The sequence below is a fragment of the Chelonus insularis genome, unplaced genomic scaffold (assembly GCF_013357705.1).
Source record: "Chelonus insularis isolate UGA/USDA-ARS -01 unplaced genomic scaffold, ASM1335770v1 contig_603_pilon, whole genome shotgun sequence".
NCBI lineage: Eukaryota > Metazoa > Arthropoda > Insecta > Hymenoptera > Braconidae > Chelonus > Chelonus insularis.
The window spans coordinates 1-51367 of record NW_023276663.1 but is presented as its reverse complement, the minus strand read 5'-3'; the positions used below and the strand labels follow the sequence as shown (position 1 = coordinate 51367).

Here is a 51367-nt window from a genome sequence, read left to right as displayed (position 1 = left end):
ACTTCCCAGTGGGAAATTATTGTCATGGGATGTAGTGAAGTTGTAAACGTTTTTTTTAAACGACCGAAAAAATTCGTATATCGATTCGAAAATCGATATATAATTTAGAAATGACTTCCCCAATACTCCTGCGGAGTTTCATAAGTATACTCTGACCGGATCAACCCTTTTACTCGTAGTCACAAAATTTAATTAATAATAAAAAAATATAAAAATTCGTATATCGATTCGAAAATCGATATCTAATTGAGAAATGACTATTCCAATATTCCTGCGGAGTTTCATAAGTATACTCTGACCGGATCAACCCTTTTACTTGTAGTCATAAAATTTAATTAATAATAAAAAAATATAAAAATTCGTATATCGATTCGAAAATCGATATATAATTTAGAAATGACTTTCCCAATACTCCTGCGGAGTTTCATTAATATACTCTGACCGGATCAACCCTATTACTCGTAGTCATAAAATTTAATTAATAATAAAAAAATATAAAAAATCCGTATATCGATTCGAAAATCGATATGTAATTAAGAAATGACTTTCCCAATACTCCTGCGGAGTTTCATTGATATACTCTGACCGGATCAACCCCTTTACTCTTGATCATAAATTTTGTTTATTTAAAAAAAATATAAAAATTCGTATATCGATTCGAAAATCGATATCTAATTGAGAAATGACTATTCCAATATTCCTGCGGAGTTTCATAAGTATACTCTGACCGGATCAACCCTTTTACTCGTAGTCATAAAATTTAATTAATAATAAAAAAATATAAAAAATTCGTATATCGATTCGAAAATCGATATATAATTTAGAAATGACTTTCCCAATACTCCTGCGGAGTTTCATTAATATACTCTGACCGGATCAACCCTTTTACTCGTAGTCATAAAATGTTAATAAAACTCCGCAGGAGTATTGGGAAAGTCATTTCTTAATTACATATCGATTTTCGAATCGATATACGGATTTTTTATATTTTTTTTAAATAAACAATATTTATGATCACGAGTAAAGGGGTTGATCCGGTCAGAGTATATCAATGAAACTCCGCAGGAGTATTGGGAAAGTCATTTCTTAATTACATATCGATTTTCGAATCGATATACGGATTTTTTATATTTTTTTTAAATAAACAAATTTTATGATCAAGAGTAAAGGGGTTGATCCGGTCAGAGTATATTAATGAAACTCCGCAGGAGTATTGGGAAAGTCATTTCTTAATTACATATCGATTTTCGAATCGATATACGGATTTTTTATATTCTTTTAAATAAACAAATTTTATGATCAAGAGTAAAGGGGTTGATCCGGTCAGAGTATATCAATGAAACTCCGCAGGAGTATTGGGAAAGTCATTTCTTAATTACATATCGATTTTCGAATCGATATACGGATTTTTTATATTTTTTTTAAATAAACAAATTTTATGATTAAGAGTAAAGGGGTTGATCCGGTCAGAGTATATTAATGAAACTCCGCAGGAGTATTGGGAAAGTCATTTCTTAATTACATATCGATTTTCGAATCGATATACGGATTTTTTATATTTTTTTTAAATAAACAATATTTATGATCAAGAGTAAAGGGGTTGATCCGGTCAGAGTATATTAATGAAACTCCGCAGGAGTATTGGGAAAGTCATTTCTAAATTATATATCGATTTTCGAATCGATATACGAACTTTTTATATTTTTTTATTATTAATTAAATTTTATGACTACGAGTAAAAGGGTTGATCCGGTCAGAGTATACTTATGAAACTCCGCAGGAATATTGGGAAAGTCATTTCTAATTAGATATCGATTTTCGAATCGATATACGAATTTTTTCATATTTTTTTAAATAAACAAAATTTATGATCAAGAGTAAAGGGGTTGATCCGGTCAGAGTATATTAATGAAACTCCGCAGGAGTATTGGGAAAGTCATTTCTTAATTACATATCGATTTTCGAATCGATATACGGATTTTTTATATTCTTTTAAATAAACAAATTTATGATTAAGAGTAAAGGGGTTGATCCGGTCAGAGTATATTAATGAAACTCCGCAGGAGTATTGGGAAAGTCATTTCTAATTACATATCGATTTTCGAATCGATATACGGATTTTTTATATTTTTTTTAAATAAACAATATTTATGATCAAGAGTAAAGGGGTTGATCCGGTCAGAGTATATTAATGAAACTCCGCAGGAGTATTGGGAAAGTCATTTCTAATTACATATCGATTTTCGAATCGATATACGAACTTTTTATATTTTTTTATTATTAATTAAATTTTATGACTACGAGTAAAAGGGTTGATCCGGTCAGAGTATACTTATGAAACTCCGCAGGAATATTGGGAATAGTCATTTCTAATTAGATATCGATTTTCGAATCGATATACGAATTTTTCATATTTTTTTTAAATAAACAAAATTTATGATCAAGAGTAAAGGGGTTGATCCGGTCAGAGTATATTAATGAAACTCCGCAGGAGTATTGGGAAAGTCATTTCTTAATTACATATCGATTTTCGAATCGATATACGGATTTTTTATATTTCTTTTAAATAAACAAATTTTATGATTAAGAGTAAAGGGGTTGATCCGGTCAGAGTATATTAATGAAACTCCGCAGGAGTATTGGGAAAGTCATTTCTTAATTACATATCGATTTTCGAATCGATATACGGATTTTTTATATTTTTTTTAAATAAACAATATTTATGATCACGAGTAAAGGGGTTGATCCGGTCAGAGTATATTAATGAAACTCCGCAGGAGTATTGGGAAAGTCATTTCTAAATTATATATCGATTTTCGAATCGATATACGAACTTTTTATATTTTTTTTATTATTAATAAATTTTATGACTACGAGTAAAAGGGGTCGATCCGGTCAGAGTATACTTATGAAACTTCGCAGGAGTATTGGGGAAGTCATTTCTAAATTATATATCGATTTTCGAATCGATATACGAATTTTTTCGGTTTTTTTTTTTTCGTTTAAAAAAACGTTTACAACTTCAACTACATGTCATGGGTCCAATTTTTCTGTTCGTATGTTCGTATGCACTGCAAATCGTAATGTTTTAATTTAAAACACTTAAAACGTTTTAAAATTGACGTCATTCATTTGATTAACATTGTAGTAACTTTTCAAACACTTCCAAATGCATTAAAAGTTAATACACAATGTTAATCAAATGAATGACGTCATTTTTAAAACACTTTAAGTGTTTTAAATTAAAACACTACGATTTGAAGTGTATGTTCGTATACGCGTTCGGAATTATTTTTGCCTCGATTATCTCAAGAACAAAAAATGATATCGACGTGGGACGAATTGCATTCGACGCATAATTACGCAACTTTAAACTGATTATATTTTTAGCAAAATCGGTCAAGCCATTTTTTAATGCAGAATTAAAATACTGAAAGAAATGGTCAACTATCCACTGAAGAGCACTGATATTTAATATTATTATTATTTATAAATTATTTTTTTCAACTAGTTAACCAGTTAAACATGATAAATTATGCATTAATAAGCTATCATGTCATTAATATTCATTATATATAAGAAACAACAATTGAATTTTTAATCACAATATTATCACTATAATTATTAATCTTCATTAAACAACTTGCAATTATTAATTAATAATAATATTTCGCGTTAATTAATAATTAATAATATTTATTACATATTGTCAAAGCATGAGATACAACTTAAATTAATTAAAAAACATTAAATAGTGAATTATTATTATTATGACTACGATGTTAAGCACAAGCTTACTCAAATGTTCTCATGATTTATTAAGATTTTAAAATGAATGAAAAAATTAGCTATGACGGTATATCATTGATGTATGTTTTGATTTAAGAATAAATCTTTAGATTACTTGTAACATAAATTTGGTTCAGATTATTTTTGAAATATCATCTCGGTCATCTGGAGAAAGTTATAACCCATGACGACAATGCTTCTCTCAATATATCAACAAGAAAGAAGACGCATAGTGACCACATAGTCATCATCAGAGACTTTATGACCTCACCCAGAACATATTCACAGCAGGAAGAGAGGTAAAGAGTGAAACACACACATTATCTTATCTTTAAAAAGCAATAAACGATCGACAGTCTGTTCATGTTCAATAATAACTGATATGACTATCGTTCACAGAGACGTCGCGCCCAAGTGCAATATGATGTTCTATACACGCCAATCGTCATCATTCGTTTCATGATACATACGTACATTTCATCTTATATTAGTATTTCAACTTAGCTTCCGGACATCATGCTTACAGCAACCGAGATTCTCATCAATTTAACTAACAAACTTAACGCATGTAGTTTTATTTATACACTTGTATATGGATGCCTACTTTAAAAGAAGACATGTTTCAATTTTTTATCACTTTTATATAAGTGATACGAGCAGTGAATAAAATGAGATACATAACATCACTAAATGTGATATAAAGGTTTATCAAAGTGAATACTATTTTCTCACGATGTCATTTTATTTTTATTTTATCATATTCACATATGATGATAGCAGGAAATTTTTTATTTCCTCCTAAAAACAAAGCAATATTAAATTTATTTTTATTTATAATCAAGTAAATAAGTAATTAAAAATATACTGGATATTTTTTTTTATTGATTATACCAAGTGATTAAGCATTTATTGTATAATTATCTTATTCAAGTTGAATTTCGTTACACATGTTCCAATTAAGTGTTTAATCAAGAATACATTTCTATTGAGATAAACAAGAAACGAGTTGTATTGATTCAACACGTCAGTTGGAGACGACTAATTAATAATCAATAACATTCCTTTTGTAATTTAATTGTCATTGATAATATTTTTATGATAAATATTTTTACCAACCAAAAAAAACCCATCATTTGCTATTACTTGAATTGATTTTAAAAAATCAAATTTTTACATTACACCTAGAAAGAGAGACATTAAATAATTTACAATCAAATCTATCATGAATATCAATTGAAATTATTTATTTGAAATAATCAACTAAATTGTTTAAATAAATTAATTAAATTTGTCATAAAATCAATAAATCATTTATTAAATGTTGTCAATTATTTTAATGATTTGAAAAAAAAAATTATCCCAACATTAGATTATTTTTTGTTTCATTTTTTTATTAAAAAATAAACAATTATTATTGTGTTATTATTTGTTTGAGAATTCCTATAACTCTTATATGCTCCTTAATATTAAAACGTGAATGTCTACAAGGATGACTAAGTAGAAAGGTCATTGAACCCTTGATAATAATTCTCTTGGAGAAAATTTTTAATTTTATGCCAGTAAAAGAATCACAAATTGTATAATAAGGAATAACATCTAATAATAATGATAAAACATTCTTTTTTGGCATGTAGTCATTTTTACATGAGGAAGTAATTGGAATATTCTATACGAGAGATGTAATGACAGTCTTGACAGATGTTTTCAAGTAAAAGCTATTTCAGTATAGACTTAAGTTCGTTATGATAAATACTCGATAATTTATTCCGCTCAACTGCTTGACTTATAATAATAATAATAATAACTATTCACTTTTTCGCAGTGACAGTATAAATAACCAATCAAGACGTGTTTAAACGTCAAGTTATAAAATTCCGCAATGCAGTCTTGATTTTAGTCTCATATCAACTAAATGTCTGGTCTGACAATCTCAGAGGGATATAAGGTAGGTCTAGGTTACGTATATACTCGTGTGTCTGATCAAATGTATGATATTGCTCTAGTACCAATGTCAACAGAGAAACCATGATAATGATATGCAAACACAAACCACTTAGATTGGATTTATCGATGAAGAAACACTTCTTTAAGAATAAGTGACGTTTGTTCAAGTCTTGGGAAGTAAAAACTGAAAAGGAACTACTTGTAATTACAGTCTGACTATTTATTCTTATGTAGAGAAACAGAATATGTGCTTGTCATGCTATGTTGAGGGTTAACAAGACTCAAGAGACTTTTCGAAATCATCGACTCTTTCAAATAATACCAACTTGATGACTTTTTGAAAGTATTTATCATTGATGATAAATAAATCTTTCTATGTTGCTGTTGTTGATAAATATAGGACTTGTAAAGATACTAATAGATATTGACAAAAATAATTTGCAAAACATTATTTTTTTTCAAAAGAACTCGATAATGTTTTTCTTTTGAAATTTAAATTTTATCTTTTATGACATTGTTATTAATATCTAGTTAATTTGACCTTTTAAACAATAAAAAAAATTCATGGTAATATGACAAATGAAATATTAATATTCTTGATTATTTATCAAATGCTAATTGACTTTACTATTGCAGACAAAAATTAGCAAGAATATTTAATTAATTGTCTGAGACAAAAAAATGCTTTTTGAAAGTAAATATTGATTAATACAAATAAATGTAAAAGATTAGAATTAATTAATCGCTAAAAAGAAATGTATATTTTCATACTTTAGTCAAGATGATCAATTCTAAAATTTCATTATTTAAAAATGAAGACTCATATTTCACTTTGTAGATTTTTTTTTGCACGCGAATCAATTTTTGTTGCATTTTAATTAACAGCGATTTTAATAGATAATTTTTTTTGTTAATTGGATCAAAAGCTTTTTAATAACTTCTTTAAGCTCACTCGTTATCTCGACAGAAATCAGTAGAAGTGATGATTGGTAAAGCTACTTCTGATTTTCTTTCTATTGTTTTTTATATTCCACTCAGTTACTCAGATAATAACTCAAATCAATTACATTTGTAAATAAAACTATTCACCGGAAATATTTTTATCTATGAGATATTTTCTCATATTTTTACTCAATCTAATTTTCATTGTATTGCATACCATGTATATTTTATCGGAAAAAAGGCCATGCTGATATAATTTTTTTTTATTTTTCATGTATCTAAATTAAATCAGCGTTGTTGCATTTGTTTGTATGAAATCAAATAAATTTAATTGAAAATTTTATCCTGACACAAAAAATTGAAACTGTTCAACTGAAATAACTTAGATAAATATATTAAATAAATTATTAACTTCTTTTACGATAATAGTCCAGTCAAATGAGGGAAATGGGATAATTTTGGTTTGCTGCGGCCAAATTAATGATTTATAGATGACTGGATCGGAAATTTCGCGAGAAATTCAATGGTGTAGGTTAAAATTGTTTGGCACGCATAGGGGGGGAGTAAATCGCGAAAAACCGCCCCCCCTCGCGAATTTCTCGATTTCTATGATAGATATGAAAAAATGTTTTAAATAAAAGTTGTTCAGAATTCAATTTTAATAAAAAAAGTACTGAACACTTTTTTTCATATCTTTGATAAATAAAAAGTTATTCGCGACTGAAGCTTCACTATTGACAAAAGCTTCAGTCGCGTCTAAGAAAATTAATAAAAAATATTTAATATTTGAAATATTACTTTTTGGCGATTGATTTTGAAAAATGAGATATTAATTTACATTTTTAGAGAAAAATTTTTTTTTTTTTAATAATTTCTTCATTATTTTTATTAACAATTAATTATTTAAATCATTCCCATTTTTGTTCAAATGCACCGATCAGCCCGATTTTGGGCTCAAAATGTGCAGAATTAAAAATGGAATATTTCATCTATGCAAAGTTTTTCATTATTTTGCACCTGTTCAATGTTATACAGGTATAAACATTTGGGCCCCCGAGAGCATTTTTCCTCTTCTGCCGCCGTTGGGTGCGACAGAGAGCAATACATATCTCTCTGCTTCACTCGCACTCACACAAAACTTCTGCGCATGCGCCGAGTATGGTAAAACATGAGTGCGAGTGAAATACTCAATCCAACCGTAAGTGTGACAAAGACACTATACGGTGAGTGAAGAGGGGATGTTTTGGGCACATGCTGGTTGCTTTGAAAATCTTTCCGAGCTCGAAATTTTTCAGCGCGAGAATTTTTTCTAAGTTTTACGCGCTTTAAATGTTAGGAAATTTTTTTAAATTTTAGGTCCAATAATCATATATATTAATCGATAGAGAATTAAATTTCCTATCGATCTAGCTATACTTTTTTGGACATTTTTTCCCGTTTTTTTTTGTCAAAAAAAAATTAAAAAATTATTAAAACATGAAAAATTATAATTATAATCGAATAAATTAAGATTATAAAAATAATACAGTCTTTCCTTATTTTTCTCAATTTGTAAAAACATGCAGTAAAATATAAATAAATTATTTTTCATCATTTCATTCATTTCTTTCAATATTTAAAAACATGCAGTAAAATATAAATAAAATATTTTAAACCATTTAATTCTTTATTATAATTCCATTTATTAAAAAATTCTTACAATACTATCATTTAATATATATTTCATACTTTTTATTCATTCACACTAAACTTCTGCGCATGCGCCGAGTATGGTAAAGCGTAAGTGCGAGTGAAATACTCACTCCAACCGTAAGTGTGACAAAGACACTATACGGTGAGCGAAGAGGGGATGTTTTGGGCTGATGCTGGTTGCTTCAAAAATCTTTCCGAGCTCGAAATTTTTCAGCGCGAGAATTTTTCTAAGTTTTACGCGCTTTAAATTTTAGAGAAAATTTGTCAATTTTAGGTCTAATAATCATATATATAGATCGATAGAGAATTAAATTTCCTATCGATCTAGCTATACTTTTTGGGCATTTTTTTCGATTTTTTTTGCCAAAAAAAAATTATTCGAAAGAGAAAAAATTTACATCTCCCACATAATTACCTCAATCGATCTAAAAATGTGCATACATGTTCTTGACATATCTGAGAACATGTTTGCCAATTTTCGCACGTTTGTGATGACCGGAAGTCATCCATTTGAATTTCTAAAAAAATAATAATGGAAGAAAAATTAATTTCTTCTCTCCCGAATAATTATTTTTTGCCCTTTAATTTTTTTTAAAAAATTTATATGGATGACTTCTGGTCATAAAAAAATTATAAATATGAATTAAAAATATAAATTAAAAATATAAATAATAAAATAATTAAAAAGAAAAATGTAAAATTTATATGGATGACTTCTGGTCATAAAAAAATTATAAATATGAATTGAAAATATAAATTTTTTAATATATAATATCTTATTATATAAAATATTATATATTAAATTATATATTATAATTATTATATAAAATATTATATATTAAATTATATCCATATAAATTTTACATTTTTCTTTTTAATTATTTTATTATTTATATTTTTAATTTATATTTTTAATTCATATTTATAATTTTTTTATGACCAGAAGTCATCCATATAAATTTTTTAAAAAAAATTAAAGGGCAAAAAATAATTATTCGGGAGAGAAGAAATTAATTTTTCTTCCATTATTATTTTTTTAGAAATTCAAATGGATGACTTCCGGTCATCACAAACGTGCGAAAATTGGCAAACATGTTCTCAGATATGTCAAGAACATGTATGCACATTTTTAGATCGATTGAGGTAATTATGTGGGAGATGTAAATTTTTTCTCTTTCGAATAATTTTTTTTTGGCAAAAAAAATCGAAAAAAAATGCCCAAAAAAGTATAGCTAGATCGATAGGAAATTTAATTCTCTATCGATCTATATATATGATTATTAGACCTAAAATTGACAAATTTTCTCTAAAATTTAAAGCGCGTAAAACTTAGAAAAATTCTCGCGCTGAAAAATTTCGAGCTCGGAAAGATTTTTGAAGCAACCAGCATCAGCCCAAAACATCCCCTCTTCGCTCACCGTATAGTGTCTTTGTCACACTTACGGTTGGAGTGAGTATTTCACTCGCACTTACGCTTTACCATACTCGGCGCATGCGCAGAAGTTTAGTGTGAATGAATAAAAAGTATGAAATATATATTAAATGATAGTATTGTAAGAATTTTTTAATAAATGGAATTATAATAAAGAATTAAATGGTTTAAAATATTTTATTTATATTTTACTGCATGTTTTTAAATATTGAAAGAAATGAATGAAATGATGAAAAATAATTTATTTATATTTTACTGCATGTTTTTACAAATTGAGAAAAATAAGGAAAGACTGTATTATTTTTATAATCTTAATTTATTCGATTATAATTATAATTTTTCATGTTTTAATAATTTTTTAATTTTTTTTTGACAAAAAAAAACGGGAAAAAATGTCCAAAAAAGTATAGCTAGATCGATAGGAAATTTAATTCTCTATCGATTATATATATGATTATTGGACCTAAAATTTAAAAAAATTTCCTAACATTTAAAGCGCGTAAAACTTAGAAAAAATTCTCGCGCTGAAAAATTTCGAGCTCGGAAAGATTTTCAAAGCAACCAGCATGTGCCCAAAACATCCCCTCTTCACTCACCGTATAGTGTCTTTGTCACACTTACGGTTGGATTGAGTATTTCACTCGCACTCATGTTTTACCATACTCGGCGCATGCGCAGAAGTTTTGTGTGAGTGCGAGTGAAGCAGAGAGATATGTATTGCTCTCTGTCGCACCCAACGGCGGCAGAAGAGGAAAAATGCTCTCGGGGGCCCAAATGTTTATACCTGTATAACATTGAACAGGTGCAAAATAATGAAAAACTTTGCATAGATGAAATATTCCATTTTTAATTCTGCACATTTTGAGCCCAAAATCGGGCTGATCGGTGCATTTGAACAAAAATGGGAATGATTTAAATAATTAATTGTTAATAAAAATAATGAAGAAATTATTAAAAAAAAAAAAATTTTTCTCTAAAAATGTAAATTAATATCTCATTTTTCAAAATCAATCGCCAAAAAGTAATATTTCAAATATTAAATATTTTTTATTAATTTTCTTAGACGCGACTGAAGCTTTTGTCAATAGTGAAGCTTCAGTCGCGAATAACTTTTTATTTATCAAAGATATGAAAAAAAGTGTTCAGTACTTTTTTTATTAAAATTGAATTCTGAACAACTTTTATTTAAAACATTTTTTCATATCTATCATAGAAATCGAGAAATTCGCGAGGGGGGGCGGTTTTTCGCGATTTACTCCCCCCCTATGCGTGCCAAACAATTTTAACCTACACCATTGAATTTCTCGCGAAATTTCCGATCCAGTCATCTATAAATCATTAATTTGGCCGCAGCAAACCAAAATTATCCCATTTCCCTCATTTGACTGGACTATAAATTTAAATGAAAAATTGAGAAAAATAAACTCAAAGTATTAACATAACAATGTCACAAAGATTATAATGTTCATTATAAAATAGTTGAGGAAAAGAATTTTAATAAAATTTTTTTATTAAATCTGTCACATTAATTTCTTCTAGAAAATTAAATTAAAATTTTAAACAAGACAAAAAACTACGACACTGTTTTATAAATTCATTTGAAAGATAATCAACTGACATTGAATATGCACTCCATAATAATATTATTCTGGTGTCTGGTCTACTCTTCAATGTCGGAAATCTCAGAGGATTAGAGGCAAAATTTCAGAGTCTCCATGACGTTAATAAAATCACATGCTGCGTCACGATAATTTTCTACCAGTCGACACTAAATATACATCCATACACGTGCATTATGACACTATACCTATATATTGACAGAGCGGATATCACTTGAAACAATGAACTAAACATATGGTTAAATAAAATAGTTTATAAAATATATATATATATAGTTGTAAGAAGTAAATCATTTTAAAAAGAAGAGAAATTGTACATCAACTTTTTTTTACAATGCATAGAAAGTACTATCAGTATTCTATTTATTTAGCAATTAAGGCTTGGTCGTTTTCTTTAAACACTAAACTAAAACTTACCGGATGCTAGCAGGTTTTAAAGATGAAGGAAAAAAAGGGTATAAAAGTTTAATAAAATTTACACAACTTGTAAGACATGTCAAGATCTCACTCTCGTTTTATGCGTCTCATCCATATTTGTCGACTAAATCTTCACTCGCATCCAACATCGATGAGAGAATATTCGATTAATTTACAAAAAATTGGTTTAAAAATAAATAAATTTTGTAATAATAATCATTATTGGATAATTAATAACAGTTATTTAACTCTTTCTTTATTTCATTATTAATAAATAAAATAATTTAAAAAGAAAATCCAACTCAATACATAAAAATTTTAAAACAATTCAATTTTATCAAATACATTTTATTAAAGTTTTCAATTAAATTAATTGTTTTTAATCTATTTTATCAATTAAATTACTAAGATTCCTTAATGCATTTTTTTTTATCATACCAGTTATTGATAAAAAAAAAGTATTTAACGCTTAAAAAAAAATTTCTCTTCATCCACTCAACCTTTTAACACCTACATTTTTATGCATCATATTGAAAGGCATTTTATTTTGTGTTATTACAACCATAAACAACAAATGTTTATAGATAATATAATTTAACAAACGAATACTTGTTTTAACTAATAATTTTCAGGAATGGAGTATAAATATTTAAACATCTGAATTCACAGAAATTTCGTTATTAATAATTTAGTAATATTTCATTGCATAATCAACAAACATAATCACACACAAAATGACCATGAAAAAATCAGAAATATGTACTGATAAAAAATTCAGACTCACTTCCATGAATGAATTAAAATCATATTGAATGCACACACGCTCGTGTACCCATCGCATGATTGTATATCATATTTCCATATTTTATCCTCCTTCTCAATAATAAAAGAATCTATATGAAATCCATCGATCATCCCAAAGCCATCAGAATAAAATCGGGATGTCATTGGGAATAAAAATGAACAGCATAACAAAAGCTATGTAATTTATTCTCAAGAAAAAAATAAGGTCTTTTGCTTAAGGCGAGAGTATATAATTACATATCAAAATTTCCGGAAATTAACTATCTTTTTTTTAGATAGTAAAAAAAAATAAAAACTAAAATAAATGATAAGAATAATAAAATACTAGATGATTGAATTTATCATCAAAAAGCCTTTTTATTAGCTTTCTTACTGTTTGATTTCGAGAACGAAGCAATTGAGCTTGTTTGTATACATTTTTTGCTGACTTCGTGAGAACGTTTGTCGAAAATAAAAATGAAGAGCAAAGATTTCTATTTGAAGTTCGAAGTGTAATAATGGTTAAAGATGTATGCATACATAATATAGAGAATACTGGCGCCAGCTCGTGACTTTATGTGATGCTCACGAAACGGCTGTATTATAGTAACGTCATTATTGTGGTCGACATGCACGGTTTGTATGTCTTCTCACCCGCGAGATCATCTTTATCCGTCCTTGAAAGAAAAACGGTTGAAAGAAGGTGAGAGGCTTAGTATTATACACGTATGGTGGATAATAAGCACTTGAGCCATAAGAGGAGAAGCTGAAGAATATGTGTATCGTACTAAACTTATTGCAAGTTGTTGCACATTTAACTCAAGTTTAGTATAAATTCTAGCGAAAGAGAATAATATAGAATGAAGAGGGATTGATCTGAACCAAGGTCGAGATACTCTCTGAAATGGCAAGTATAAGAGTACAATCGAGTCGAGGCAATTTTGCAACGTCGAAAGGAACGCTGTTCGTGAAGACTACAAAGGTAAAGGGTAGAGGCAGCATCGGACGTACTCACGTCCGCACCTCGAGAGAGATCGCTCTCCTTATGGACATTCGGATCGACTCACGCGAGTTGGATAAAAAAGTCTCGTGTACGCTGCTTAAAAGGGGTTCCAACTCGATCGTTTGCAGTTGGACGGAACAAAACGGAAGACGTGGGGAAAGAAGACGAGAAGAAAGAAAAAACCTCCAGAGAAAAGATGCACGAATCACGGTTCATCCTCTCTACCTTATATACAAAAGGGAGAAAAAAAATTCAGATAAAAAGTTTACCATTTTCACTGGGCTTTATATCGTCATTCTTTTAAGAAGCTGTCAAAACACTCTGTTACTCCAACTTAAACAAACGTCATAATTTAAACATTTCATCAAAGAACAAATAAAAAACGTCTAATTTGTTTAGGAAACTATTTTTCACATTTTCTGGTTCTATTTCTATATGAGCTCAGGATGCTTGAGATCCATTTCAGAGAACCGGCGAGTGAATACCTACTCGAGAAGTGGTAATAAAAATTTCCCAACGTTCTTCTCTATTCTTTTATTCTCTACGTTGGCGAATGAAAATAAAAATGATACACAACTTACCTTGTTAATACTCGATATCTCCAGTGTTGTTGCTTCTCAACTGCATTCAGGGACACATATCGCGATCACGATTGTCGTTCTGCACTCACGGGTACCGGAACGAACACGGCTACGGCACACGGGCGTCGCGTCAGGACGCATAATCGACAACTTGGCTTAACACAATACAATGTTTTCGTTAGAATTGTTTGCAAGTTAAACTGGCATTGAGTACAATTTTCACAAACACCAAAAAAACACTAAGAACGACACTAAACACGTCCGTACCGCTGCGATTATTAATCGTCACTACAGGCTTTATGTGGGGAACATACGAACGAGAGAACAACGACGATATCCTCTCTCTCTCCACTCACCTCAAGCCGACGACTACGAGGACGCACACGTTATACGCACATGCTTGCTTGCTGTAGGCTCTTTTTACCTCGCTTGCAGCGGCAACAAGCGGCTTTAGATTGCTCTATGGTAAAAATGGCCGCTTTATGTTGCTTTCCGGAGAGGTGTATTTACCTCCAGCTCTCGCATTCTATCGATGCGCCATCTACAGGCGCCCGAAAAATTACCGTTGATCGGTCATTTTCATACATTTCTACATTATCGACATCGTAAAAATATAAAAAATTTGCGCATTTTTGCACTTCTTCTAATAACAAATTAACCATTAAATGTGTAATCCAAACATCTGCAAGTGTTTTTTTATTTAAATTGCTTTTATTACTTATTTAAGATGAATTGTAGTTAACATTTTATATAAAGATGTACAAAGTTTAATAATTTTTTTCAAAAGTATCGCTTATATTTATACATTCATTTCGTTCGGCATCTTCTCCAGAGACAAAAATATCCCAGAAGATGGAAACAAATGAACATTATGGCCATAGCAAGAATATCTATCCAGAAATTGTCTTCATGGAAATCATAAAGCTCCATTACTTCAGATCCATCTCGAATACAAGGGAGTTCGATTCGTTCTAGTTCACATGCTGTTAAAAGTATGTTAATGAGAAAGCTAATTTTATAAATATTTACAGATGAACATTTGTAAACATACATATATTGTGTACGCCTTGCCATTGAACGATTGTCAAGGCCTCGGTTGAATGCAAAAGCCATGATATGTATCTAACCCACTTCACGTAAATCGGCAAGGAGCTAGAATAGTAAGTACAATTCTTAATAATAGCGAAACAATTATTCCTACAATAAACAAGTAACAATAGTACAGAAGACGGAAAAGAAAATAAATTGATCTAATTAAGATGTCTATAAACTTTCTTTTAGAGTTTACAATACGGATCGTATCAGTTTCCAACTTCTCAATGAACTTTTATGATATTGACAATTTAAATTAAGGAGAAGAAACCCCGAAACCTCAACCTGGTATTTATTTGCATGTCAATTTATTTTCCTTTTGATTTATTGACATAAATAAAGTAGGTTTGAATCCTTGACCAATAAAAGCTAATACCTGACCCTAGGAAGCTAACAAAGATAGCAAATCTTTGAACAGTTATTCAACCCAAATTTTTCTACCTGATCAATTATTAGTTCACGGTCAAGTCCGGGTACATTCACCCTACCTGAGTTTTGCAAAGGGGCCCATAGAAATCATCAAAATATAATCGAAAGGTACAAGATATGCCATTCCTAATGAAATTGACTCGAATGCTGCTGAAAAAAGCATCCTAAAAGCATAAAATAAATAATATCAATATCATTTGGATTTTTATTGTAAATGAATAAGAGAAAACTAACCACAGGCTGTAGAAACATTCATAGTAAAAATAGTGACAAGTAAAGTAAGTCCAAAGGCTTCTATTGTACTTCGTAATCCTGTCAGCCAGTAAATTACCATAGTGAAAAGGACAGGTTCTAAAATTAGTCCTGGTACCTGCAATGAATAATAAATACTCTGTCAGATATTTACAAATTTAGCAAATTAAACATTATAATTTTATGCAACTTTGCTTACCAACGAAATCATTCGAGAAAGGTAATAAATATGTGTAGGATACATAGCAGCTCGATGTTCTCTTGTAAAGAGTGCTAATTCTTGTGGAAACAATGATAATGTTGCATACATTGGAAAAAAGGTATTCTCTGCTACAAGGATGAAAAGAACTCCTTGAACTGCTTGAATGCCAAGTTGATCTAGATTTATTGCACCAATGAAACAAAGACCTGCCATCATAGCGACGCACTGGAGATTATAATAGCAATCTATAAATGTGTTAGCTAGCAATCAACTTTTTAATCTTCAATAATATTTTAGATCTTCTCATATGTACCAATTTTTGGAGTATCCTGAACATTTGTACAGAAGGATCTCTTAACACTTGCAAAAATCCTCTATGAGTCAGCCAAAATAATCTTGACCACCATCTAGGTTCTTGGCTAAACATCAATAATTAATCACTAATTATTCTAATTAAGTATCAAATATATATATTTATAAACTCATTTTTTGTACATTCTTGAGAGTTACATACTTACAAATCATTGCAAATATCTAATCTCCACTGAAAAAATCAAACAGAAGTGATAAAAAATATAAAACATGATTGACGAAGTGAATTGAAGTTTTAACTTACATCATATGATTTAGATATATGAATTTCATGTTGTAATGCAATATCTATTTCCTTGCAAGCTTCACTGGTGAGAAAAGCATCACAAATGCTTTGGGCTGTTCGTCTACTATTTTCTTCATTTCTTGGTGTAATAGCTAGAGTTGCAACTAAAAAGTCTGCTGGATTGTAATTTTCTGGACATTCAAAACCTTGTCTATAATTTAAACAAAAGACATAAATAATCTATTTCTGTTTTATTAAGAAATCATTAAATAAATTTCTTATTTTACTTGGCAAAAAATCTTTGTGCAGCTTCTTGTGTGCCAGCAAAAGCAATTCTTCCATCAGCAACCAAAATAATTTTATGGAACTCTTTGAAAATAGCAGAACTCGGTTGATGGATTGTACAAAGAACAGTTCGACCTCGACTAGCAAAAGAGGTCAATTGTGAGATAAGAGCTGTGGCAGAGGTCGAATCTTGACCCGTAGTTGGTTCATCCAAAAATAAAATTTTTGGATCAGTTAACAGCTATAAAAATATTTTTTAATTACAACATTGAATTAATGAGTATGTGAGTAAGTAGATTATTTCATTTAATTGATTCATACTTCTGTTGCGAATGCTAGTCTCTTCTTTTCTCCACCAGATAAAACCTTATCATCTCCACCCGTTCCAATCATCACATTTTTTCTGTTATATAAATTGACTTCTCGTAATAGAATGTCTATTCTTTCTTCTATTTCCCAATTTGGTATTCTTCTGTCCAATTTCATTCTAGCCTGTTGAAGTAGAACAGTTGAATATAAATAAAACTTCTTTGATAAACAGTTTTCACTCTTTACTATCAGCAATTCATTTTAGCATGTATTACGGTTTGATAATTATTATTAAATTATCCTTAAAGTCGTTGTAATAAAAAACATTATTATTAAGAAAAAACTTTGTGAGTTACAGCTTGTGATGAACAAAAATATTCACCATAAACCACAAATGTTCAAGTACTGTCATAGTTCCAATAAAAATATCTTCTTGATGCATAAAGCCAGTGCAATGTTTCATGTAGGTAGGATCAACCGGCTGTCCATTGACTCTGATTTCTCCATGAACAACAACACCAGCTGATAATTGAAACAATAAATCACCATCAATATCACCTATTTCAATTAATTAGTATGATCAATAATATTCTCGAAAAATACTCACGTCCTGTTCTGAATGCCAGAGCTGTCATCAATGAACTTTTACCAGCTCCACTACAAATAAATTATTTTCCATTAGACTAATAATTGCAAAAAGATATTCAGAAATGATATATTAGTTGTTATGAAGTCAATTACTACAGCAAGTTACCTTCCTCCTAAAATAGCTGTTAGATCTCCAGGTTTAACAATTCCACGAACTAGAAAATCAATTCATCTCATTGAAATCATTATAAACCATTAAATAAAATATGACAAATTTTATTTAACTAAGTAAAAGTAGTTTTTATTCAATTTACCATTATTTATGAGTTGTTTGCAAATGCTACTGTTACGATTCATTGCATAAACAGATAAATCACGCCAAGAAAGTGTAACACCCTGTATTCTTACTGGTGATGTTTCAATAACAACTTTAGATATTTTTTTTCGTTTATTCTTTCCCGAAAATGAAAACATTTTAAGTTGATTTGTAAATTCTCAACTTTCTTTTAACACTTTGAATCAGAATATAAGACTATCAATTATAATTTTACAGAGTTACTCCACTTATTTAAATCACACATTACACTGATTAAATTAATTTAAAAAAATATGATAATATATGAGAAAATTGTAACATTTTTTTTGTGTGAATAATTATGCCTGTCATCCATTCCCTGTTGAAGGAAGCCTTTGCGCTGAAACACGACTGAAATCGCTTAGTTTCCGAACACGACTGTTGCAAGGGATTGTCATAGCTCAGTTGTATTATATGAAAAGAACCGATACTTGGTCTTACCAGCTACTATCGATTAAATTTATTTATATTTAATCTTCATACATCTTTTACTACATAAAATCCTACAATACAATTATCAACACCACATGTTCGAGAGTTATCATAAAATGTGCATAATAAAAGTCAATAATTATTAATTGATTTTAATAAACAAAATAATTTACTTTATTATCAAAGTTAATCATTTTTGTAACTCATAAAACTCTTGATAATCTTTTAACATAATTTGATAAAATATTACCAAAAGATGTTATATTTTTACATGATATTCAATGTAGCAATTAAGCGTTTATGAAAAACAGATAAAATATATCGTAATAGTATTTGAAGTTATCAATTTGTTTACGTTGCAGTTTATTTTATTTATTAATAAAAACAATATTGATAAATACTTATGGAATATTTGGAATTAATAATTTATTAAATGAAATAATTAAAATTATCAAGAAAAATAGATAAAATTTTGTTTTCAATGATTAAAAAATTTTCCACGTTTTTTTTTCATTGTTATCTTTTAGGTATCAAAAGTTTAATGAATTTTTTGTTTTATTTGTCACATTTTTTTTGCCTTTTTTATAGATTTAATAAATTATTTGAATATCTTATTTCATGTGATAAATATAGTACTTTATGATGGCGTGTGTTACATAAAAATTTGAACAAGTATCCTTGTGCATCTAGAACTTGGTAGGAAATTAATCGAAGAACGAAACTCTACACTACTTGGTTTACTTTCTGTAGTAAAAAGGGAAATTCTTGTTAGAGAAAAACAAGGATAAACCTTTTTATTGTGTCAAGAAATAAATAGGGATTAAATTTACAATGTCCTAGCCTTTTTTTTTAAATTAAAATATTCATAAGGATCTGATTTAATTAAAAATTTTACAATTTTAATTTCTAAATTCAAAGCCATTTAAAAAAATTTATTTCTTCATACTGCTGCCAGGTTTTCATTTAATTATCACTTTTAATATTAAATTATTCTAATCAAGAAAAATAATATATTCTATATAAATGAAATATTATCACTAATCATTATTTAAATTAATTAACATTATTTATTACATAAACATAAATCATTAAAAAATTATTACCCAATGCTTAGAGTCAACTGAAGGCATAGTAAATACATTTGCTGACTCCGCAAAAAAGGCCGATAAAATACGCTAAGAAATAAAACTGAAAATCATTGAAATGATAAATATCATAAATATGTACTTCATTACGCATTGACGTAACTTCTAAAATGATATCGAGTAACGGATATAACTTCTTTACGACCATACCACCAAGATATTGCTCTGTCTCATGATTAAATTTCGCATTACATTTGTTTGTATGAGTGAATTTGTTTGCCATCTTTTCAGGGCATAGATATATTTTTTTTAACCCTTGATGTGGTCACACGGTGTATTTATCAACCGGTTTTCTTACGATACTGATATCGATGTGGTCTTGTTGTCGTGGACAGGAAATGCCCCTGGAATAAGTACACTTAAAATCATTCACGACAGGTCGTGGGGTATTTGGCAGTATAAATAAATACCAAAATGTTGTGTCATATAAATTTCATAAGATAAATATAGAGCACAGGCCACTGGGTTGCTAAATGCATCAACACTTTCATGACAATCAATCATTTTTATTTAATTAATAAAGCATATTATCTAAATTCCATGAGTTCCTTATCAGCGAATAATGGAAAGAAACAAGGTTGATTAGAATACAATTTCTTCATACATTTGATATTTTTTATTAATATTTTTTCAATCATAAATTAATATATCAACAATGGTATAATTGTCTAGATATTTACAGTTTTTAAAAATACAAATTAAACCAACTAATAAAAGCTATAATTTAAACATTTATGATTAATTAGATGTAAGATTGTAATTTGATGCTCTCAGCTGCATACATTTTTCTTAATGTCGACGGAGAGTTTTGGAAAACAAGGCGAGAAATGCAAGCAGACGTAGACTGATGATGAGACAGAAAAGACAGACGATGTCTAATGTAAAGTCATTCTGAAAATGAAAATAAGATGATATAACATTAGAAAATTATCTATAGCAGCAGGAAGTTAATAAAACTACTCCAACAATAGTTCATGGATTATCAATCTTCTAGATGTATTTACCAATATGATTTCCTTATAGAACATCAGCAAAACCTTGTTGATCATCAATAACTTTCACTGATTTATAATAAGAAAGTATACTAAATGAAGTATTTATTAAATTAAATGATCCACGAACCTCGTTGAAGTTGTATGTTTGCAGGACCATATGTCCACTCTTGGGACAGGTTGCGTTGCTACGTGTGCAAGCAATCGTTTCGACCTCAGACCACTGATTTATTAGCAAAGCCTCATTGCCGTAACGAAACCAGGAGAGGTACGAAAACCATTTGAAGTACGACGGTACAGAGCTGTCAAAAAAAAAAAAAATAAATAAACAATAAATTTATTAAATTATTTATGAGACCGTTACAAAAATTTTTATAAATTATTGCAGTAATAAATTGAATGAAATGTCTTAATCATTTAAGTTTGGATGTTTTATGTATAGCTTCATTAAATAAACATGAAATTTAAATAACGATCGATGTTGGAAAATGAGGGGACAATTATTTCTTGAAATATCTAAAAATGAATAACTGGTGAAGAAAGGCTTAACTCTTATTTCAAATTATCATAAAGAAATGCTATCACTTGGTATCAAGTATGTTTTTGGAGGACAATAAATTTTCTTTATTAAATAATAGCTAGATAGATTAATAATGTTTAAAAATACTTACGCAGTATTTAGAAAGAATCCTCCAAACAATAGAAATGGAATGATAACAGGTGGACCAATAGATAAAGCCATTGAAATATTTGTACTTGTACAAGAGATCAGATATCCTGTTAAATAACATAATGATATTAAATATAATTACTCCAAGATTATTATGACAATTTTGAACAACATTAACAATTTAATTATTGCATAAACAAGCATTCTAAAGTTGTGGATAAACATCCCCCGCGGTGGTGTTTGTTCAAGTACGGTCATTGAAATATAATATTTATGATCTCTGTAATTCTATCAAGTGAGAATAAATACAAAAGAATCCTTGGCGATTCAAATGGCATACTCATATTGCAAATATTCAATAAAAATATAAGTCTCAATTCTCTCTTATTTATTTCCAATAAAACTACACTTTTAAGCTAATTATAATCAACGAGTTTTGCTAAATTTGCTTACCAAATGAAGTGGCCACGTTTGCTACAAGTATCATGACACCAGCAGCTATAAAAAAATGACCAGCACCTGGATAAAGTCCAATTAAGGGATAAACTATGGATATAAAAAGTAGAGGAATGGCTATGAATATTGGAGTTTCTGCTAGAGTTTTACAAATAAAATACACCTCTGTTCTGTACATTCCATTACGATGTTCACGTAAAAATATCGGAAGCTCGGCACAAAAAACCTGGAATCAATTACAATTCTGTTCAGAAATAATCTCTATATTACATACTTTTGATGTATATGAAATTAAGCTTTACATGTTTCCTACTGTGTTTTGGAGATAAGCAGAATAAATTTTAGTTTAAATGAACTTATGAGTATGTTCAACTTGCAAGAGGTGTTTTACTGAAACTCCAAACATAATTATGGAAAATGTATGTAAAGTAAAAGTCAAGTTACAAGCATGAGTTAATGTTTAAGTGTATTCTAACATCATTATAAGTTAAAAAAATATTTTGAAATTATTTTTTTTTTATATTTTTAAAAATTTTAAATTATTTAAAAATGTTTCTTATTATTGAATGAAATAAAACTTACCGTTATAACTGCAAATACATTCTGGAATGTCATATTAGTTAGGAATATAAAGAGTGCACCATTAATGTTCATTACTCCGTCTTGATCTAATACTTGACCATAGTAAATAACTCCAATTAGAAGAGAAACCATCTGAAGAAAAATTTTCATAGGTTGTGAAAATATTATCTTTGGAGGAGTAATTTTATAAAGTCGAGTTGAAGACTTACAAATGTTTGAAGTAAACGAACTTTGATGAGGATGGGTTCTTTGATAACTGACAGCCAGGAACGCCATAAAACAGCACGAAACTGTTCACACCAAGAAGCTTTATAGGGTGATTTTTTATCCTTAAATTTTCTATCTTTTAACAAGTCTGTAAATTCATTCTGAATAGCTTCAGCTTCCAGTGCTATTTTCATTCCATGATCACTACGTTGGAATGCATCACATACTGCATTTATTGTATGTCTACATTCAGCTTCTTTACCTGCTACTACTGCCAAAACTTGAACAAAGTAGTCTGCTGGATTGTAATTACTTGGACATACAGCACCCACCCTAGACCAATAAATGATTTTAGTGAATATAAATCTCCAATTCATTTATTGCATTCAAAAAAATATTTTGACAAATTTTATTACGATTTAAAAAAAGTATAAGCTTGTTCAGGTGTTCCCATAAATGCTACTCGACCTTCTGCCATGAGAAGTATTCGATCAAAAAGAGCAAAAAGTTCAGAAGAAGGCTGATGAAGAGTAGCAATGATTGTTTTGCCTTGAGCTAAAATATTTGATTTATTATGTTTTGAATTAAACAGCTGATGCTAATTTTCAACTTCAAAAATTTCAAGAAATAAATTACTGCTAATTTAAAAATAATTATTACCAGCTAAATCTTTCAACACTGAAACCACCTGATGTGCCATGAACGAATCAAGCCCTGAAGTGGGTTCATCACAAAACATCAAAGGAGGATTTGTCAATACTTCTGAAGCAAAAGCGAGTCTTTTTCTTTCACCTCCTGAAAGTCCCTTAACTCTACCTGGTATTCCAATAATGGTATTTCGGCATTTCGTTAAAGCAAGCTATAAAAAAGTAATCATTACATGGAATTTATTAAAAGATTTTTTTTTTAGATTAATAAAGAACATCATTTTCTTAATATTTAATTACTATCAGATGAAAAATTAACATTTATTACTTCTGATATAACATCATTAACTCTTTCAACTCTTTGATAATAAGGAATGTGCCGATCCATTCGCACCATGGCTTGAAAGAGTAAATGCTCCTTGACAGTTAAAGTACCAATGAATAAATCATCCTGCTGTACGTATGCCGTTCTCGACGTAAGTACACTTGGCGTCACTCTTTGGCCATTTGCAGCCATCATTCCAGAGACCGTTAGACCTCGACCAGATTGAAAGGTCAGAGCGTTTAATAAAGTTGTTTTTCCTGCTCCTGATGAGCCCATAATTATTAATAATTCTCCTGGATATGCCACGCCTGAGACTAAAAATATATTTCGTTATTTTACCATTTCTTTATTAAACTCAATAAATTCAAAACATTTTAAAATCTCGAAGTATTCCAAATTTCTTTTTAAATTGATAAAAAATTAGTTTTTCTTTCAAATACCATCTGATAATCCAATGCTAAGCTAAAAAAATATAGTCTTAATCTAATTGATTTTATTATTTTCAACAAAGACTAGCAAAGAATTGATGATCGTAAAAAGTTTTTGAATATCTTCTGGTTTTCAATGGATAAATTTAAATTGAAATGGTCAAGCTAAGAATTTTGGAAAATAAAATTACATGACTTTATACCAAACCATATAAAAGCAATAGTATTATCTTTTAATTTTTTTTACCATCTTTCAGGATGTGCCTCTGTTCAACTGGTTTTCTTCTGCGGTAAAGACGTTCCCATGCCCGTGTACTTCGAGTGGTAGTATAAACATTCACATCACTCCACGTATAAGTAATTTTATCAGGAACCTCTAGTATTTTTTCACCTTCCGATCCCGACGAAACAATCGGTTCCATTCGTAAAACATTTTCCAAAGATGCATCACGAGTATTTGACAATTGTTCTCCTTTCGCTTCCCACTGTTTTAATTAATGTTTTTTATTTCAAGATTTAATATTAATTACAATAAATTTAATCGATATAATTACTGATTATTTATTAGTTAATTTATTGTTTTTGAAAGAAAGGAAATTTTGTTATCTTTATTGAGTACCGATATAATTAACTGGGTTCATCTCATAACTTTGATTATTTTTGTAATAGGAATGGTAAGTTATGCAATAAGAATATTATCTTTATTTAACTCTTCTTCCTTCATTATATCATTGTAAATTAACAAATTGATAATTGTGCAAACTAAACAGATCAAAAAATAAATTTAAATATTTGTAAAAAAAGAAATTTTTTTAGTTATCAGTTGAACGTTGAAAACGTATAAGACTTAGCAGTCCCCTTTGACAAGAATATCTTCTCTCCATAATCCCTTTGGAGTTCTCGATTTCTCTCGAGAAGCCATTCCCTTCTTCATCATGATATGGCTTCAAATTTCCTTCTCTACTTGTTATCCTTCTCTCATTGATTGTTACAATCAATAACATTTTTGTCTAAAGTAATAAATATTAAATGTACTCACAATGCTTATTGAATTATAATTTCGTTGGGTTGAACTTGTTGAAGCAGTTGGAGCTGGTTGAATTAAAGGCTGGCTTTCTTCAGTGGCAGTCATTTTTTACGTGAATTATAAAAGATTATTTCTTGAAAAAGAAGAGGAAATTTCCAAGCTTCAAAGATGATAAAAATTACTATCGTTTGTGAGACGTTTTTGCAATTTCTTTCATTGTTTGTGATAAAGTATCATTTGCAACAGTTTCTCAGTCATTTTTATCTATTTCGCTTTTTCACTTTATAATTTCTTCGATAAATTAAATTCAAATTATTTTGATTATTTGTTATCTGAAATAAAAATATTTTTAAAATTTATATTTACCAATTAAATAGCAATAAAAGAAATTTTTAAAGTGTTTTGAATTTGTTTTTTATCCATAATAATATATGACGTTATTGAATAAAAAAAATACACCCGTGCAATAAATAAATTTGTATAAGTTATTGACTTTCTAATCAGTCAATTTCTTTCAAGTGTTCGAATGGAACTATAATCGCTTTAATACATCATATAGATTTTAATCTATGTTTTACAACAGTGAACTTTATTTCACATCTCAATAAAATAATCATGAAAAAACATAGTTAAATTATCTCTATTAATGTCTGAGAAAGTATAATTATTAATTAATGAGAGAAATTAATTGGAATTTTTTCTTAATTTCTATTACTCTATCATAAATATGCAACTCAATTGGACTTACATTACTGATACTTTTTATACAATTAATTGAATTATTTTAACTACTTCACCACTTGAATGATGATAGTTCACAAAGAAATGAATGATAGTTTTTTTACAATATTCACGTGATAAATTAACGTTTCGAAGTGGGATGATCGCAGAGTAGCTGAGTACTGAGCTGTATTGAAAGCGAGCTAAGACTAATATACAGAGGGTGATATTATTACAACGTGTACCTTTATATTTTTTTGAAATCAATATACATTAATATACTTGTATTTTTCAATTCGATTATTTATCAAATATATTTTAATTCAATCAATAAATTACTACATATAAACTGTATACCTGGAAAGGAGATTTTAAATCAATAAGACAATGAACTACGTACTATCGTTGTGAATTTCTATTTGTTTGCATTTCGTTACATAAGTAATAAATAACGTTTGAAATACATTGAATTTGGTTTTTAAAAGCTAAACGGTATATACAAGAATAATTAGACAAAGCATATTTATAATAATAGTGATGGCGTTCATCAGCAATTTCAGTATATACTTGCCTAAATAATTCTTTGCAATTAATCTCGTAAAAATTTATGATATAAATTAAAATAATTCATATCTGACCAACAGAAAATCGACAAAAAAAAACGAATAACAAATTCGTTTATAATAACAATTTGTTAATGATTTGAATTGCATTTTTGTCGATTATCGATCGACGGTCAATTTTTTTTTTTTTTTTTTACTAAAATTGATCGATTTAAATTTTTCATCCAGAATTAATGAAAATCGATCAATTTATTCAACAGATTCAACGTAACATTTTTTACAATTATGTACATATCTCTTAAATTCCAATGATAATCATAATAATAGCCGAATAATTTTCACAACATTTTCATTAATTTCTTAACAAGTCATATGACAAGTTGACTTGCTTATATACTGACTAATTCAATTGCTGTGTATTAACTAAAAAAACGGCTAGAAATTACAGATAAACTAAACTAAACTTATTTCACCCAATAAATGATAGTAACTTAAAATAATAATGACAATTTAATACAATACATAAAAGTTACGTAAAATTAAATCTCTTGCGAAATTTTTGTGTAATTTAACGCACAATTTGTCTCAATAAATCAACCTAATAGTTAATAAATTAACTAGTGAACATGTAATTTATATAAATCTAAATATTAACTTATGCTGTTCTTACTTTTTTTAAACAGAGCATGGTTTATCATATCCCAGAAACATAATTACCCTATAAATTATGATAAATTAATTATTATAAATGATATAATAATCATAATTATAATTAATATAAGAATAGTGAGGAGTACAATTAAAGAAATAACGACGATTGTGGCAAAACTAACAATTAAATGTAATAATAGTAATAATTATAATAAAATATTAAAATAATAATATTGATAATAAGAGTAATATTATTAAATATTTATCATAATTATAATTGCATTGTACTTGGTTGCATCGCGACCAAACCTAAAAATGTAGTCTGTGTCTAAAATTTTGTTCACTTTTTTTCCTTCCATTACAATATCTATATTTTATTCATGTTTGTGAAAAATTGAAATTCATGAAGCTTCTATTAAATGCTTAACGATTTAATATCATTTATAGTCCATTTTTAGCCGATATTGTTCAAAAAAATATTAGTTTTATTTAATATCATTTATTTAAGAATAAATAGTCATAAAAATAAACTGCTAGTTATTTTGAGTTAAAATAATTTAACTTAATTATTTTAATATATTTTAATACTTGATAAGATATTTTTACAGTGAACGATGGACAAGGTACCACAAATATTCATCATAAGAAGAAAATTGATAGTATCTAGTAAACAGTGAATTTTAAACAATATTGGCAAAAAATAACATTAATTTGAGTCTTCAAGCTATTTCATTTTGTATTAGAGTGATCTTGAATGTAAGTTTTTGTTAATCCAATTTTAGAAATGTTGGTCAATTATTTTATAATCATATAAGAATTTTAGAGTATATTGCAACAACGGAAAAATTAAATAACGATATATAATTGAATATAAATACAGAAATTGAACAAGAAAAAATCTTTAAAACTATAAGATAGGCAGTTATAATTTTGTATCTGAGAAAATGATTTGCATCAATAAAGTCTTGGATAAACAGCGAATTAATATTATCTAAAATGATTTATAAATTCGAAATAATTAATGAAAATTAAAATAACAATTTATTGGCACTTGCGTATGTGATTGATTATTAAAAGTGGTGCCTATTGTGTTTATTTATTGTACTATTTATAATTAATTTTACTGTTCATTTGGAAAATCTAACTGTTCTAGCAAATATACAAAGCAAATGTAGTTATTGGTAATTTTTTTTTTTTTTTCATTAAGAATTTTTCGAAAAAATATTATTATAAATATTGTGTGTGAAAATTTTTTTAAAAATCTACAGATTTATTTGGTAAGTGTTTCATTCGAAAAAGATTCAATTGTAACTATTTATACGAATAGTTGACCAATTGTGATTAAAAATTGAAAAAGTTGTATCCTAATTATTATTTATACAATACAAATGAGTGGAGCCAGTGATTACATTACATTATGAAAAATGTGTTGTTTTTATCTAAATTATTTAAATAGTTGATATTGCTTTGAATAATCACACTGTTGTAGGCATATGGATTAACATGTACATTTTGTAGTGAGCATTAGACTCATAAAAAAAATATTCAAAACATTTGGCAATGTATGTTATCATCTTCATTTTCATTATTATCAGAAAATCTATGAAATCTCATTAAATGAATCGCTGACAACTACCACTCTTAATAAAATAATCATAAACAAATTTATAAATTCTGAGCACTTGCAGTCTTACGTTATTTTTTACGTAGTTTTATTATTTTTAGCCATGTTATGAGAAGCCCAATTCAACGAAGTTTTCCACGAATTACAAAGAGCTTCATCAAATTTGCTTCTAAAATGTTTTTGTGCCTCAGCTTCCGACATTTCTAATACCTATAACATTACAATTATTTTATTTATTATTTCTCTGAATAAATTAATTACTATTAATAATCATAATTAAAAATGTGTTAAATAATTTACCAAGGTATCTCTTAAATAATTAAGATCCTTTTCTGACGAAAGTTCGGGCAATCCCGTGGAGATCATCATAGCAAAAAGAGACAGAATCAATCCACCATGACGCCTAAGAACTAAAAAAGCCGTCTCGCAGTAATTCTGAAATCGTTGAAACTCAACAGCTTGACCCTTCTTAGTTTGTCCTTTGTTAATAACATGAACGAAATCATTAGTGAGTACAAAGGGCACTCGCTCTCGCCGGAAGCCGAATTTTTCCTTGAAATGTCCAAGAATATGACCAAAGTCTACGTGAAATAATTGGCCAGTTTTCTTGACCATTATGTTATCTGAATGCCGGTCAGCGATTCCGAGAACATAAGTTGCTACACAATAGCCAGCACAACTTAACGTAAATTCTTCTATTGCTTTATCAAGTGCGGCCTTTGTGGTATTGTGGTCTTTTAACCAAGTAAGAAGAGAACCGCGTCTGTAAAAAAAAACGTATTGCCTTAATTTTTTTCTCTACGATTAACTATTATAATTCTTAGTTATATCTTTAAAAAAATTAATCATTAATTTATATATTTTTTAATAAAAAGAATAACCTGAAGGCAGCTGTAGCTGAAAACATTCCCTTCTCTTTTTGAATATTTGCAATCGTTTCAGCGTTTAAGACTACTTCAATCATTCCAACTCGATTATCAGTAGATATGCATCGATATGGATTCATACGTAAATCTAAACCTTCTCGCTTCCACAATTTATCCATTATTCTTAACATTTGTAAAGTTAACATATCTTGTCTTAAATCATCTCCATGTTTCATAATTAAATAAATATCGTCTCCAAAAGGATCCGAATTATCGAACACAAGCCAAAGGGGTCTCATTTTACTATCCATTACTCTACACTTCTCAATTTTAATTTGATGCCATCGAAAGCTTGGATCCAATGGATTAAGAATATTGGAGAGAGCTTCTTGGCAATGCGGTTCTTGTAAATAATCCTGAAATGCTGTAAGAGCTAATTTACGATCTTTCCGTTGCTTCACTTGCTCAGAGACATTTTTTAATTTATCTAAACATTCCATTTGTTTGAATAAAATTTTCATATGTTGCTGAGCACCACGGCAGTAAGCTTCAAGAATGAGTCCAAATCGTACTGATACAGATGCTACTTGCATTTCAGACCTACAAAGACAAATTATTTAGTATAAGAACATAATATAAAAAATTAAACATTTAAAAAATTAAAATGAACCTTAAATGCCAGAATAAATAGTGTCCTATTCTCTGATTATTGAGCGCTCGTCGTAATAAAAATTCGGTGAGATCACACGATAAATAATTTTCATGCTTCAATGCTTGAACCAATTGCAGCAAAAACAAACTTAAATCTTCATCACTAACATCCTTTAAACAGCGAACTGCAAAACTCCGAACCGTTTGATCAGCATATGCATAATCTAATAATTCTAAGGCTCTTTCTACAGGCAATTTTGGCCACTGCTGTACTAAAGCAGTTGCCTCAGCAACTTCTTCATGATCATTCCACTCTACACATTGCAACAATTTTGACAACAAACTTGGTATCTCACGAAGACAGTGTCTTCTCAAAGCCCATATTGTCTTTTTCTCCTGCTCATGAAGTTCATGTAAAGGATCACGATCAGCAAGCAGCTTTAATTGTTCTAGTTGTTGTTTACTCATTTCAGACTCTTGATTTATATCCTCAGTTCCATAATCTTCTTTAGTTTCACGTAACTTCATGGCGTATTCAACAACTTTATCTGGCGAAGGATATAATACAGACTTGTCTTTTCCGTAACTAAAATCAAATAACAATAAAGTAAATAAATACACAGGAAAATTTTTAATATTAAAAGAATTATTTAGATGTTGATAAATACTTAGGAAATGTAAGCATTAAAGCAGCAGCACGATCTATATGTGGATTAGATACAACAGTCCCAAGAGGATGTAACAAATCTTCATTTTGCATGTCTTCAACATATGTCCATGTATAAAGTGTCATTGCACCCGTTTTGAATTGTGATTTAAAATCATAAATTGTGGTATTTGCCCAGCACAATGGATTTATAAAATAATCTTGTTTTGAATCTTTAACCAGTCTTCGATTTTTGAGGCCTTTAGCAGTCTTACTTATTTCATAAAGAACGAAGCAAAGTCGTGCATTACGTGGTATGTCTTTGACCCTGATATCAAACTTGAGCATTTCTTCCCAATAACAACTACCATCGGGATTGACAGTTATTTCTTTGGTTTTTTGACTCTCACAGAGAGACTTTCCACCGTGAAACAAACCTGCTTGTAACCCCACCTGAGGAATAATATTATCACGATTATTATGCTAAGTAAAGTTATAATTAAATTAAGATGATTTTCATTGAATTTTTATTTAGTTTCAATAATTAAATTTACCTCAACAGTTCTATTCGCTGCATCACAATTCAATCGAGAGATCCCATTGACGTTGAATACAAACCAATCTTCGATTTTCCAAGCTGAAATATGTTTACCTTTTTTGCGCAATGTAAGAGTAGAAAAAGTCGGTCGAGCTCGTTTTAAAGTATCTAACTCAGGATTTTCGAATAAATTATCCTGATCTACCATGACGTTATTTATATTTATTGTGATGAGAGTTGGAGTGATATCCCGTGATATGCAGTTCTGAATGTAGCTATATTGAATCAGCGGATAGTCACCAATCAAATACTCTTCTTGACCGCATACTTTTAACGTAAAATCCGATGGTATTTCATCCTTCGACATCAATGTATTTGCACGTTTCTTTAAAATTAGATCTATCAGTTGATATGGCGTTGTATCGTGAGATATTTGAAAAGTGTAAGTCGTCTGGAAAATAAAAATAAATTTAAATATATTTAATTTATTCAATAGAAATATATATATATTGTTAATTTCAATTAAAGCAAATGAAAATTTTTTCATAATCTTTAGTCAAATTGAAAAATTGACAATTTGTAGGCTCCACTCTACTTTATCGACAGACATTGGAAAATTCAAACTGAAAGCAAACAGTTTCGATTTGAATGTCCGTTACGTTTGTTATTGTTTATTTTCATTTTTATATATTAAAAAAAGATATTAATGAGAAGATATACTTTTGTATAGTTAATATTAATTGTAATTTTTTTTGTGAATTAATAATTTAATAAATTAAATCGATAATTCATACAATATTTCTAGTATAATTTAAAGACGCTAAAACTCCAACCTCAAAATGAATTTTGATTCAACGTTCCATTGTGATACTAACAGTGAAACATTAGCTCAAGGAAATGATGAAGAATTTGGTGATGATCACAAAGCTTTTCAGGCTTTGATAGCCAAACAAAATGCTGAGAATGAAAGATTAAAACAAGAAAATCATCAACTGCAGCTTAAAATAATTAGTATGACAACCCTTCAACAGGATTTACAGGAGAATATAGAGTTTTTGGAAACATCAAAAAAACAACTGGAAGCTTCAATAAACACGAAATTACAGGAAGCAGAAGACAAGTAATTCATAGATTTTCATTAATATGACTAATAACTCATTCACTACCGTGACAACTGTTACAATTATTATTTGTAGGAACAAGATAAAAATAAATACTTTAACCACTCGATTACATGAATTAGAAGCTACATTGGTAGAAAAAGACGAAAAGAATGTAGTACTACAAAAAGAATTGGATGAAGTCAATAAAAAATTATCAACACTTGTTATAGCTCCTCCTGTGAATGAAATTTCTTTTAGAAATGATATTTTAGGTCTAGAAGATAAGATACAAGAATTAGAAACACTGTTGTCTACTAAGCAGGAAGCCTGTTTAAAGTTGGAAGAAGATCTTAAAGAAACTCTCAAAGATTTATCCGAGTTACGAAAAGTCTATGATGTAAGTATCAAATCGTACTAATTATTTGCTCATTAAATAATTTCTCTTTCGTTGATTTAGGACACTAAAGAACGTCTGGCAGAACAGAATAAAATTCTTGAAGCTACTCGTGATGAATTAACAGAATGTAGAATAGAGTTAGATAATTTAAAAATGTTGCCAGCTGATCAAGCATCAAAAGGTTTGTACGATAAGTATTGGAATCTATAGAATTCATTTATCAAATAAGAAATATTTTTACAGGGAATTCAGTGTTTGCAGAACTAGAAGATCGTCGTCAAAAAGTATATAAAACGATGATGACTTACAAGCAAACCTACCATGAAATCAAACGTACTTTACAGGTTAAAAATAATGAAATAAAAGCTTTGCAAGCAGAAAAAGCTGCTTTACTAACAACATTACAAAATGATCGAGATGAAACTATCCGAGAAAATGCTAATCTTATTGAAAAATATAAAGAAACAATTACGGAGTTCAAATTTAAACTTGAAGATCAGCGAAAGAAATTTCAACTTTTGGAAACTCAATTACAACCAATTGATGATAAATATCAGTAAGAAAATTTTTACAATAATTATAATGACAATATTAATCGTGGAAATAAATAATATATAAAATATTTTATTAGGTATTTTTTATCAGCATTAGATGCTAAAAAGAAGGAAAATGAAGAGCTCATAGGAAAAATTGAAAATGCATCTATTCAAGCTTTGATAGATGAGGAAAAAAAGTGTAAAATAAATGATAATCTTAGATACTGGCGTAAAAAAGCCATTACTAAAGAGGTAATTATATATTACTGTAAAAAAATAGTGTACTTTTATTAATATTGTTTTTCTGTTTATGTATAATAGGCTCAGTTAAAAGCTATAGAATGTCGTCTTGAAACAGAAGATTCGCCAATTCATAGAGAATTATTGGAAATAATACAACAAGAAAATAAGGTGAAAAACATATTAGATGAAAGTTCTTATTCAGACCAACTAGAAGCAGGGCAAATAAATAAGTACAATGATATTACCAGTCAAGATAAAAATGATTTCGGATCCCAAGGATTAAAAATAACAGAATATATTGCTGAGGATAACTTAATTAATAAGAATATATCAGAACCCAGATATACAGATTTAATTGATCTTTCATCACCTCCAATAAATAAGGAAAGCTGTTATTTTAATATTAATAGCCCAGGGACAAAAGACGAACTTCAAGCTAAAGAAAACAACCCAAATTATGAGAAAGCTAAAGTTGAACAAAGAGGAATTTTAAAAATACTGGCAAAGATTGTAATAACACGTCTACAAACATGAGTTTGACACAAGCTGTTTCTTCTCATTTGGACATAACTCAAGAAAAAGAAAAGAAAACTTTGAGATTTCCAACTGATATGGTTGAACCAAAATCTTCGAGGAAACCTCTCAAGCAAATTACTCCTAAATATCCAATAATACATGTTTCACAAGATTCGACATTGAATGATGATCAAAATAATTAATTCAGAGAATTATTGATAATAAATATTTTTTCAAAAATTGTAGCTATATTATAAATGAATAAATTGTTCAATTTTTTACTTACTTCAGTACTCTGAAATTTAGTAAGGACCTGCATGTTCCCATCCTTGAGTCGAGATTCAATATTTTTCGGAATTGCTGAAGTTGGTGCTAATCTAGGTGGATATTGATAGCGCATCTTTTCCTCCCAATCGAGTTTTTGTCGTTGCAGTGCGATATCATCTCCCAACAGTCGCATTTTCCATCTAAAGTCATTGACTTCGGAGTTTTTCAATGCAGCAAACTCATGAAGACCTTTTCCTATCAGTACACCAATCTGTGAGTCTAAATTCCTGTCACCTTTGACCCCTTCCCTTTCAATAACTTTCAAGACAGAACAAAAAGGTTTTATATCACATAATCTTCTGCTTTCATCTCTTAACTCTTCGGCCTCGGCATTTGAATTGATGCATGAGAACACGTAAGATGGTGCATCTTTTAATGTACCATGGAGCGGATACTTGCTTGCTTCTTCCCATAAGTCCTAAAAATAAATTCGTCAAAATTATTTTTAGCATCATTCAACGGCATAGAATTAACAATACATACAATTTTTATTATTTTGTTTAAAATTAAACATAAAGAAAGTTAAATAAATGATTTCGAGCACAAGGATGAATCTTCGAAATCAAGAAAATGAGCTAAGTATCTAATGAAGTAAATATTTTATTGAATAAATGTATAATGCATTGAAGATTGTTTACCTCTTTGATTTCAGCGAGGGTAATATTCCGATTAGCTTCCAATGGAATGATGACACCATTGGGCATGAGACATGTCAACTCGACTACTTCAGTCGGAGTTTTAGTCCAAAAGTCGTAAGTATATGCGCTCGGTATGTGAACCATAGTGAAATATTTAATGAAACTCTTGATAAGTTCAAGAGTATGAGTCAGACATTGACAACATCGACAACTATAATACTAAAATATTGGTCAACAATAAAAATTCGCTTCATTTTTATGTTTATTTACATTTTTCACTTTGTAGAAACTCGAATTCCATCGTTTGTTCCCATTGTACAAGTCATAACAATGGACACTTTGATAATATATTAAAGCATTTTTTGCTAAATTTTTCGTTATGATGCATATTTACGTATGCCAGGTTGTTCAGCGCGCTTCACGAGCTGATATCATAATCAATTGTGCTTTTTCACTTTCCACTTGGTTACTTGTGAGAAAACAAAAACTCCAAAACAAATTCTTGAATCTTCAAGGTAAAACTGTAACCCAGCCTTACAATGTAAATATTATTATCGTTGGATGCACGCAATAACGACACAGGTCAGCCATTATTTATTTCGTTTGGATTAGGGTGGACTGAAACAAGGTAAAGCAAAGACAGATAAACACGTCAAGATAGGAATGTTTAATTTTAAATTACCCACGTTTTCATATTCTCCGACTCGTGGCGCTCAAGTGTAATTTTGGCGGCAAATAAAAGACAAATATTTAAATTTCATCATCACAAGTTTTATTTCTCTAAAAACTATTTCAATCAGTTCATGCTTTGATAAATTACATTAATAATTATTTTTAATATTTTAAATTTTATTTAATATTTTTTAAATGGAATACATAAAAAGTTTAGTAATTTCATGTATATATAATTATTCTATGAAAAATTTGCTAATTAATATTAATGAGATCATCAGTTATTGACATCGTATTTTGCTCATATAATAATATAAAATATTTTTTGAGGGCTCAATACGATGAGATAAGCACTACTTGATAATAACAGCCTGAAAAAATATTTTTTTCTTTACTTATAATATATATCGTAATTCAATTAAACTGTACACGTATTATAATATATTGATTGCATTAATTGTCTCTTAATTCTTCTCACTCAATTCCAAATATTGGAATCCCAATTGTCTATAATTTGTTTAATTTATTAGTAACACAGTCAATCACGTATATAATCTTCTGTACCACTCCGTAAGTGATTTCAATAGACAAGAATGGCTTATAATCCAAATCATCGAGTTACGTGTTTCCGCTACCAGCAATTGAATTGTCAACTTTTATCTCAAGTCCATATCACAATATTTTTGCAGTATAAACTGTGAAAATAATTATTTAAATAAATATCAATTTATTATTATTAATTATATAGATCAGTATTATATATGAATATTTTTTTAATGAATAATTACCAGAGAAGTCAATCAAGTCCAACATATACGTTATTATTAAATAGACTTTGGTTCCTCGTTCCATACGCCTTTCTCTCCACTACAACTTGTTATTTTTTCGTGATTACGCCTTGTAACTTTGTTGTAAATAATAATCATATTGATTGTTGAAATTAAATGTTTTCTGCAGTGATAGACATCACTGTATTTTGCTGATAGTTTTCTGATGATAATTAACTGATTTTCTTTATCAAACATCGTTTGTTGCTTTAATGAAAATGATGACTTTCCTTGAATTTCTCTGTAAAAATAACATCAGCAATTGATTGTTTTGTTGTTATAATGAGAAAACGAGTGATTTAGCTATAAATAGATGCAATGATACAGAAATAATAAGAAGTGAAAAGTGTACATAATAAACAATAATGGCAGTAACGTATATCGAAAATATAAATGAAAAAATAGTATTGAATTGATAATACAAGTGGAAAATATGTGTATATTGAAAATAATACTGTCTAAAAATAAATATGAGAATACATTTTTTTTCTCTTAAGATTGATTAATAAATGGAATGGAATTTCTTGACTTTTGGAATATAGATACATATATTATATATGTATATTTAAACATATATATTCATCAGTCCCGGATGTAAATATATTTATACAAGAAGAATATAAGTTTGTCTTAAAGTGATTAAATTTTGGAAAAACAAGTCACATAACATTCTCGAGAACAAGATGATAACAAAGTTTTTTCCTTCATTTATTCAGTACCCGTCATTTTATCTCTATCAGTCACGCCGGAACACGGTGGAACAAGCCATGCAGAACGTTTCTGTCCCAGCCGTGAACTTTATGAATAGTTTATATTAGATAGCAAGAGTTCGGCGTCAAGATGATAACCGTTTGTTCAATTTGTTGATGAATCGTCCTGGTTTCTTCGTTTCAATGTTCATCTCGCCCATGAATCTTTTTTACTATCAATTCATATTAATCATTCAATCATTCTACTTGTTTTTATATATGTCATTTCTAATTCTAACACTAAATTACTGATAAAAAATTTAACACACTTGTAATGTATGTATTATATTTAACATAAATCAACGAAAGTTTTATGCTCATCATTATTACATCATGTTTAAAATTTTAATCACAAGACAGAGACGATTATTCATTTTAAACTGTTCTTCACAATCATATTTTTATTCAATCCTTTATTTTATTATATTTATTTCACACTTGTTTTTAAACTCAATAATAAAAAAATAAATTCAAGTTGATTATTTTATTTTTTAATAATAAATGATGGTAATATTTAACACTGAATAAAGGTACACCAAGTTTGTAGGAGTAAAAAATATTTAATGTTGTTTGAGAATGAAATAAAAACATGGTAATAAATAAGATAAAATGAAAAGTGAAAATATTTACCGTGATTTAGATTCCATCTTGCGAAATCCAACACTTTTAATTAGAGGATGGAGGTTTGCAATACTGCTCAAGTTGCGCGTAGCTACACCACCGATGGCAACATTCTTCCACAATTCCCGGACCAGCTGAGACTCTTGTGTCTTCATCCCCATTACTCGAAAAAGGCTCATTATAACCACGATCACTGCAAACGAGATAAAGAGCATCACTCAAGCTCTTGGAGCACAATCGTAGGGTCCTCTGATGCGGCGCTGATTCAACCAAGGTCGATGGAATACCAAAAAGAATCACGAGTAGTAGTGTCGTGAAGAAGAACGGTAATCTCATTGCGATCGACATATTTCTAACGCAATTAATGATTATCCAATGTAATTTTCATTAAATCCTCAGAATGTATACGTTGTCGTTATATAATTTATTATCTTCCATGCACTTTGATGTAATTTCAATAAATGCTCTTGGATAGCTTATAATTTTGCATTGGAAACTCAAAAACAATTTCACAGTAATGTTTATCATCAAACTGATTTATTGAATAAATAATTCAATTAACCTCCCAAGTATATCAACAAATGATAACGTAAGATTGGTGTGCGATTGTAATTAAAATGAGAAGAAAACGTAGGTTTTGATAAAAAGAATGACAAGAGAAAAGGTCGGAACAGGAGAGAGAACTCGAAGACATCCGACGTTAGTCGGTACTTGAGTCCTACTAAAACAAGTTGGCTTTTCTGCGTGCATCTCATTCTTGAGTCGCGCGTTGAAAGATAGTGCAACGAGGGAGATCAAACGGGAGGAACAAATGATCCTTTTTCGGTGACAGAAGAACGTTTGCCTCGGCTAGACACATATTTATCAACACGTGGTTGACCGAGAGGCGCCAATAACATCTTTAGAAATCTTGGTGTAATTCTATAATTCCATTGTGTCCCAGATTATCGTATCTTATTCATTTTATTTTGCTTTCACTACTTTGCAGTCAAGTCTAGATTACATGGACCGTGAAAAATACAAACATGGAAGTTGCGTGAGATGTCTGTTTGATATATGTATATTTCACATGGTATTTAGAACAAAACGGTACTGCCACATTTTAGTTATAAATTTCTTTTATCTGATATTATTATCACACTGAGTGTTAAAAATAGCCAAGTTTGTTACGAAACTCCAAGATATTCTTATATCCAGTTCTATACCTTATTACTCATCATCTGTGGTATTATTCAACTTAGAAATCATCATTTCAGATAAATAACCTAACCAAAAAGAAAAAAAAATAACATCAACTCTGTGAAAAATATTTTCAATTTTAAGATAAACTTACCGAGTTTTAATCTAAAATAAATATATTCAATGTACTCTGGTATCGACAGTATTTTTGACTTCCACGGATGTTATTTGGTATTGTATATACATATATTGTATTTATGTACTGCTAACAAGAGTATAAACAAACACTATCACATTCGTCCTAGTTTTTTAAATAAAAATTCAGATGCAGAGAAATGGCCTGTTTCCATTATACAATTTAAATTAAATACTCAATTAGCATCAGCATATGACAGCATTTTTCAACAGATCTATTTACGTATTTTGCGGTCGGCTATAAATAAAAAACAAGGGATACCAACAGGGGAATGTCCCTGTGACTCATTCCCCCGCCGATACACGTTGTTATTTTTCTTTAATTAAGATAACAACGCAATAAGTGCATAAGTGCATACAATAAAATTGATTAAAAGCAATGTCGTGTCTGGCGATATTGCAAAATATGAGGATTTGTTTTGGAATCTCTCTTTACTTGTTTCCATCACTTATTCTTTTTCATGGTTGCCCCCATGTGTTATGGCACTAACCTTAGAGACATCAGACTCACTACCATCCATAGGTTCATATTGAAGTTTTTAAATAATAATAAATAAACAAATTATTATTAGAATTTGTTTCGATAAGTAAATCATTGTTTTTCCTCTGTTGTTATGATAAAGAACAATGTTATTATTTGTATCGTTTTAAATGTCACACGATTGAAATGAAAATTGTATAAAATAACCTGTTTTTCGGTTTTGTTATAATTTCATCTTTACTTTGTTATATTTAAAAATATAATTATTCTACATTGAAACTAAATTTTTAAAATTTATGTAACGAACAATAATAGATGAAATTATGTTGACAACAACAACTTTTCCAGATTCAAAGCAAGAATTTTGAAGGTATATTTTTTGTTTTATTCTTAGTCAAGAATTCTATTTTTATTATATTTTTGTTATTTTCTTTTTTACTTTAGATAATTGAATATGTAAACGACCAGAATGAAGAAAAACCAAAACTAAATTAGAATGTTATCAGGTTATTTCATATAAATATAATGTTTTGGGGTATTTTTAGTTAAGGTAAGACATCATTGTTGATAAAAAAAATTCCAAACTATACAGCCTACTTAATTAATAATTTATTTTAATTAAAAAATTCATCAATGCATAAATTTAAATGTAACCAGATATTCGGTTGATATTGCTCTTTATCAAATACAAAAAAAAAATAAAAACATTTTATCAATTAATGTATAGTTATTATATTTAATAACTTTCTCAATAGAGTTACATTCGTAAGAATTATCTTTCCAATTATTTTATTAGTAATCAAAAAAATCATATTCTTTAGTCTTTCGTTTCTTTCTAGTATTGAATCCAACGTACTCTTGCTCAAGTATCTATTAAAATTGTTCTCGATACTAGTATTGTGTACAGTTACTTTTGACATGATAGAATAAATTATCAATGAAAAGCAACAACGAGCATAAGAGGACACACAAGAGCTGTGATTATCTCGGCGCCAGGGAGAAAGAAACTGAAACTAGACTTCGGACAGGCGACCTGTATATGTGTATAGACAACGCCTTTCGAATAAAATGAGACGAGAAGTGATACAAACGACCCCGCAGACATTCAAATGCGATAATAAAATTCGAACTGGGTGTTTAGATAGCTTCGATTTGTTTGTCGTTCTATTTTTATTCACTATCACAGTATTAATACTCCCATTATCCTATTATAAGAATCTGCACCTAAACTATATCGTATATCTCGTCACCTTTCTCTTTCTTTCTCTCTCTCATTTGACCATTTTACAATGGATTTTTTACTTGGGAATCCCATAATAACATCTTACCTAGTTCATTTATTGAATGTAATTCTCAATCGTATTGCAAATTCTATTTTTATCTGTTCTAATTATAATTCAAGGATTATTAATGATATTATTTACTATTTAGTGCTCATTTAACCTAGTAAAAGTTGTTTTGAAAAATTAAATGTCAGTAATAAACTAGTGTGTTATGAAATTTTGTATTATTGACTATTGTTCGATTGATTTTCATAATTGATTAAATTTTGCAAGCTTAAACAATTGAACTCATGTAATAGTAGTATTATTTGCTCATAAATCATGATTTTCTAATGATTTTCTAGAAGACATCAATCTTTTTGTTTTATTCAATGACTGTCATATTCATTATTTAGCATTTGTGAATATCACAATTCAATGGATATTTATAAGTTGATGTTATGTAATGTACTAATGTGATTTATAATTATTTTCTATTCAATATGACAAAGCTTGTGCATTGGTATAGAGTATAAAAGTAGATACTAGTACACAATTAGTAGAGGTTCATTCATGATCTACAATAGATCATGGTCCTTCTTCGACGAGACAAGAAGTATGAATGAACGTAATCAATTTTATCATGAAAACAAATATTTTTCTGTAGTTTAGTAAATATTTTCCATAAGAATATAATTTTTTATGTCTAGATTATTCACAATTCTTTACATGGAATTGCAATCTTTCGAAATAAACTTGTTTATTTAATATTTCATTTGATTAAATTTTTCAAAGTTCTTGTATTTTGTTTACAAATAAAATAATTGGGAATATAAGTAAACATTCTTACATATTTTGCTGACCAAACATTTTAAAAGATTCTTTATTACTTAGAATCTTAATTATTAATACTAATAATAATAATAATAATGAATAATATGTTAATTTAAAATTAAAATTAACAAGCTATTATTTGTTTGCTCGGAACAAGTAAACAACTAATAATCAAAATACATTTCGGAGTAAAATAAAAATTTCAGTAAATTTTTATTTGCTGAAATCATTGAGCTATTTATAAGTTAATATTAAAAATAACTATCTGCATACCGCAAATAAAAATAACTAATTCTTTCAACTTATAATATCTGATATAATCACAATGTCATTTAGCGAAAGTCATGAAAGAATCATCGGCATAAAAATTACTGGAATTTTCTAGGTTCAGGCAGTTTTTATTATTTTTTCACTTATTGACCTCACGCGCATTAGATCAGAACTTATCGCAATAATTTTTTGCAATAGTAATAAAATCTATAGAAACTAGAGAAAACATCAAGAAAATAATGATTGATAAATCATTTATCCTGGTTACAATGTAGTTAGAGATATCTTAATAGATTAATGTATTGATCGACATCAATTTCAGGACTGATACTGGATTCAAATTTTATAGTAAAAAATTGTCTGATGACATAATTTTTCCTGTTTATTCGTTGTAATCACATCATTTGTCACATTCCATCGTTACCAAATTATATAGTTTCTCCCTCCCTACTAATAGATTTCCCTATCACCAGCAGCGTCTTCACTATATCTTTTAGCGCACTAACCAAAAGCAAATAAGTCCAAAGAAAGGCAAAGCCAGCTTCAGTAGGACCGAAGAAACTTGACCGAAACTAAGTGCTTTCATACTTACGAAACCTCTTCATATAATATATTGACAGCTTCATCACAGTACATTCATTCCTATCAGTCACATGTTCTAAAGATCAGAATTTCTTCAGTTAATGCAGCAGATTTTAATTCATAATAAAATTTAAAAATAAAACATAAACAAAAATTACTCAGTTTTTTTAATAAAAATCTTTATTTAATATCTGATTGGATTTGTAATATTGTTCATCAAAATGGAGAGAGTTATAATGCTGTAAAAACTGACGCAGGCTGTGACAAAAATATTTAAATTTTCAAAATAAAAATTAATAATGATTCCAAGAGCTCTTTATGCCTCATTGATCTTGATAAATATTGTTATATTCAATGTTTTTGGAGTTGTGAAAACTGCACCGCTAGTTAAAAGGGAAATACGGTTGTGCTCAACAGATTTAAGTGATGCACTTTCACATATATGTAGTAAACGTGGATTTAATGAACCATCTGCAAACTCTGGTGATATTCTTTCACGTGGAAAACGTGGAATTGTAGAAGAGTGTTGTCATCAACCGTGTACTTATGAAATCTTAGAGCAGTATTGCCAATAATTGTAAATATTACCAAAGCATCATTAGCACATATTGAGAACAAAAATCATATCATGGTAATTATCTTTTTTTTACTTTTCAATGTCTTCCATTTATTAATGTTTTAATGTGAATTGAGACTAAATTTGATATAAATTTTCTTTATTATTGTTGGATAAATAATTGGTCCAAAATAAATTAAATTTATATTTAGATTCAAATAAAGTTATAATAAGAATAAAATTCTCACGAATTGAGTTACAAAAAAAATAAATTAAAAACTGTCAATGAACTATGCAGTGAACTGTAATTATCAAGTGTTAAATCGTTGAGTTCACGGGTTGACACAACTAACAGTATATTTTTTTCTAGGGAGCACTAAACTCATATATTACAAATTTATCAAAAATATGAATAGTATAAAAAGAGTGACATTGGACTACTAAAAGATATATCTGATTAATTGATTTTGGACGTTATTTTAATTCAAACTAACGTTACAAAAATTGATAGTCTCGTTTTTTTTTTCTCTTGTGTGATTTGGAGTTTTTTTGTGATAATGATATTGAAGTCATAAATAACATAACTTACATTCGCAAATTGAGTTAATTATATATTTTTTGAATAGCGTAGATTGACAGATTTATCTTATTTCTAAAAACAGAAATAAATTTTGTGAAATTTTATCAAGAAAAAAATACTTTAGCTTATTTATACGTGACTTCATCTTATTAATATTTATTATTTTTTTTTTTTGTTTTACAGATTAATCTTCATCATAGAGAACAATACCTTTTACATTAATTGCTATTCTTCACCGACAAACAGTACAAATGAATCATTGTTGCAGTTATGTTGAAAAATTTTCAAAATAAATATGATAATTTGAAAATTTTAAATATATAGAAAATTTATTCATTGAAGGTAATCATTATAATCAATCTTTTACATAGTTTTAATTAAATAATTATAATACCACTGAGAATATTCATTAAAAAGATATAAATTTTTATTTTTTAGGCATGTCCCATTAATTAAACAAACAAATAGGAGGTATATTTTAACTCATCCAAGTCTGAAATAATTATAATTAGTTATAATCATCGATTAACTGACAAATGATGTATAATTTATTAATTAGTAACATTAATATGTTGTTATGAATAGTAAAAATATTCACATGATATAATGAAAAATGAAATATTCATATGATGTCTTTCTTCATCAATGAAACTCACCAAGTTGATAAATTATTGTCCTAGTAAATTATATTAGAATAAAAATAGTGGTAGATCAATGGCTATATTATATAAGCTTATTTATATTTTTACTAGCAAGATATACGAGAGAGTTGTCGGAATTAAGCATCATTTCTTTTTGTAACTGTATTAGATTGCATTTGAGTATTGAGTTTGGTGTTAACATCCCTACATAGTTTTATTGAAGATGATCTCATCTATACTTAAAACTTTCGTATCAATAAAAAGTTTACGAACATGTATTTTCATTGTAATAAATCTACTATTATACTCCGAAATTATTTTTCATTTAAATTACAAATACCATTTATTTTAACTTGTTCATTATGCTAACTAGTTGGCTAAGTTAATGAAATTAATTGCAGAATAGCACTTCAAATAATCAATTAAGTATTCTTTGTTATTTTAATGTTGTGAATATTGATTTCCAAACATTATTATGTTCATATAGGAAGTATGCATAAAGTTTAACATATATTTAATATTAAACTAATTCAAAAACACAATTTTTCTCATGAAGATGAATTCATAAAGAAATTGCCATTATATGCCACCTACTGAGTAGCAATAAAAATACATTTAAAAGATGTATTCTTTAAAATTCTTATTGACTCACTATGCTTACATTTTTACTCAAATGCATGGAAACATTCAATAAATCTACTTTATTTTTTAGACAGAATTGGCTTTACTGTGATCTTCGTAGATATACACAATTTTTTATTTATTCCTACTTTTGATTCAAAGTTTAATGAAATCAAATTCCAAGCACAGAAGTGATGGATTGAATATATATTTTATTTCTTAGTTAAAAGAGTGAACTGGTCACTTTGAGATACAAGTTAGCTCTGCTTTCGTTACAAATTGCTACTTACAATGTAAACTTATTTTTAAGGGTAGAAGGGGTATCTGGTGAAGGAAGGTAGAGATGATACTCTCTAAAATTGAATTAATGAAAACTACTACTAATCAGTGAATATTCACTGATTGCCAGTACCAATCCAATGACTGATTCTTTGAGTGATTGGATTGGCACTGGATATCAGTGAATATTCATTGATTCACAGTAGTTTTCACTGATTCAGTTTAAAAGAGTAGATAAGGATTTTTTTTCATCAGTTTCAGAAGATAGGTAGACTTGATTAGGAACTTTATTTGTGATGAGTAAGAGTGGAAAAAGGTGTTAGTTAGTAAATAACAATATGCCCTTTGAAATGTGCAAGATGTTAGCTTAGGATATTTTTTATAAATATTGTTACTTTAACTAAAATTCCGAGATTATTACAAAAGTAACGAACTTTTCGAGCAGAAGTTCAAGAACTTCGTGTTATATCAGTGATATAACAATTTTAAAAATATTATAAAATTATATCTCACTCTTAGTTAAATTATTATCCATATTAGAATGGTTAAACCCAGTAAATTATTTTTAAACATAAAAAAAGGTGAATTAATTAATTTAAGTACTCTAGTAACCAAACCAACGTAAGACTGACGTCAGATCTGAATATTTTGTTTTACCTTAGTCATTTACGTGTGTTTCTGCCATTTTTTTGAAGCAGATAGACGTAAGATTATCGTCAGAAATTAGCAAGTTCCTTTATATGTATTTTTTTTATCTTGTTTTGTATAAGACGAAAATTATTCAATATTTAATGATAAAATAATATAATTCATCAAATTGTTTTTTCATATAAACACTGTAAATTAAATTGTAATTTTGCATACTTATGAATTATTGTTATTCGGTTATACGTAATATCAATGCAAACTAATAGTACTTGATAACAAAATAATCTTTTCGATTTTTATGGAGGTAATACTGAAATTTCGAAAAAAAAAAAATAAATTCTATATTGTAGTATATGTCTATTTTTGTAATTACAGAGAGAAGACTCCTCTCTGATAATTATAAGTTATAAATACTTGAAACGTATTTTAAAACTATGAGAAGTATAATAAACTGCCACCTGTGAAGTAAAAATGTAATGATGCGCATGCGCAAATGTTAAGCAGAAAAGCAATAACCCAAAGCCAAGCATAGCGTTTCTGTCTTTCTGAATAGTCCTCAAATATTATTATCATATATGGTACTTTTTCTCGTTTTTAGTAGTGTATAATTCCATTAATAATTGGTTTTTTTTAATATTTTCGGGGTGTTGTTGACATTAAAAGCTCGTATGTTTGATTACATTAGTTTGAACTATTAAATATTTATTTTTAGGACTATAATAGAGAACCAATATTGTAAAATATAGTGATAATATGATAAAAACAATTTATTACGATCAAAATTATATCTCAAAAAAATAATTACAATAATTTATATATTATTTAATTATTCTAAAATAATATTTTTCTTGAATACTCCAATAATGTAATAGTTGAACGCACGGATCAATTCTACGTACTAAAATCCTGAAATTACTCAACACTTCTCGTTTAATCTTTAGTGTGATAGTGGATTTAAAAATGGCTATTTTTCGACTAAAAATTTTGTCTGCATTATCAATCCGTTTTTGATAATGTAAAAATGTCATTTTTGCAATATAATGGTGAGTAAAAAACTCTTATTATCATTTATTTTCATCAATAGTGTATGAGAGAGAACTCTAACCATAAAATTATTCATGCTCCATAAATGACGTTGAATCCATTTAAATTACAAAGCAATCCTGAACAATAAATTCATAAAATCATTTAAAAAAGGATATTTTTCTGATTTTAGTGAATATTTTTTAATGAGACTGACAACGTTTACAAGTAATAACAATGGAGAGTCCTGTTAATAGTGAAAATTCAGTATCTACAACCAAAGAGCCAGTGAAAGCAGAAGATCGAACTTCATCAAATTCTGGTGACAGAAGCGATGAAGCATCTTCGCCGCCGCCAAATTGTAGCATATGCTTGGGAAAACTTGTGAATACATCTTTTACTGACAGCTGTTTACATCAATTTTGTTTTACATGTCTTCTGCAATGGTCTAGAATAAAAACTGAATGTCCATTATGTAAACAAACATTTAAATCAATTATCCACAATGTAAGATCAGAAGAAGACTACGATCAGTATCATGTGCCTAGAGAGTCAACTCAAGCAACAGCAACAACAACGAGACTTAACCTTAGCCTTGCTTTCAGTCCAGCTTCCATGGCAGAAACAATCCGGAGATTTTCTTATCGGTATGAGCTAGTTGATTTATTTAAAAATTTTTTTATATAATAATAATATTAACTAATTTTTTTTATTTTATTTCATGTAGAACGACATTAACACCTAATCGTCGGTATGGAACTCTCTCTGGAGGATCTCTATGGATTGCTGCTCAACACGCTCGTCAAGAACAAGTACCCAATAATTCTGTTTTGTCTGTTTCTCATGAAGAACGACGATATCGTCGTAATATTTACCGAACTGGTGTTTGGTCTGATCCTATACCTGATATACATTCTCGTTTCCGTGAATGTAGTGCAGAATATTATAGGTATAGCATACGATATCAACTTATTCAAGTTAGAAAAAATTTGTTCTTTAAGTTCTCGGTATCTTACTTAAGTTTATATTTTTCAGGAGATTCCCCCAAGAAATAGATCGTCTAGTTCCTTGGATAAATCGTGATTTACAAACACTATTTAACGAAAACCACACGCAAATTGCTTACGTGCTAGAAGTAATTACGAGCTCTCTGACTAGATATGATATGCGTAGTCCAGAGTTTCGTAATGTACTTCGTCCCTATTTTGGTATAAATACGGATCACTTTATTCATGAGCTTATGAATTATGCTCGCACTGATTTAAATATTACGGCTTATGATGATCTTATTACTTTTCTACATCATCCTAATCGTGGTTTGCATCTCATTATTATCTAATTACTCAACTCAAAAAATAATTTTATGTTGAATTTTTGATTTATCTAACATTTTTTTTAGGTTTATCCGGTGCTTATTGGTATCAAGTACAATCACAATCATCTAGTAGTAATAGTACTAGTTCAACATCTGATGACTCTGATGTCCGAGTTGTTGATCACATCGATGCAGTTGAAACAGAACCGCCTTCAGTTGGTCCTCACTTATTGAGTGTTCCAGGTAAAGCATACGATATCTAAATAAAGATGTTCTATTTATTAGCAGAACTTTATTACTAAAAAATAAATTTTTCTTTATTACTAGGACCTAGTACAGTGAGCCAAACATTCCGCATAGAGACACCAGAAGATAGTCCCTGTGTTCTTACAATTTCTTCAAGTTCCTCTGAATCAGACTGTGAAATAATAGGCTATGTAAAACCACGTCATGAAAGAACTCCAGAAATAATTGAACTTTTATCTTCCGATGGAGAAAATGAAGCAAGTAGAGCTATTGTACCTGTAGTAGAGACGTAAGTATATTTTAAAAGCTCCTATTAATAAGAATGTAGTAGTATTTATGATAAATAATATTTATTTAGTCCTAGATCACCATCACCAATGCCATCAACGAGTCATCCAAGTACTTCATATAATAATGAACGACGAGGTTACAATCCGAACTCAAATTATTATTCAACCCTAAGTGAAACATCGAGCGATAATAGTGATAGTGATTCAGACAGTGATTACAGTCAAGAAAGAAAGCAAAGTAGCCGTCGAAAAAAGCGTTCATCTAAAAGTAATCGTAAAGTTGCGCATAAACCTTCATCAAAAAAGAGAGAAATTTCAAAAAAACGTATTAGATATAGTTTTAGCTCGTCTGATAGCAATGGAGAGATTAAAAAACGAAAAACTACAAAAAGTGCTCGAGAGAAATTGGATATTACGAAGTAGTTCTGAAGATGATAGTGATGCAGAAAATGTTTCAAGAAAACAAAAGGTTAAGGATGATAGTGCTAAAATGCTAAGTGTACGAGTTAGGAAAGATCTTATGAATGAACCTAAAAAACATACGAAATTAATAATATATGACAGTACCACTTCCAGCTACAGTAGTAGTGATAGCAGCAGCGATTCAACAAGCAGCAGCACAAGTTATAGAAGCAGTAGCAGTAGCTCTAGATTCAAAAAGTTACAAAAAAAATTTGTTTCTCGACAACTAAAGAATAAAACACACAGACAAAATCATGCAGTCAATCATTCAGATGATAATAGTGTTAGATCGTCGAGATCTAGATTAAAATCTACCGTGATAAAAATTAATTCAACAGTATTGCGAAAGGATTCCAATAAAAAAGAATGGTATGTTGATAAGAAAGATTCGTCGCGTAGCAGAAGTCGGAGTAGATCTTCATGTAATCTGGAAAGCGATGATAATGTACAACGTCATGATAGTATAATTAAACATCGTGAAAAAAGAACAGCACAGAAAATTGCTAATGAAAAAATAAAAACTGAGAGCTTGTATTTTATGACTGACTCAGCCAATGATGACGAATCACAGAGATCCAATAGCCAATGCAGTGTATATTCTGAACGATCAAGATCCGATAAACATAAAAATAAAATTAGTGCAAAGACAGCTAAGTCGCGAAAAAGTAAATCACGCAAAAAAAGTAGTAAAATTTTGAAAGATAAACAGAAGAGGTCACGAACCAAATCTAAACGAGACAAACGACGTAAAAATAGTTCATCATCCTCAAGTTGTTTATAAGTGATTATACATAAACAATAATGTTTAATTATAATTCCTCATTTGTTTATAATTTTTTAATTGCATCTTGATATACCTTTATTAATATCACTGTACAAAGCAATTTGTTATTATGTATAACAACTGATAATATTACTAATAATTATGTTTCATATTACAAAAAAATTCATTGTTTTTCATTTACGTTTAAATACATTTGCAAAATAATACAAAAATGAATTTTCAATATATCAATAAATACATTTATTTAAATTGGAGGAAAATCCATAAGATTCTGGTCGTTTGAATTTGTGTGACTTTCAGCAGAATGTGTTTTTTTCTTTATAACATGAATTTTCTTATTCGATAAACAAACGATGTAACAATGGTTTGGATATTTAATTAATATTTTGTTGAAAGATTTATTATTTGATGTTTTATCATCTATTTTACTTTCTAAAGTCACCAGACTCATAATAACATTTGCGACTCTTTCATTATTTTCTAGTTCACCTCCAGACTGCAAAAAATACAAATTTTAACTTCAAAAAAACATGTTAAAAAATTTGTGAACGATGGAATTATTCGTTTCATAATAAATCATAAAAACGTAATGTTCATCACTTAAAATATTGTAAAACATTAATAGTTACTGCTAATACTGCTCCATCCCCTGTCAAAACTAAGTATCCAATTTGATCGGGTATTCGTTCCATTAATAACATTTTGTCTTGTTTAAACAAGAATGATTATCAATATATCACTTCGATAACAGTAGTTAAAAAGGCAAAACGAGACAACACGTTTCCAACAGGTTTTTACATTTAAGAATAAATGTTTTAAATTAATCTGATACAAAATATGGAGAGATAAAAAAAATTCAACTTTTACAGAAATTTCTATCAAAAAATAACAAAGATAAATCGATTCTTATGAAACCTTCGGCTATCAATAGTAATGGCGGCACAAACAGCTGTCGAAAATAAATAAATCGGAGTAAAGTCGAAGAATACAATCGAACATAGAACATGG

The 51367-nt window shown here is 28.7% G+C and overlaps 6 protein-coding genes across 7 annotated transcripts; 2 read left to right on the top strand and 4 right to left on the bottom strand.

Moving 5' to 3' along the window:
• Positions 1 to 14893: 14893 nt before the first annotated feature.
• Positions 14894 to 18702, bottom strand: LOC118070463 (protein scarlet-like). Its single transcript, XM_035089063.1, has 14 exons — positions 18272 to 18702; positions 18124 to 18172; positions 17977 to 18026; positions 17752 to 17891; positions 17382 to 17552; positions 17063 to 17301; positions 16794 to 16986; positions 16696 to 16721; positions 16491 to 16596; positions 16175 to 16402; positions 15958 to 16093; positions 15783 to 15870; positions 15254 to 15354; positions 14894 to 15185 (listed from the first exon to the last, which is right to left on the bottom strand). The coding sequence occupies exons 1-14, from the start codon at positions 18429 to 18431 to the stop codon at positions 15010 to 15012; spliced, it is 1863 nt and encodes a 620-aa protein (XP_034944954.1). The 5' UTR covers positions 18432 to 18702; the 3' UTR covers positions 14894 to 15009.
• A 1844-nt stretch (positions 18703 to 20546) lies between these two features.
• On the bottom strand, positions 20547 to 26013 carry LOC118070462 (protein white-like). 2 transcript variants are annotated; one of them, XM_035089061.1, is made up of 12 exons: positions 25972 to 26013; positions 25236 to 25555; positions 24444 to 24681; positions 23772 to 24082; positions 23457 to 23655; positions 23213 to 23351; positions 22799 to 23129; positions 22590 to 22721; positions 22005 to 22233; positions 21553 to 21658; positions 21012 to 21183; positions 20547 to 20780 (listed from the first exon to the last, which is right to left on the bottom strand). In XM_035089061.1, the coding sequence occupies exons 2-12, from the start codon at positions 25326 to 25328 to the stop codon at positions 20679 to 20681; spliced, it is 2052 nt and encodes a 683-aa protein (XP_034944952.1). In that variant the 5' UTR covers positions 25329 to 25555; positions 25972 to 26013; the 3' UTR covers positions 20547 to 20678. The 2 variants fall into 2 exon arrangements, with proteins under 2 accessions (XP_034944952.1, XP_034944953.1); XM_035089062.1 differs by having other exon boundaries at positions 23772 to 24031.
• Positions 26014 to 26345: 332 nt separating this feature from the next.
• Positions 26346 to 35861, bottom strand: LOC118070456 (phosphatidylinositol 4,5-bisphosphate 3-kinase catalytic subunit delta isoform-like). Its single transcript, XM_035089057.1, has 8 exons — positions 35243 to 35861; positions 34564 to 35022; positions 31499 to 31933; positions 30967 to 31397; positions 30318 to 30884; positions 29663 to 30247; positions 29082 to 29544; positions 26346 to 28991 (listed from the first exon to the last, which is right to left on the bottom strand). The coding sequence occupies exons 1-8, from the start codon at positions 35384 to 35386 to the stop codon at positions 28860 to 28862; spliced, it is 3216 nt and encodes a 1071-aa protein (XP_034944948.1). The 5' UTR covers positions 35387 to 35861; the 3' UTR covers positions 26346 to 28859.
• On the top strand, positions 32125 to 34526 carry LOC118070457 (protein Spindly-like). Its single transcript, XM_035089058.1, has 7 exons — positions 32125 to 32224; positions 32288 to 32602; positions 32679 to 32982; positions 33043 to 33163; positions 33226 to 33538; positions 33614 to 33770; positions 33840 to 34526. The coding sequence occupies exons 2-7, from the start codon at positions 32322 to 32324 to the stop codon at positions 34293 to 34295; spliced, it is 1632 nt and encodes a 543-aa protein (XP_034944949.1). The 5' UTR covers positions 32125 to 32224; positions 32288 to 32321; the 3' UTR covers positions 34296 to 34526.
• Positions 35862 to 46758: 10897 nt separating the features above from the next.
• LOC118070459 (E3 ubiquitin-protein ligase Topors-like) lies at positions 46759 to 50485 on the top strand. The gene is given in 8 exon segments (XM_035089060.1): positions 46759 to 47282; positions 47456 to 47909; positions 47990 to 48211; positions 48298 to 48578; positions 48662 to 48820; positions 48905 to 49112; positions 49182 to 49517; positions 49519 to 50485. Coding segments are annotated over 7 exon segments (2454 nt in total). The 5' UTR covers positions 46759 to 47282; positions 47456 to 47499; the 3' UTR covers positions 50357 to 50485.
• Positions 50486 to 50575: 90 nt separating this feature from the next.
• Positions 50576 to 51367, bottom strand: LOC118070458 (ragulator complex protein LAMTOR4 homolog). Its single transcript, XM_035089059.1, has 3 exons — positions 51275 to 51367; positions 50989 to 51184; positions 50576 to 50855 (listed from the first exon to the last, which is right to left on the bottom strand). The coding sequence occupies exons 2-3, from the start codon at positions 51058 to 51060 to the stop codon at positions 50604 to 50606; spliced, it is 324 nt and encodes a 107-aa protein (XP_034944950.1). The 5' UTR covers positions 51061 to 51184; positions 51275 to 51367; the 3' UTR covers positions 50576 to 50603.

Bases quoted from the DNA above. Each gene is read 5' to 3' on its own strand.
- LOC118070463 (XM_035089063.1), bottom strand. From the start codon at position 18,431: ATGTTTTCATTTTCGGGAAAGAATAAACGAAAAAAAATATCTAAAGTT. The intron at 17,892-17,976 runs GTGAGTATTTTT...TTCAATTATCAG, and splicing joins TCTGGCATTCAGAACAGGAC to CTGGTGTTGTTGTTCATGGA. The intron at 16,987-17,062 runs GTAAAATAAGAA...TTTAAATTATAG, and splicing joins GCACAAAGATTTTTTGCCAA to ACAAGGTTTTGAATGTCCAG.
- LOC118070462 (XM_035089061.1), bottom strand. From the start codon at position 25,328: ATGACTGCCACTGAAGAAAGCCAGCCTTTAATTCAACCAGCTCCAACT. The intron at 22,722-22,798 runs GTAAGTCTTCAA...ATTTTTCTTCAG, and splicing joins TTCGTTTACTTCAAACATTT to ATGGTTTCTCTTCTAATTGG. The intron at 22,234-22,589 runs GTAAGTTTTATT...AATTGATTCCAG, and splicing joins ATGTATTTGCAGTTATAACG to GTTTTTTGTGCCGAGCTTCC.
- LOC118070457 (XM_035089058.1), top strand. From the start codon at position 32,322: ATGAATTTTGATTCAACGTTCCATTGTGATACTAACAGTGAAACATTA. The intron at 33,164-33,225 runs GTTTGTACGATA...ATATTTTTACAG, and splicing joins AGCTGATCAAGCATCAAAAG to GGAATTCAGTGTTTGCAGAA. The intron at 33,539-33,613 runs GTAAGAAAATTT...ATATTTTATTAG, and splicing joins CCAATTGATGATAAATATCA to GTATTTTTTATCAGCATTAG.
- LOC118070456 (XM_035089057.1), bottom strand. From the start codon at position 35,386: ATGGTTCACATACCGAGCGCATATACTTACGACTTTTGGACTAAAACT. The intron at 31,398-31,498 runs GTAAATTTAATT...ATTATTCCTCAG, and splicing joins CAGCGAATAGAACTGTTGAG to GTGGGGTTACAAGCAGGTTT. The intron at 28,992-29,081 runs GTAAATTATTTA...GTAATGTTATAG, and splicing joins ATTATTTAAGAGATACCTTG to GTATTAGAAATGTCGGAAGC.
- LOC118070458 (XM_035089059.1), bottom strand. From the start codon at position 51,060: ATGTTATTAATGGAACGAATACCCGATCAAATTGGATACTTAGTTTTG. The intron at 50,856-50,988 runs GTAACTATTAAT...TATTTTTTGCAG, and splicing joins GGGATGGAGCAGTATTAGCA to TCTGGAGGTGAACTAGAAAA.